Source organism: Rana temporaria, chromosome 6, assembly GCF_905171775.1.
Source record: "Rana temporaria chromosome 6, aRanTem1.1, whole genome shotgun sequence".
Taxonomy (NCBI): Eukaryota; Metazoa; Chordata; class Amphibia; order Anura; family Ranidae; genus Rana; species Rana temporaria.
Window position 1 is genome coordinate 38,568,880 of NC_053494.1, and position 66,619 is coordinate 38,635,498.

Here is a 66,619-nt window from a genome sequence, read left to right on the forward strand (position 1 = left end):
TGCTGAATTCCTGGCAATGGTGGGTGCTGAATTCCTGGCAATGGTGGGTGCTGCATTCCTGGCAATGGTGGGTGCTGCATTCCTGACAATGGTGGGTGCTGCATTCCTGGCAATGGTGGGGCATTCCTGGCAATGGTGGGTGCATTCCTGGCAATGGTGGGGCATTCCTGGCAATGGTAGGTGATGCATTCCTGGCAATGGTGGGTGCTGCATTTCTGGCAATGGTGGGTGATGCATTCCTGGCAATTGGGGGTGCTGCATTCATGGCAATGGTGGGTCTGCAGATGGGCACTTGTGAGGCTGCAAATGGGGACTTGTGAGGCTGCAGATGGGCACTGACTCTTATTTTGCTTCACAGTCCTTTATTTAATTTATTTAATAGTATATCCAAATAATATGCTTGAGCTCATCTCTTTACTCACACATATTGTTGGGCAGTGTTTTAGCACTCGAACAAACACACTTAGACCGAATTTTAATGGTTCAAAGAATGCCAGGCAAAATGGTTGGCCCTCGTGCATGTTCACTTCATCAAATCTGGCCCTCTTTGAAAAAAAGTTTGGACACCCCTGCACTAAATAATGATTGGTTTTGGATTTTGCTTCTGTTCATTTACTTTCCATTTTGTTCATTGATAAAAATGAACTATTAACACTTCTATCTGAAAGCATTCTGTGTACTGTACTGTGTGCACATACTGGGGTATATGGTACATAATATGAATCAGTGTTTACATTATTTACTGTTTCTGAATGAGTATCTCCATTTGAATAAGATCACTGCTCATTATTGGAAATTTATATTTGACATAAGTTTTAACCTCGTCCTCCTATATCCATAGCTAAAAAAAATGCAGCATGAGTCAGACTTAAAATTGACTCTGTCAGTTGTTTTAAAAAAAAGCCGCATAGAGGTTCTCTGCTATCAAAGGGCCATTATACTCACCTCTTTGGCAGCTCATGTCCACTACCTTCCCTTCTTCCAGTGCTGCAGACTCCACTAGAGATACTGGGGCAGATCCTCAAAGAAATTACGCCGGCGTATCTGTTGATACGCCGCGTAATTTCAAATTTTGCGCGTCGTATCTTTGTTTTGGTATCCACCAAACAAGATACGACAGCATCTGGGTTAGATCCGACAGGCGTACGCCTTAGTACGCCGTCGGATCTAAGATGCAATTTTCCGGCGGCCGCTGGGTGGCGTTCACGTCGTAATCCGCGTTGAGTATGCAAATTTGCTATTTCCGACGATCCACGAACGTACGAGCGGTCGTCGCATTCTTTTACGTCGTTTCCGTTCGGCTTTTTCCAGCGTATAGTTAAAGCTGCTATCTGGTGGCATACTCAATGTTAAGTATGGCCGTCGTTTCCGCGTATAATTTAGAACATTTTACGTCGTTTGCGTAAGTCGTCCGTGAATGGGGCTGGACGCCATTTACGTTCACGTCGAAAACAATAACGTCCTTGCGACGTCATTTGGAGCAATGCACCCTGGGAGTTTTGACGGCCGGGGCATGCGCAGTTCGTTCGGCACGGGGACGCACTTCATTTGAATGAAACACGCCCCCTACTCGCCGCATTTCAATTCCGTGCCCTTACGCCGGCGCAAATTCTTTCAGGATTCAAACCAAAGCCAAGTAAGTTACGGCGGCGTAGCGTATCTCAGATAAGCTGCGCCGGTGCAGATCTTTGTAAATCTGCCCCTCAGTATTCAGCACTTCTGAGAGAGTCAAATTGTCTCTGTCTCCATCCTCTGATCCCTACATGACAACGGGGCATAGCAGTAATGTAGGGGGTCGTAGGTTTAGGCCTGGATCTACTCCCTTTGCCGCCCCAAGGCCGGGTCCTTTAATGCTGCCCCCCCCCCACACACACACACACACACCGTCACATAGGGGCTTCTGAGCTCCCCCCCCATGTGATAGAGATGATTAAAAAAAAAAAACGTAATACATTAAAAATCCCCCCCGCCAAATACATCTTTCCCTGTTTTCAGAGGCTCCGTTGAGGTTCATACTGCGCAAGCGCCGCGCCTGCGCAGTACAGGGGGGGCCTTATCTGCCGGGGGAACTTTTTTGGTAGGACACCGGGACAACAAGATTTTTGCAGGCCAATTGCAGCACAGCCCCATTCACTTGAAAAGCGAGATGGAATATAATTGCAAAGCATTGCAGCCACTGCCTCTGCAGAGAAAAAGGGGGGGGCAGTAATTAAGCTGCTCAACCAGGGGATTTTACTCCCCATCACAAGTGTAAGTGAGCCCCAAAAGAGGTGTGAAGAAGCCCTGGTACAATGTAGACACACACACAGCAATTACAGCAGTCCCCTATACACTGCTCCCCAGGATGGCATCTCTGATGTCTCATATAGGCTGTGCCCATCCTGATCACAGGGAACATGGAGCCCAGCAGAATACACACACTATTTCTACACTCAGCCGCCATCAAATACTAATGAGGGGCCACTGACTCCAACATCACAGCACTAACAGCCCCTATAGGTGAGACAGATAGAATGAAAGGCTCACCTCGATCGCTCCGACCATCTCACATTGCTCCCAAACTCTTTGCATCCGTAGCTTCTCTGTTCTCCTAGCAACGGAGCTCTGACATCACCAGGATGCGACATACAGGGAGTCACCCTCCGCGCCAGGGGGGGGGGGGAGAGGGCGTTTACTATGCTGTTGCCGTGGCGCCACCCCTGCACCCACTGCCGCCCCGAGGCCCGGCCTAGGTGGCCTTGTAGGAAATCCAGCCCTACATACAGGCCTGATTAGTGGAGTGCTGCAGAGATGGTCGTTCTTCTGGAAAGTTCTCCTCACAGAGAAATGCTGGAGTGCTGTCAGAATGACCATTGGGTTCTTGGTCACCTCACTGACTAAGGTCCTTCTGCCCCGAATGCTCAGTTTGGCCAGGCAGTCTGCTCTAAGAAGGGTCCTAATGGTTACAAACTTCTTTCATTTACGGATGATGAAGGCCACTGTGCTCATTGGGACCTTCAATGCCGCAGAAATTTGTCCGTACCCTTGCCCAGATCTGAGCCTCGATACAATCCTGTCTCGGAGGTCTACAGGCAATTCCTTGGACTTCATGGCTTGGTTTGTGCTCTGACATGCACTGTTAACTGTGGGGCTTTATATAGACAGGGGTGTGCCTTTCCAAATCTAGTCCAGTCAACTGACTTTACAACAGGTGGACTCCAATCAAGTTGTAGAAACATCTCAAGGATGATCAGTGGAAACAGGATTCACCTGAACTCAATTTTGAGTGTCATGGCAAAGGCTGTAAATACTTATGTACATGGGATTTTTTTTCTTTTTTTTTCTTATAAATTTGCAAAGATTTCAAGCAAACTTATTTTGTGTTGTCATTATGGGTTATTGTATGTAGAATTTTGAGGAAAATAGTGAATATAATGAATTTAAATTTAATTTTTTTTTAAAATAACAAACATGTTATATTTACCTTCACTGTGCAGCTCGTTTTGCACAGAGTGTCCCCGAACCGTGTCTTCTGGGGTCCCTCGGCGGCTGTCTCAGCTCCTCCTCGCAAAAGCTTTCTACCTTCATGCGAGCAAGCTTGCATGGTGGAAAGCTTTTGCGAGTGCGTTCCCGTGATACAGCGGCGGCCATTGCCGCAGACTGTATCACTCGGCCCTGCCCCCCAGCGCGCCGCATCATCCGCTGTGATTGACAGCAGCGCCAGCCAATGGCTGCGCTGCTATCAATCCGCCCAGCCTAGCCAATCAACGGCCAGGCTGGGAACCCAAGAACATCACATGGACGCGCCCGGGAATTTCGAACGGTCAGGTAAGTAAAACGGGGGCTCGGGGGGGGGGGGGGCGGTACCATTGGATGTTTTTTCACCTTAATGCATAGGATGCATTAAGGTGAAAAAACATTTACCTTTACAACCCCTTTAATCTATTTTGGAATAAGGCTGTAACATAACAAAATGTGGAAAAGGTTAAGTGCTGTGAATACTTTCCGGATACACTGTATACATAAATACTGTATATACCGTATATTGCTCTGATGCTGGGAACTTTAATTTGGTGTTTTAAGCCACTTACAGGGCCACATTAACAAAAGTTAATATTTACTGCCTTTTTTTGCTGTATTAAAAATTATGAATAGGTTAACTTTTTAGCTAAAACTAGCTTTTCGGTGCTTGTTCCACTCATCTAATGGTCTATTTTCATTGCAACCTTTCAATGTACAAGCTTCATGATGCTTTGCAGCTGTAAAAAATTTGGAGTTTTGGCTCGCGATAATGTTGATGCTGGCTTTTATTAAACATTTTTCTGACTTTCTGCTGGAAGGAAAGCAATTCTCTCACACACGTACAAACCTTTGTTTTTTTTCCACAACACAATCCAAAGGCATTGCCAAATTCCAGAATTTCTTCATCGGCAAATGGGAGTAAAGTCTTTAGAAATAAGTATTAGGAGTTGTGCAGGACAAAAAAAAACACTTTATTCTGTATACAAAGATTTATTTTTAATTGTATGCTTGTTCTGTAGGGAAAAGTTAGCCATTCACTAATAGAAATTTAACTGAGATCAGTGTGTGAACTCCCTTGCTCAACAGAAGTCAATTTTTAAAGGGACATGTTGGAAATTTTTGGACTCTTTAATAGTTGCATCCAATCAGCTGCAGTCACTGATCAATGTATCCTGACCGCGGTGAGTGCCACATACAATGTCCCAGCAGGAACACACAAATGATGTGGCTGAATGTAAAAAAAATGAATAGAGCACAACCAGCTTATTGAACAGTTGTTACAATTGTTACAAGAGCACAAAAGAGAGGACCCTACACTATGCTTGAAACACTTACCCCTGGAAACCACCGAATTTTAATAGCACTTATATAGATGGTTTAATAACTGCCTGCTCCACAAGACCAGCCATCCACCAGCCTTCCTGCTCCTAAAGACCAGCTAGCCATAATATCATGCCAACAAGATGAGACATCAAACACACAAGGCAAACAAAGGTTGGGGAAGGAAAGAGGCCAACCTAATGCCTCGTACACATGAGCAGAATTTCCATCGGAAAAAAGTTGGATGTTTTTTCCGACGGAATTCCGCTCAAGCTTGGCTTGCATACACACGGTCTCTGAACTTTCGAGCCTGACGTACAACACTACGACGAGGCCAGAAAAATAAGTTCAATGCTTCCGAGCGTCGAATTGTTTCCGAGCATGTGTGTTTTTTTTTCCCATCGGAATTCCATACAGACGAACGGATTTTCCGATAAGATTTTTTTCTGTCGGAAAAATAGAGAACCTGCTATCTAAGTCCGTCGGAAATTCCGACAGAAAAAATCAGATGGGGCATACACACGGTCGGAATATCCAACGAAAAGCTCCCATCTGACTTTTTCCATCGGAAATTCTGACCGTGTGTATGCGGCATTAGATGAATTGATTTTCTTTCCTGCAGCCATCCGACGGAAAATAATGATCACTACTAGCCGCTTCTGCCACCGGCAGTAATCTCATGTCAAAAATCCATCAAGCTGGTTGTACTGAAGTTGATCGATTTCCGGACAAACAGCCTGTCCATAGATGGATCGAATCCATCCATCTAAGACCGGCTCAAAACTGTTTTTCCACACTGCATCTGTACACTTTGAAGAGATGACTAAACGATTAGGACAAACTCACTACTGTGTCAGCAGTTTGGTTCTAGGTATATCAACACGGGAACCTTGAAGTATAAGTCTTTCATGTTTTAGATAAAATATATATTTTAAGTAGTCCGTGCCCCAATGATTATACAATTATTTGTACATTTGATGAATGTCATTTGAAAGTACATCAACAAATTGTGTTTTATTTTAACATGTGATTTTCGAGTGAATGTAATTTTATTGCATAAAAACCACATACACTGTTAGAAATTTGTTCAGTCAAGAAAAAAAATTCCATCCTGCTCTAATTTTCTCATCACTGTGGTCAAAAATTATTAAATTTGACCCCACCAATGATTTAAAAAAATTGAACAAATGTTTAAAAAAGAAAATTCTTGAACTAAATTCTACTAGTGTATAGTTTTAGCTTAAAACAGTTGTCACCAAAACAGTTGTCCCAATTTGAAAATTTTGGATATTGGATTTCCCATCATTTTCAATCTAGAGACAATGGCCACCAAGACCAATTGAGACAGAAAATCCTGCCAATGGGGACAGAGTCAGCAATAAAATCCTGCCAGAGTTTGGTGAAGAACAGATTACACAGGCAGGCAGGGCAGCAGTCCGTAACCTTTTTGTTACTCTTTTTGGTGTTACTGAGAGTCAACAATATATTGTTTTGGTGACTATTTTCCAGGAAAGTGGAAAGAGTGCCAGAGCCATGTTTCTACTATTGTTAAAATAAAGGTATTGATGTTGGTTTAAATGATATGGTTTCTGGACGGGTGGCTTCTACACCCCAGAGGATTTTTATTGTCTCTTTGGCTTGTAGTGTAATGTAATAAGAATTTTAATTGAAGCACCACACCACTGTTAAGAGATCCAGATACAACTTTATTCCCTTAAAAGTCAGAGGTACAATCCAAAAAAGTATGCAATGTGTTTCGGGGGGGTCTAGACACCCCCTTCATTGAGGCTACAAAGAACATAAGAATATTTCAATATCAATCTGATATTCCCCTCCACAAAACCAATCGATTGACGCACTTTTTTGGGATTGTACCCCTGACTTAAAGAGGAGGTCCGCCGAAAAAAATATATTAAAAGCCAGCAGCTATAAATACTGCAGCTGCTGACTTTTAATATATGGACACTTACCTGTCCAGCGCGCCCGCGATGTCGGCAGCCAAAGCCAATCTGTGTGTAGGCTCTCGGCTGCTGCCGCTGCCATGCTCGGTAAGAGAATCAGGAAGTGAAGCCGTGCGGCTTCACTTCATGGTTCCCTACTGCACATGCTCGAGTCGCGCTGCGCGTCCTTACTGGTCCCTGCTATCTTCTGGAACCTGTGTGTCTCCCAGAAGACAGCGGGGGAAACAGAGTAGGCGCCGAAAGTGGCGTGGGTCACAGCGATCACCGCGGTGATCTATGCCAGGAAGTGGGAGCAAATACCTGTATTAGACAGGTATCTTCTCCCCCCCCCCCCCCCCCCCGAAAGGTGCCAAATCTTACACCGGAGGGGGGGAGGATTACAAAAAGTGGAAGTTACATTTTTGGGTGGAATAAAGTTCTATCTGGACCTCTTAGCAGTGGTGTGGCGCTTCAATTTCAATTCTTGTGTTTTACACCTGGCAGCTCTGTCGCATGGGCAATAGAATGTGCCACGTACATAGAAAAAGTGAAATGACCCAAAAAAGTTTTTGTGCCTATATCTGGCCTTTTGATATTATGAGGGCAGTGTAAAAAGAATTTTCTAATTAGAGAGGGTTATAGTTTTTGTAAAATGTATTAAGGATGACCATTGCTCCTTTGTTAAAGAACGCCTTGCGAAGAGGTTAGGAAGCTGGGACAGCTTATATCGATGGATTTTTGCTTAGCCACGGTCATGTGTGGATGGTGTGCTGTGCAAAGAAAATACATCACATAATGGTCTGTACACAACATATGGCGTGTCAAACTTCAGAAGGAATGCATCCATAATTGATGAGCTTATAACATTCTGTGCCTCATCTGCTTCACACACAAAGGATGCTAATGTGCTGACTGTGTATGTTGCTTATCATCAGTGAAGAAGATGCATTAGTTAAAGAACTGCAAATAAACCTCATAAATAAATATGCAAAATGAAAAGCAGCGACGTTGTGAATGATTTTTTTTTTGGATGTACTATTTGGAAGAAAAAAAATACATTCTATAGTTTTTGGCCTGTAGGAGCAAATAAAGACTGTCTTGATCTACATTCGGTGAGTTCCAGACACCAACAAGCCAACACACACACAATTCCATCCAACAGTGAACCTCCTCCTACAGCTGTGTTAAAGTACGAATATACACCAAGTTCCTTCACCTGAGTTATCTGTTAACCAATACAGCCGAAGCATAAGCCTCGTACACACAATCGGACTTCCAGCGGACTTTTCCGTGAATTTTGGTCCGAAGGGCGTTGGCCATGAACTTGTTCTGCATACACACGGCACAACATTTTCAGCCAACATACACCAAACGTCATGGTTTTTCAGCTTTTTACCACCGCCCTTTGGGCAACTTCTGCTATTGTTGTCTGATGTTTAGCATTGGTTCAGAGCATGTGTGTTTGTACTTTGGATTTTAGTTGGACGGACTTGCTTACACATGATCGGATAAACCGACGTAACAGATTTATTGCCCAACAGTTGGGGAGCATGAACAGCCAACTTTTGTTGTCGTTAATTCAGCCAATAATTGTCTGATAGAGCATACACACAGTTGGATTATCCGACACAACACGTCCATCAGACAACTATGGCCATAAAATTGGATCGTGTGTACGGGCCTATAGGTATTCTATGTTTTGCTGCATGACCAATCAGATTCAAACATTTAAGACATTTATTTTAGTGCAGGTGGTCAAGAATAAAGTTGAAAGAAAATAAGGTGCTATGCACATGATAGGAGACTAAGAAGACAAAGGCAGCCTTTTTTGTATTACCAGTCAAAGTGCCCCTGGAAGTGGCACAGGTTAGGATGTAGTACAGGAGGAACACAAGTCTAAAGGCGGCCAAGTATCGACATTCCACCGGTTCAGCAGGAACTGGCTGAATTTCTATGGGTAGGCTAGTTGAACAGAAGTTGATCTTCTGATCGACTTTTGCACAACCAGCTTGTTGGGGGGTTTTTTCCCACACAATCAGCACCGACGCCTATAGCCGGCAACACTGATGATTGTATTTTAGCAGAAGGGAACTCTCCCTACTGTCAGAATACAATAGTTCCACTGCAGGGATCGCCTCATGAACACCAAGTATGTTGATGGGGAATCAAATCATTTTGATCACCAATGTCACCAGAAATGAAAATAAGGGCAAATCTAGAATTCTGAGTTACCACTAGAACAGGAATAGAGGGGTAATTTTCTATTGGGAATACTGCTCTAATTACAATTGTTTAAGAGGGAATTTTCTCAAACTGGAAAGAGGACACAAAGTGAAGGGAATCTCTCTAATGAGACAGAGATGGCAAAACTACTTTATACAAAAAGTATGTTCTTGAGGTTCAATTATGCCTCGTACACACGGCCGGATTTTCCGAGAGAAAAGGTCAGACAGGCTTTTTTCCTAGGAAAGTCCGGCCGTGTGTAGCCTCGATCTGACTTTTTTTTTCAGAAGACCAACGGACCTTAGATAGAGATCCTGTTCTCTTTCTTTCCGACGGACTCACGGCGGACTCTTGCGCGGTCAAAAGTCCGACCATGTGTACAAGGCATTAGTGTCCAGGCAGGGGCGGACTAACCATCCGGTCAGTCGGGCACTGCCCGAGGGCCCCGTGGTGGGAGGGCCCAGGCCGGCTCAGTCCGCCCCTGGAGGTGCCCGCAGCAGCGTCAGCTTCTACACAGTAAAAAAAACTGAGTCTGTACTCTGTACCCCAGAGATGCCTTGAACCATTAAATCCCGGGCCGCTAGCTAGGTGATGTGGCTATTGTATAAGAGGCTCGCTCGGGAGGTATGAGCTGGCCTGGATGGATGGCTCATTAGAGCCGTGAGGGGATGTACAGTGACTGTGACAGGCGCTCCGGCCACCTCTCCCTCTGTGGATTTCAGCTGAGGGGGCGGGGCCATAAGTCACTGCCGCGGAGGACTGTCTGTGAAGGAGCTGCTGGACTCGGAGGCATACTGAATTGCACAGACACAGGAACGGCATCCACACTGACCTGCCGTGTGTGCAGAAGCAGGTCAGTGTCATAAATAATGAAAGCACTGTGATTGCAGTAACTGTGACAGTGTCTCATCTGTGTTATAAGAGCCATGCTGATTGTTTCTTTACTTTCTTGCCCTGTGCTGTGTCTGTGCTTATTTACCAGGTAGCAGGTCAGGTCAGATGCTATTTCCTATTGCACATGATGAGCCATCTGTATGAACATTAAGAGTCGGGCACACTCTCCTGTCGTGAAAATTGGATATGGGAAAACGGCATCCAATTCGCTTGATTTTGTTATGATATATAAGTGTTGTGTCTATTGAGCCCATACCCCAGGTGGTTTTGAGTGGCTGACCAAGATACCTGCAATGGCAAAGTACAGCAGATTCAGCTAAACGGCGGCCCCAACAGCAGCTATTACTTACCTGAGTTCCCCTATTACTTAATTTGGCCATCTTTCAATGGACAATTAACAAAGCCTTCTCTCCCCAGATATCAAGTACCCCTCACATCTTGATTTTGAGTGGTAACACGTATATATCAAAACAAAATCTAGTCACCTCTTATAACAAGTGCCCCCAACGTTTTGGTTTTGAGTGGCTGACCAAGATACCTGTAATGGCAAAGTACAGCAGATTCACCTAAACGGCAACCTTAACAGAAGCTATTATTTTTTTCCCCCGAGTTCCCCCATTACTTAATCTGACCATCTTTCAATGGACAATTAGCGAAGCCTTCTCCCCCCCAGATATCAAGAGCCCCTCACGTTTTGAAGAAACTGACTCCAACCATCATGGTCTTCCCGCCTGGAAAGGCCTGAAGTACCTACCAATGAGGCTTCAGATTGAGCTGTAGATGTCAACATAGAAGGTCCCGTACACACGTCCGAGAAACTCGACGGGCAAAACACATCGTTTTGCTCGTCGAGTTCCTTGTGAAGCCGCAGAGGATCTCGGCGAGCCAACTTTTCCCATTGACTAACGAGGAAATAGAGAACATGTTCTCTTTTTGGCCTGACGAGATCCTCGTCGGTTTTCTCTGCGAAAAGTGTACACACGACCGGTTTTCTCGGCAGAATACGTCTCCCATCGAGTTTCTGGCTAAATTCTGCCGAGAAAACCGGTCGTGTGTACGGGGCCGAACTGTGAACTTCATTCTCTTCATAGCACATTTTGTTTTACTGCTTATGTTTTTTTTTTTTTTTTACATATAATATATGTATATCCTTTTTAGTTACATGGGCTTTGAACCATAGTTTTCCACTGCTTGTATTCATACAGGGCAGTGCAGTGCACAATAGATAAGGAACAGGAAAAGCTGTGCAAATGCCTGTATATGGTTGATACATATTCTTTAAAAATAAAATAATAATAATAATAATGGTAATGTGTCAAGGTCTTGCAAGTTTTTGGGCATTTGCTTTCATAAACATTTTTTTTTCAAAACAGTCTACTGCTCCAAATGCTCCTAAACGCTGAGTCTATGCGCATCAAGCGTTTTTTTTCTGCCCAAAAGCTCCTTTCAAAAACACACTTGTGATGGGGTTTTTTTAGTTTGAAAACTTCTCTGCAAATGTCTGTAAACACCCAAATGTGCATGGCTAATATAGAGTTGCTTATACAGGGTGAAGCAAAAAAAAAAAAAAAACACCAAAAGCCTGTATAAGCAGCATTTTTTTATTTTTTAAGCCTAGTGTGCATGACAAAATGAAGAAAGTGGCTGCACACCATCATAACGAAAGTCCATTTTAAGTGATATGAAAAGTGCATGACACACAAATCACGGGTACATCAGCTGGTAACAGAGATTGACGTTTTACACAGCTGTGCTTACTCATGAGTGAGCATTATGAGTAAGCACAGTTAGTTGTGTGAAACGTGTCAACCTCTGTTACCAGCTGATGAACCCGTGATGTGCGTTATGTACTTTTAAAAATAACTCAATAATCAGGCTTTGTTATGTTGGTGTGCAGCCATTTTCTTCATTTTGGCGGATTACGGCAGGCAAGCCAAGGCGTGCACCCGCATAAGGAATCCCACCCCACCTAACCATACCTGGAATGGTGCCTTTCCCTTGTCTTCAAAAATGTAACATATTGCAGTTTTTCAGTTCTTCAATGGAGTGGCTACATTAGTTTGCTTTTTTTTTTTTTCATTTTCATCTGATGATGCTCCCAGTGACAGCTTCTGTAATATGCCTTCCACGGAGCAGCGTTGTCATCTTAGGACAGGAAGGCCTGTTTAAACGGGCTTCAGCTTGTATAAGAGCAGTGTTTTGACAAAACATTTGCAGACCTATCTTTATAAAGTTATGAGTAACAATCTTACGATGTGAAACATTTTAGCCATTTTTTGTCCTGTTGTCTACTTTTTTATCTTGACTGCACCATTTTGGATTATGTTTTTATCAGATTTTATCCAATAAAGACGTTGTTTAACCACTTAAGGACCGCCTCCTGCACATTTACGTTGGCAGAATGGCACCGCTGGGCACGTACAGGTACGTCCTGTGCTAGTACCCAGCCGTGGGTCGCGGGCGCACGCCCCGGTTCGTAGCCCTGGGACCGCGGACCCGATCGCCACTGGAGTCCTGCGATCGCTCCCCGGAGCTGAAGAACAGGGAGAGCTGTATGTAAACACAGCTTCCCCGTTCTTCACTGTGGCGGCGGCATCGACCGTGTGATCCCTTTTATAGAGATACACAATCGATGACGTCACACCTACAGCCACACCCCCTACAGTTAGAAACAGACATGAGGTCATACATAACCCCTTCAGCGCCCCCTTGTGGTTAACTCCCAAACTGCAATTGTCATTTTCACAATAAACAATGCATTTTAAATGCACTTTGGTGTGAAAATTACAATGGTCCCAAAAATGTGTCAAAATTGTCCGAAGTGTCCGCCATAATGTCGCAGTCACGAAAAAAAATCGCTGATCGCCGCCATTAGTAGTAAAAAAAATGTTTTTTATAAAAATGCAATAAAACTATCTCCTATTTTGTAAACGCTATAAATTTTGCGCAAACCAACCGATAAACGCTTATTGTGATTTTTTTTTACCAAAAATAGGTAGAAGAATACGTATCGGCCTAAACTGAGGAAAAAATAAGTTTTTTTTATATATTTTTGGGGGATATTTATTATAGCAAAAAGTAAAAAATATTGCATTTTTTTCAAAATTGTCGCTCTATTTTTGTTTATAGTGCAAAAAATAAAACCCGCAGAGGTGATCAAATACCACCAAAAGAAAGCTCTATTTGTGGGGAAAAAAGGACGTCAATTTTGTTTGGGAGGCACGTCGCACGACCACGCAATTGTCTGTTAAAGCGACGCAGTGCCGAATCGCAAAACCTGGCCGGGTCCTTTAGCTGCCTAAAGGTCCGGGTCTTAAGTGGTTAACAGAGTGCGACAGTCCAGGATTGTTTCCAATTCTATCTTTATAAAGCCTCGGATATGCGATCAGACTTCCATTGGACAAATCCGTGGATTTTTGTCCGAAGGGCGTTGGCCGTGAACTTGTTCTGCATTCAGCCAACATATATATGAAACTGTTGTTTTTCAGTTCTTTAGCGCCACCCTTTGGACACCTTCTGCTAATGTTGTCTGATGGTTAGCATTGGTTTGGAACAGACATGTTTGTACTTTGGATTTTAGTCCAACGGACTTGTGTACACATGATCGGATAAGCGGACGGAACTCAATTGTTGGATAATTTAAGAAAATGTCCGATGAAGCATACAGGCGGTCGGATTATGCGACAAAACACGTCCATCGGACAATAATTGTCAGAATATCCGATTGTGTGTACGGGCCTATAGAGTCTGAATCCGTGTCTAAAAGACCCGTCCTTCAGCAGGGATTTGGATGTGCATTGCTTTAAATAATAAAGATTGTTGTAGAAAGTGATGTCACCAAAGTGCGACCTTGTCTTCAACTTTTAATGGTATATTTAACATATGTAAAGTAACAAAATAGGGGTTAAGTGGGTTTACCTATCCTTTAAAAAAAAAAAGAAGTGTACAGCAATACTTTCCAAGTTCACAATAATATTCAATCGTTCGGGGAGCTGAGTAAAAAGAATGACTGACCTAGAATAAATGGGTGGAGGTACCAAAAGGGTTAAAGTTAGATGCGAGTTTAATTTGCTTTATGGCATGCATGCGATAGAGCCACAAGAGGATAGCAAGCTCTTGGCAGTATATGAGCCTCAGACATCTGGAAAACAAGCCTTAAAAAAGGAAGCTTAGGCCCACACTCTAAGCTCTGACATGGTATCCTGCAATCCTCCCTCCAGGCAGTCTAGTTTTGTTTTCTGTGTTAGATTATGCTGAAGAATAGCGAGTAGTTGTGGTCAGGGAAATCTCTTTATAGGAAGCCTGCAGGAAATAAACCTGTGGAAACCACCAAGCTTATTAAAAGTGTAATTTGGCCCATTCTTTGTACATTTTGCGTACCACACTGAATCGCTCAAAACTTTTATTTTTACAGTTGTATCTCGATTATGGAAAATTTTACAGTCAGCACACAGAAGTAAAAATTTAAATCTCTCTAAAATGGATGACTGTTCAAGAGACAACCTTCAAATGGTGGGACTTGAGGAGATTTTACCTCAGTTTCTGTTATGGCCTCAAGGCAAAATCCTCACAACGAAGACACAAATCCATGGAGAAGAGCTTGTTTGTGGCCAGCGGCAGTGAAAACCCCTTATATGTATTTCAGGTAGAGACAAAGATCCGAAAAACATCAACATCAGTTCTGTGGGGGGCACAGCTTGGGGGTGCTATGCAGTAACAGGCTCGTGACACATTTTGACATCGGTCTTGCTAATGGTCAGGATCATTGGCACATGTTTTGACTGGATAATGAATGCTCCTTTATAGCCTCTTATAAACTTAGCATTTGTGTAATTAAAATTTAGATTTACTATAACCACTTAAGCCCCGGACCAATATGCAGCCTAAAGACCCAAGGTGTTTTTACAGTTCGGGACTGCATCGCTTTAACAGACAATTGCGCGGTCGTGCGACGTGGCTCCCAAACAAAATTGGCGTCCTTTTTTCCCCACAAATAGAGCTTTCTTTTGGTGGTATTTGATCACATCTGCGGTTTTTAGTTTTTGCGCTATAAACAAAAATAGAGCGACAATTTTGAAAAAAAAGCAATATTTTTTACTTTTTGCTGTAATAAATATCCCCCAAAAACATATATAAAAACATTTTTTTTCCTCAGTTTAGGCCGATACGTATTCTTCTACCTATTTTTAGTAAAAAAAAATCGCAATAAGCGTTTATCGATTGGTTTGCGCAAAATTTATAGTGTTTACAAAATAGGGGATAGTTTTATTGCATTTTTATTTTTTATTTTTTTTTTACTACTAATGGCGGCGATCAGCAATTTTTTTCGTGACTGCGACATTATGGCGGACACTTCGGACAATTTTGACACATTTTTGGGACCATTGTCATTTTCACAGCAAAAAATGCATTTAAATTGCATTCTTTATTGTGAAAATGACAGTTGCAGTTTGGGAGTTAACCACAGGTGGCGCTGTAGGAGTTAGGGTGCACCTAGTATGTGTTTACAACTGTTTGGGGGTGTGGCTGTAGGAATGACGTCATCGATCGTGTCTTCCCTATAAAGGGAATGACGCGATCGATGCGCCGCCATAGTGAAGGACGGGGAAGCCGTGTTTACACACGGCTCTCCTCGTTCTTCAGCTCCGGGGAGCGATCGCGACGGAGCGGCTATAAACAAATAGCCGCGCCGTGGTCCCGGATCGCTCCCCGAGCGGACCCGACCGCCGCATGTAGCGGGGGGGGTCCCGATCGGACCCCCCACCCGCTAATAGGCGAGGACGTACCTATACGCCCATGTGCCTGTACGTGCCATATTGTGGACGTATATGTACATGCGGTGGTCGGGAACTGGTTAAGTACCATATTTGCCATCAGCATCTAGTCCAAAACGAAGAAGTTAGAAGACACGAAGACTTGTAGTGTGGGCGAGGCGGATGTAGGCAAAGCAGTGTACCCGTAGGCTGCTGCCTACTTCTAGGTTTAGGGCGCACACGTGCACACCCCCTGTGATTGTATACAGTGGATGCCTGTCAGCAAGTCTTACCCAGTGATTCATGGCCGGGACATGCTCATCGGGGGTCCCTAGGTCCAGAAGCACATTTGTGAGGTCAGTCAGTGATGTTGGATGAGAAAGCCTGGCTCACAGTCTCCACTCTAATGCATCACAAAGATGTTCTATTGGGTTGAGATCAGGACTTTGCACAGGCCACTCAAGTTCCTCAACCCCAAGCTTGCTCATCCATGTCTTTATGGACCTTATTTTGCACTGGTGCTCAGTCATGTTGGAACAGGAAGGGGCCATGATTTAATCACTTCCATACCAGGCACTTATACACCTTCCCGCCCAGACCAATTTTTAGCTTTCAGTGCTGTTGCACTTTGAATGATAATTGCGCGGTCATGCTACACTGTACCCAAACTAAATTTTTATAAATTTTGTACCCACAAATAGAGCTTTCTTTTGGTGGTATTTGATCACCTCTGCGATTTTTATTTTCTGAAAAAAGAAAAATTAAAAAATGACCGAAAATTTAGAGAAAAAAAATGTGTTTTTTTGTTTCTGTTATAAAACATTGTACATAAGTACGTTTTCTCCTTCACTGATGGTGCTGCACTGACGGGCACTGATAAGGCAGCACCGATGAGGTGGCATTGATGGGCACTGATGATGGGCACTAATATGCGGCACTGATGGGTGACACGGATGGGCACGGATAGGCAGCATGGATGGGCACGGATATGCGGTACAGATGGGCATACTAATGAATGCCAATCAGTTCCAAACAATGCCTTCCAATCAGTGATGCCCATTGTGGGCACTGATTTGGCATCCATTATTTGTGTCTTTGTCATCCCTGGTAGTCTAGGGTGGCATACCTGTGTTTTGGTTTTGCATCCCTGGTGGTCTAGTGGCATCGCTGGTGGTCCAGTGGGCATCCTCGGGGGGGGGGGGGGGGGGCTGTGCTGATAATCGATCAGCACAAACCCCCCCTGTCAGAGGAGCAGCCGATCGGCTCTCCTCTACTCGCGTCTGACAGACACGAGTGAGGAAAAGCCGACTACAGGCTTTTCCTGTTTACATCGTGATCAGTTGTGATTGGACACGGCTGATCACGTGGTAAAGAGTCTCTGTGAGAGACTCTTTACCTAGATCAGTATTGCGGGGTGTCAGACTGACACCCTGCAACAACGATCGCCGCGATGCGTGCCCCCAGGGGCGAGCAGCGGCTCAATATCCTGAGGACGTCACATGATGTCCACTCAGGATATTGAAACCACTTTGCCGACGTCAATCTGTCATTGGCAGGTGGCAAGTGGTTAAAGTGTAAAAAAACATTGTTTTCACCTAAGGAAGCTTCCATCTTTGCCTCTGTTTAATCTACAAATGACTCCACCCCCTTTATACCCCCACCTTTTAATGAAGCACCCATCAAATGCAGCCCAACATCCCCCATCAATGGCAGCCTCACCGCCCTGGTTACATTTCCAGAAATGAAACGGTTTTATGAATGGGTTTACTTCCACTTTAAAACCAAATTTACCAATCTTACTTACCAGGTATACTACAAAGAAATTATTTGCGTAAAAAAAGGTTTTACCCAGAAGGGTTGACAGTTTAAAACCTCCCTGCAGTTGTTACAAAAGTTAGGATTGACTAATACATGAATTAGAGATAGTTATTGTGACACTTTATTTTGCTTTGCAGAAGAGATGAGCCGTCACACAGACTAGTTTGCATTATTGTCTTTCTAGACAACATTGTCCAGTTTAAGTCTGTGGTGACAATTTATATTAGTGGAATAAATAAATGTGTGCTTCTTAGGCTGGGTTCACACTACGGTTTTCCCGTCCGTCAGCCGCATACGATTTATATGGAAAACCGTATGCGGCTGAAACGGACGGGAACGTATGGAACCGCACACATGTGCGTTTTCCATTAACATTAATGTTAAAGGAAAACGTATGCGTTTGCCATACTGTTTTAAAAACGACCGCAAAACCGTGGTTGAACACGGTTTTGCGGACGTTTAAAAAACGTTTTGCCAGCAAATCGTACGCACCCGGATGCATCTGAGTGCATACGATTTGCAATGCATTCTCTATCTATACGTTTTCCCGTCCGGGCCCGTACGTTTTCAATACTGAAATCGTATGCGGCTGACGGACGGGAAAACCGTAGTGTGAACCCAGCCTTAGTAACCGTTTCCTAATTTTTGTTTATGTATTGTTAGAGTTTGAAATCTACTTTAGAATTTGTGCCATAGCTGCTCATAACGTGTGGGTAATTTCACTTTGACATTTTTTTTATTTTATCCTTCTTCTACAGATTCTATACCTCTGCACATTAGGTACCAGCTCCTCAACTTCCATGGCCACTGGGAGGGAAGCCTACTTGTTCATTCATAGGACTCAAAGATGTTAAATAAGAGAACACACCATGATGGCTTAATAAAGGCGATGCTGCACTAGTTGGAATAAAAAAGGTACCTAAAAACTTAAAGTGGCAATTACCAAAAAAAAAATGCTCCTGTCCCTTTAAGGCATTATATAGCATAGAGTTTCTGTAGTGTCATTTGTCCCATTCTGTGTTGTACAATACCTGGTTGATTCTGCCACTATTTAAATCAGGGGTCTCAAAGTACCGGCCCGCAGACCGGTTATAAATTGCAGGCAGGGCGGGGCAGATCGAGATGCATGCAGAGTAACGCAGGAAGTGTCTGTCATAAGTTCACTTCTCTCTCATGTCACGCTGCTGCTGCTGCTTCCCGGCAGCCCCTCCTCTCTTCTCATCCATCCCTATTTGCTTGTGACATCAGCTGGGATGAACGAGAGAAGAGGCCGCCGGGGAGCAGCAGCATGACATGAGAGAGAAGTGAACTTATGACAGACACTTCCTGTGCTACTCTGCATTTGAAGAAAACGACATGTAAACGCTGACCTGTGCCCCATGTACCCTGATGTGCTGGGCTCTGTACCCCGATGTTCACTGTGCCCTGATGGTGAGTGGTCTGTGTGCAGTGGTCAGTAAGTAATGCGTCCGCTGACACCAGTACTGTTGTTTTTAAAGTTTGCATGCAGCCCCCCCCCCCCCCCCGGGATATGAAAACTTGTCTTGTGGCCCCCAGGTCATTTGCGTTTGAGACCCCTGGTTTAAATCATGGCTGTTGATCTCTGATAGCATGGTCAGTTTACATGCCTTAGTCATCCTGCTCTCTCCTCCCATAGTCTGTGTGTGTGTGGGCTAATCGCCTCCCCTCTCATGCCTATGCATTTCTCTTCCCTGTAGCCGTTTCAGTGTTTTTAAAGCAAAGAAACATGCATTAATTACTTTGATACTCTGTTGTATGTGCCTGTTCAGGGGTGTGTGTATGCATGTTCCTAAAATTATAATGCTAAATACCTTTGCAGAGCCGTGCTGTGCAGTCATGTGACCTCCCTCTGCCAGCTTGCATTTATCAGAGGGGAATCTCAGCCCCTCCCACTATACTCACATCAGAGCATGGCTCTGCAAAGAAGACATTTAGCATTATAATTTTAGGTAAACACATACATTACTGAACGGGGACCTAAAAACAGAGAGAATCAACGTAATTAATACATGTGACTTTACAACCACTTTAAAAAGAGAAACTATGCCCACAGGTAGGGATTGTAGACCATGGCTGTTGGGTGGGTTAGGGGCACATCCAATCAACCTTACATTTAAAGGAAAACGATATCCCCTTCGCCGCTCAGCCTGGCCGCTGATTGGCTAGAGCGAATGGATTGAGAGCAGCTGCTGTAAATCACATCCAGCGACGTGGCGCGCCGCAGGGCCGAGTGATACATATCACGGGAGCACGCCCACAATTAGTGACCACCATGCAAGCTCTCACATGACTGTGGTGACCAATTGCGGGGAGGACCAGAGACAGCCGCCCAGGGATCCCAGAAGACATGGATCGGGGGCACTCTGTGCAAAACGAACTGCACAGTGGAGGTAAGTATAACATGTTTGTTATTTAAATAACAAAGTTTTCCTTTGGTGACCCTTTAATTCTTAGTCAAATGCAAAATTAATCTACAGATGCATCTCAAAATTTAAATATCATGAAAAAGGTAATATCAGTAACAACTCAAAAAGTGAAACTCACATAGATTCATTACACACGGTGAAATATTTCAAACATTTTTATTTCAATAATTATGGCTTACTGCAGGAGAAAACACAATATTTGAATAATAGAGGTGCCTAATCCTGATGGAAAAATTAAATTAGCATCTACATAAAGCTGATCAGCAGAGGGAAGCATGAAGTGCTCTGGACTTCCCTGGTAGATGGCTGCGCTGACTTTGGACTTGATAAAACACAGTGGACCAACACCAGAACATGACATGGCTCCCCAAATCATCACAGACTGTGGAAGCTTCACACTGAACCTCATGCAACTTGGATTCTGTGCCTCCCCACTCATCCTCCAGACTCTGGGCCCTTGATTTTCAAATGAAATGCAAAATATTCCATAGTCCGTGATGATTTGGGGAACCTTCTGGTTCTGGTATGTCATCTTCTGGTGTTGGTCCACTCTCAAGTCCAAAATCAGCAAAGTCCTATACCAGGAAATTCTAGAGCACTTCATGCTTTCCTCTGCTGACCAGCTTTATGGAGATGCCGATTTCATTTTCCAGCAGGACTTGGCACCTGCCCACGCTGCCAAAAGTACCAATACCTGGTTTAATGATCATGGTATCACTGTGTTTGATTGGCCAGCAAACTCACCTGACCTAAACCCCATAGAGAATCTGTGGGGTATTGTCAAGAGGAAGATAAAACACCGAACCCAACAAGGCAGACGAGCTGGAGGCCGCTATCAAAGCAACCTGGACTTCCATAACCCCTCAGCAGTGCCACAGGCTGATCACTTCCATGCCATGCAGTAAATCATGCAAAAGGAGCCCCAAGTATGGTGGCTTGCATAGTATACTGTACATGGACATACTTTTCAGTAAGCCAACATTTCTGTATTAAAATATATATACAGGGCTCAAAATTTCAAGTCCTGAGCCACTAGCCAGGCCTCAAGAGTTACTCGCCACCAGTTGCCCCACCTAATTCATGCACTGCCATGCGCCTAATTGCACCCGTAAACACGGGTCATGCAATGACAATGTTTTATGCAGAATCAAGTTACAAAATTAAATATTACCAATAACAACTTTAACAAAATGGGACAGGGCACTGGGGGCAGACCAGAGGGACAGGGCACTGGGGGCAGACCAGAGGGACAGGGCACTGGGGGCAGACCAGAGGGACAGGGCACTAGAACTGGGTCTCTTCCCCATTCTCTTGCTGTCTCCTCTGCAACTCCCATCCATCCTCTCTCTCCCATTCATCTCATCATCAGGAGCCTGTGTGTGCGGCTCCACGCTTGCATGTCCCCACTTCCCCCTTTTATTCAGGCTGGCAGAGAGGAGAGGAGCTGCAGCACAGCGGGAGGGAGTACAATCCAGCTCTGAGATCCACACAACTGCACAGCCATTGACACCATAGCACAGCGCACACTGACAGCGCACAGCACACATTGAGACCAGTCTGTTCACAGTGCCCAGGCTAAACTTACATAGAGCACAAGGAGAAGAAAACTGCACAAACTAGAAGGCTGCCGCTCTCATGTCAGGGCAACTTTCAGTGAGCGCTGCACCGGAGTGGTAATTTTTGCAATCCTCCACCTCACTCATTACTTTCTGCTCTCCAGCTTCATTGGTCGGGGGCCCGGGGGAGGGGGGCAGGCTCAGAGAGGTCATACTGTTAGGTCCCATGGCTTAATGAGAATTGTAAGGAGAGCACCTGTGTACTGCTCTGCCTGTGCGCGGCTCAACAGACTACTTTTCCCGAGCATGCACCTTTCCTCTTCGGCCGCCAATCTCATTGGGACTCTAAGTGTAGGCACAGATTGGAGGGAGATTGGTCATGCAGCCCTGTCATCACTCGCCCCCAGCTTAAATTCACTCGCCAAATGCTAGTAGGCGAGTGGAAATTTTGAGGGCTGATATATATATATATATATTTTTTTTTATTTATTTATTTATTGATCCTTTACGTAAAATTAAAATTTTCTTAGATACTGAATTTTGGGTTTTCATCAGCTGTAAGCCATAATCATCAAAATTAAAAATAATGAAATGCTTGAAATATATCACTCTGTGTGGAACTCATCTATATACAATATACCAATTTCATTCACTTGAATTGTTGAAAATAAACCTAATGATAATTTTATGAGATGCACATGTACATAGTAAATTAAAGGTTTAAAAAGAAGCACGAAAGAAGGGGGAGGAGACGCAGGCCAAAGCTATTTTAGCCCTACTTCTCCCATGGATCACAGAAGCGCAGTTCGTTCTGCACTCCTGTGACCCATTTTCAGCAGATAGCAGGCAAAAGTCAGGATCCACCCAGATGCTTGGACCGACAGCATGCTGCCGAGAGGCTGAGCCTGCCCCTTCCACCCTTCTCCACAGCCCTGCACTCCAGCGAGCGTTGAAGGGGGAAGAAGGCCCAAGACTGGATAGTCACAGCTCTCTACTCAGAGGGGAGAACCAAGCGATCAGCACTGTTTGATCGCTCAGTTCTCAGTGCAGAGGTGGCAGGGGGCAGATGCAGTATCGGATCAATGCTGCATCCACCTAGGTTAGCATAATTGTAGGGAAAGCAATACTTCTCTTTAAGAGCCCATTCACACCTAGGCGTTTTGTCGCCTGTAGTGCGACGCCCGCTGCCGCCCCGACACGCCAGAGGGATGATGTAACATTGCCCTCTATGGAGATGGTTCACATCTCCACGCCGAACGCCTGCCTCCTGAAAAAAAGTCCCGGACCTTTTTTTTAGGCGTCTTTCGGCATAGAAGATGTGAACCATCTCCATAGAGGGGGTGAAGGCTGCATTAAATCGCGGCGCTTTTTCGCCGCGAATCGCGGTACAAAACGCCGCTATTTGTCGCCGCAATTTGCGGAACAAAACGCGGCGATTTAGTATGCAGAGGTGTGAATGCAGCCTTAAACACGAATATGATATGTAACCAGCTGTCCGAGACCATATGAATCTATTACTAAAAATTTTCCAATGGTCAGGAAACACTTGACTATCAAAACTGGAGAAAATCCAGAACTCAAAACATAAGCCAAAAACAAAGTACAAACACAAAATGACACAAACAAAAAAACAGCAGCTGCAAGCATTACATGAACAGAACAGTACTCTCTCACCCCCCCCCCCCATTAATACAAATATTTTTATCATTAGCTAGGATTTTAGGCATGGATTGCTGTACCAAACCTGTCAACTAAACGGTTTGTAAACCTCAGACATGAAATCATGAACTCTATAGCAGTGATGGCAAACCTTAGCACCGCAGATGTTTTGGAACTACATTTTCCATGATGTTCATGCAATCTGTCTAGGTTCGCATCATGGCAAATTAAGTTCCAAAACATTTGTGGTGCCAAGGTTCGCTATCCCTTCTCTATAGCATGTACGTGTCTCAATTAGGAGCACCAAGTGCAATTTCTGTCTGCTGCTTGGTTCCTCTGCTCTCAGCATAAGACAAGTTTTCCGGACACCATAAGAAAAACAGCGACAGGGAGGGAGCTCCAGCACACCGCTTGTGATCGATAGTCTCAGCTCTGCTTCTGTGTGCAGGGGGTGTGTCCCTTCCCTCCAATCAGGGATCAGATAACTTCAGTGCGTGATTTCAGCTTTCTTTCCAGTTTTCTAACAGCCAAACGACCTTTATAAAGATCTGGACTTTGAATGGATAGAGAGAGGGCTACAAATAAAACAGGTACAACGTGGAGGATTTGTTTCATCCCTGTGCAGGTTAGTCACATCACCAGGTGTATGCAAGGGTTTACAAGCACCTTTTAATATGTTTTTATATATAAATACGGGGGGGGGGGGTCGAAAATGATGCCATGCAAGTACCTTTTTTTATGTAAACAAAAAAAAAAAAAAAGGGGGGGAAGGACTACTGTGCTTCAACGCAACAGACAAAATGCTGTGCAATATATGTGTATCTTTAACCACTTCAGCCCCAGAAGAATTTACCCCCTTCCTTACCATAACACTTTTTGCGATTTGGCACTGCGCCTTTAATTGACAATTGCGTGGTCGTGCGACGCTGTACCAAAAAAAATTGACGTCCTTTTTTGCTCACAAAATAGAGCTTTCTTTTGGTGGTATTTGATCACATATGCAGTTTTTATTTTTTGCGCTATAAACAAAAAAATAAATAAATAAATACATTTCTTTCTTAGCTTAGGCCGATCTGTATTATTCTACATATTTTTGGTAAAAAAAAAAAAAAACCCACACACAATAAGTGTACAGGGAGTGCAGAATTATTAGGCAAATTAGTATTTTGACCACATTATCCTCTTTATGCATGTTGTCTTACTCCAAGCTGTATAGGCTCGAAAGCCTACTAGCAATTAAGCATATTACTGTAGGTGATGTACATCTCTGTAATGAGAAGGTGTGTGGTCTAATGACATCAACACCCTATATCAGGTGTGCATAATTATTAGTCAACTTCCTTACCTTTGGCAAAATGGGTCAAAAGAAGGACTTGACAGGCTCAGAAAAGTCAAAAATAGTGAGATATCTTGCAGAGGGATGCAGCACTCTTAAAATTGCAAAGCTTCTGAAGCGTGATCATCGAACAATCAAGCGTTTCATTCAAAATAGTCAACAGGGTCGCAAGAAGCGTGTGGAAAAACCAAGGCGCAAAATAACTGCCCATGAACAAGCGTGCAGCTGCCAAGATGCCACTTGCCACCAGTTTGGCCATATTTCAGAGCTGCAACATCACTGGAGTGCCCAAAAGCACAAGGTGTGCAATACTCAGAGACATGGCCAAGGTAAGAAAGGCTGAAAGACGACCACCACTGAACAAGACACACAAGCTGAAACGTCAAGACTGGGCCAAGAAATATCTCAAGACTGATTTTTCTAAGGTTTTATGGACTGGTGAAATGAGAGTGAGTCTTGATGGGCCAGATGGATGGCTGGATTGGTAAAGGGCAGAGAGCTCCAGTCCGACTCAGACGCCAGCAAGGTGGAGGTGGAGTACTGGTTTGGGCTGGTATCATCAAAGATGAGCTTGTGGGGCCTTTTCGGGTTGAGGATGGAGTCAAGCTCAACTCCCAGTCCTACTGCCAGTTTCTGGAAGACACCTTCTTCAAGCAGTGGTACAGGAAGAAGTCTGCATCCTTCAAGAAAAACATGATTTTCATGCAGGACAATGCTCCAGCGCACGCGTCCAAGTACTCCACAGCGTGGCTGGCAAGAAAGGGTATAAAAGAAGAAAAACTAATGACATGGCCTCCTTGTTCACCTTATCTGAACCCCATTGAGAACCTGTGGTCCATCATCAAATGTGAGATTTACAAGGAGGGAAAACAGTACACCTCTCTGAACAGTGTCTGGGAGGCTGTGGTTGCTGCTGCACGCAATGTTGATGGTGAACAGATCAAAACACTGACAGAATCCATGGGTGGCAGGCTTTTGAGTGTCCTTGCAAAGAAAGGTGGCTATATTGGTCACTGATTTGTTTTTGTTTTGTTTTTGAATGTCAGAAATGTATATTTGTGAATGTTGAGATGTTATATTGGTTTCACTGGTAAAAATAAATAATTGAAATGGGTATATATTTTTTTTTTGTTAAGTTGCCTAATAATTATGCACAGTAATAGTCACCTGCACACACAGATATCCCCCTAAAATAGCTAAAACTAAAAACAAACTAAAAACTACTTCCAAAAATATTCAGCTTTGATATTAATGAGTTTTTTGGGTTCATTGAGAACATGGTTGTTGTTCAATAATAAAATTAATCCTCAAAAATACAAACTTGCCTAATAATTCTGCACTCCCTGTATATTGCTTGTTTGCGCAAAAGTTATAGCGTCTACGAAACGGGATAGATTTAATGGCATTTGTATTAATATATATTTATTTTTTTACTAGTAATGGTGGCAATCTGCGATTTTTATCGTGACTGCAACATTATGGCGGACACTTTTGACACCATTTTGGGACCATTGTAATTTTTACAGCGATCAGTGCTATAAAAATGCATGGATTACTTCGTAAATTACACTGGCAGGGAGGGGGGTGAACCACTAGGGGGCAAGGAAGGGGTTAAGTGTGTCCTAGGTAGTGATTCTAACTGGGGGGGGGATGGGCTACCAGTGACATGACATTGATCACTGCTACTGATGACAGGGAGCAGTAGATCAGTGTCCTGTCACAAGGCAGAACAGGGAAATACCTCGTTTACACAGGGACCCCCCTGCCCTGCTGCTCTGTGACACAATCACGGGACACCGGCGGACATAGATTCCGTGGGCACAGTCACGGAGCTTGCGGCAGGATATTCAAAGCAATGCACAGGTACTTTGCTTTGCTCACAGGAGCCACTCTGCCGACGTATATGTTCATGAAGCGGTCGGCGAGTGGTTAAAAAGGAATCGTTTTGCATATGTCTTCAGATCAGTATACCTCCATTTTTTCATATCGTCTCTCAACTAAACACCCAATAGATCTTATGAAATAAAGGCAAATAAACTACAAAAAAAACAAACACCTGACGTAAAAGGACGACATCAGTTTATGTCCACAAAACATCAGAAAATGATGAACCTTTTCATTTTTTTCTGCAGACATAAACAGACTTGAATGTAGACAGATGTACCTTTAAAGCCGCCCCCTCAAACATATATTGTGGTCCCGTCTGGAAAAACTGACCTATTCAGACTGAATGCCTGTGTGAAAGGGCCCTTAGAAGCAAGAGAACACTTTTTACACTGTGTTTAAAAGGAAACCTGTCACAAGAGAACCATTTTGATCTGGATACAAAGTTCTGCATACATTTTGACCTCTACTATAATTTTTAGTGTTTAACCACTTCAGTCCCGGAAGGTTTTTACCCCCCTTCATGACCAGGCAATTTTTTGCGACGTGGCACTGCGTTACGCAGTCATGCAACACTGCACTCAAATAAAATGCAATTCCATTTTTTCACCCCACAAATAGAGCTCTCTTTTGGTGGCATTGGATCACCTCTGCGGTTTTTGTTTTTATTTCATTACAGCGTCTGCCCCATCTCCAAGATGGTCGCTGGGTGTCCCTGCAGCGTCACTTCCTCCGGAAAGACGTCATCAGCCGGACCGCAAATTACCTTAGCACACCGCCCTCAGCTTCCTCAGACAATCAGGAAGCCATAGCTGTCCGCTCAGCAGGTGAGAGCACTGCACCACATGGACAGGGTTTAGCCTCCTCCTACCATGGCTGCCCTCGGGACTACCAACAAATACACAGGAGAGAGGGTCCCCCAGCCACCCCTGGGCAATTCCCAGGGGAACCACCCAAGCTAAGCCCTTTGTCTGCTCAGGAACATTGCCACATGAGGGAACAAACTTTTAGCACAGAAGGCACCTGCCACCTAGCACGAAGGCCTGACATAACTAGAAAAAAAAAAAAAAAAAAAAAAAAAAGTGATCCTGTCTGGCCGGAGGAAACAAAAACTGAGGACCATGCATAGTGTCTGGCCTTTTAAATTAATGTGGATTTGCATTTCCTGTGCTAGGTGGAGGAGCCACTCTCAAAAAAGGCTGTCATGGAAGAGGACTTGGGGAAACAATATTTTTTACTTTCTGCTATAATACATATCCAATAAAAAAAAATGCACTGTTACTGTACTAATGACACTGGCAAGGAAGGGATTATCACCAGGGGCGATTAAAGTGTTAAAGCGGTGGTTCACCCTCAATAACATTCTAGCATTAAATTAATCATAGTAGCGCGAGCTACAGTATGCCTTTATTTTATTTTTTTGCCCCGTACTCACTGTTTAATCCTATAGTGAAGATTCAGACTCCCTGCGGGGAATGGGCGTTCCTATCCAGAGGGAAGATGATTGACGGCCGGCTATGGCACGTCACGCTCCCCGAAGATAGCCGGAGTAGGTCTCGGCTCTTCACGGCGCTATACGGCGCCTGCGCACAGACTAGGCGCAGGCGCCGTGAAGAGCCAAGTCCTATTTCAGCTATTTCCGGAGAAGCGTGACGCGCCAGAGCCGGCCGTCAATCATCTTCCCTCTGGATAGGAACGCCCATTCCCCGCGGGGAGTCTGAATCTTCACTATAGGATTAAACGGTGAGTACGGGGCAAAAAAAATAAAGGCATACTGTAGCTCGCGCTACTATGCTTAATTTAATGCTAGAAAAAAAAAAAAAAATTATAGGGTGAACCCCCTCTAAGTGTTCCCCTAGGAGGTGCTTACTGTGTGGGAAATGCTCTGATGGGGAGAACTTAGCAGGAACACAAGATCTCCATGTTCTCCCCTGTCAGAACCGCGATCTGCCTTGTTTACATAGGCAGATTGTTGTTCTGCCTCTCTGGGAAACTATCCAGGGTGGCTGGTGGGCATCACGTCCACCGAACCCGCCGATTGGCTCCCCCTTTGTCCAATCAGCGACATACAAATACGTAGTTTTGCGCAGCCGGGCCACCCTGCCACAGTAAATGTGCGGAATGCAGTACGGAAGTGGTTAAACCAAGAAGTAGATTGGTTAATATTGGATTAACAAACCCCAATTAAAAAAACAATAGTATTCGCCATATTTCTCTTATGACAGATTTCCTTTAAATTGGAACAGCTGCATAGAATGTAAGTTACAAGGTGAGTAGAGCAGGGATAGAGTCTCGGTCATGTTTTTGTTGGTGTCCATACCACCATTAATGAGACAAAGAAATGTGGGGAATCCATCCATATCTATCCTGGCTTGGGTGTCGCATTAAATTTCCTTAACTGATATATAGTTCAGGACCCACAAAAAAAAAAAAAAAAAAAAAAAAAAAAACACACACATTAGTCTGATTCAACAGCCATCTTCTACTTTACTCCATCAGGTACTCATTGCACACAGCTTTAAATATTTTAAATATATTAATTTATAAAATAACAGTAAAAAGCATCCGAGAACTCCGCCTGAGAAGGTAGGTCTGCAAAGTTTATTGCCCCATTTTTTTTTTGTTTAAAATGTAGAATAAAAAAAAAAAAATCCTCCTTTTAAAATTTCGCAATAAACCATAAATGAGAGTTGTAAAGTCCCTCGTTGAGCATGATACGTAAAGTAGTGAAACTCGTAGAAAACCATTCCAGGAAAACCTGACAAAAGGCAGGCAAACATTATTCATTTTTGGTATTGAAAATATTCTCTTTGACCGTTTTATACATTTAGAAGGTTTTCTGGTTTAGGGTATCCAAAAAGAACAAAGTCTGGTTCATATAGTTTGTAGAGCTTTTGTCTCCATTCAAGAGGGATTTTGGAGAACCAGTCCTCCTCCCAGCTACTAGCAGTTCTGTTCCGATAACTGGGAGGAAACTGGAAGAGGGAGTCCATGTTTAACTGCCTTAAAAGTTGAGATGCATCGTCATCAAGAGTCTCCAACGTGCCTATGAAATCATAATCAATCTGGCAAGGATGACAAAGGCGGTAAATTTGGCGCCAGTGTTCGTTGAAAGGCTGCTGTTCTTCAGTTCGGGGATCTAAAAGATACTGAATAAACTGAGAGAAAGATGGTTTGGCTCCCAAGGAAAAGGCCTCTCCTGCATTAGTGGGAACACTGGATCGGTTGGAGAAACGGGTCAAGATGGGTATAGCGAAACTTCGGTAGAAGTCTTCATTTTCAAGCTCAAACTTACTGCGAAAGGCAGAGATAAGACGAACGAAAGGATCTCGTACAAAGATAAATTTGGTGTATTTTTTCAATTTGATCTTCATCATGTGCCTAGAGAACTTCCCATACCGTCGCCAGAACTTGTTAAAAGTTAGATGACTACTGGTATTGTGGACATCTTCCCGGGGAATCAATAGGGGGTCTTGGTAGGGAACACCCTTTCTATCCAAGAGACTCTCACTCAAGACAATCATTACCCGCTTCCAGTTGGTACAGGCTACTTTTGGAACGTAGCAATAAATAACACCATGTCGATCATCCACGATTAGGTGATCCAATTCCTTGTTGGGAATGTCATCAAACTCCCGATTCTTCGTCGGGTAATTGAAGCTCGAATTGCCACATGAACTGTGCATAATTAATTTTCTCTCCTGCTGAATCCGTTCCTGATCTTGCACAGCCTCCTCAAGTTTTGTTTTAGAAGACCAGTCATAGCCCCTAACATTTTCCTCCAAGCTATTTGGCCCTTTCAAGGTCTCTTTTTCATCCTTTGCGCTTTGAAAATCATCCTTTGTGGTTGCAAAGTTAAGAAAGCCATCCAAAAACCTGTCAATGTCAGAGGCATGTTCATTTTCTGTGGTTGGAGAGGTTGTTGTATGCTCCCCACCTGAGTGTGCAGGGAAGGATTTGGAGAAGGAAGTGTGAAGATTAAAATTGGCTGTTCCAACATTGTCCCAGTAAACGATGATGAAAAGGATCATAAAAACAGAACCCAGTACCACCACCAAGCAAAACAGGCGTGATTTAGTCATTCTTGTGTAAACGGTTTGTTGAACGTCCTTGTCACAATGCTTTCACAACGTGGTTCCCCATTCTGAGTCCGACGGAATCAACCTGGAAATGACGACATGAATTTAGGTTATTTCTATTGCCAATGATAATGTAAAAAAAAAAAAAAAAAAAACACACACACACACACACACACACACACACACTAAAAAAGGGAAAAGTAAAACTTTAATGTATATTCAAAAATTATAAATTTTTCTTTAGCCAGTTTACTAAAAATATAACTTTCCTGAAAGTGTAAAAAGAAGATTTTTTTTTCCAAAAAACAAACAAACAAACATGTCATACTTACCTGGCCTGTGCAATGGTTTTGCACAGAGCAGTCCCATACTCCTCTTGGCGCCCCCCCCCCGGAGTACCCCAATACCAAGACACTTGCTATAGAGCAGGGATATGCAATTAGTGGACCTCCAGCTGTTGCAAAACTACAAATTTATTTTAATAAAAATGCTTTTGGAGTAAAAATCTATTTAGGATATGTAACAGACCTAGCCGGGACAGAGACATTTGGAGAGGACTAAATCCTATGGAGTAACTTCGGAGTATATATATATATATAAAAAAAGAGATTTTTAATACAGCTTACCTGTAAAATCTTTTTCTTGGAGTACATCACGGGACACAGAGCGGCATTCATTACTATATATGGAGTACCTTCAGGTGTAGACACTGGCAATCTTCAAACAGGAAATGCCCCTCCCTATATAACCCCCTCCCATAGGAGGAGTACCTCAGTTTTGTAGCAAGCAGTATGCCTCCCAAAATGGTCCTCAAAAGAGGGGTGGGAGCTCTGTGTCCCGTGATGTACTCCAAGAAAAAGATTTTACAGGTAAGCTGTATTAAAAATCTCTTTTTCTTTATCGTTACATCACGGGACACAGAGCGGCATTCATTACTATATGGGATGTCCCAAAGCAATGCTTACAATGAGGGGAGGGAGAACATCTCCAAGACAAAAGGATTTAATTTAGAGATATACTCAAATCATAATAAATCCAACTTATTTGAGAAAAATAATCTTAAATTTTAAATTTAACTCAAAAAAAGAGGAGCCCCCGGAATCCGAGGGTCTCAAACTGCAGCCTGCAGCACTGCCTGCCCGAAGGCAGTATCAGTATTCCTTCTTACGTCCAACTTGTAGAATTTTGTAAACGTGTGGACAGAAGACCAGGTTGCCGCCTTGCAAACTTGAGCCATAGAGATCTGGTGGTGTGCTGCCCAGGAGGCGCCCATGGCTCTAGTAGAATGAGCCTTTAATGATACTGGAGGAGGCAACCCTTTCAAGCCGTAGGCCTGAGTGATTAATTGCTTAATCCACCTAGAAATGGTGGACTTTGCAGCTGCCTGCCCCTTCTTGGGCCCATCCGGTAGAATGAACAGCACATCTGTCTTCCGGATCTTCTTTGTAGCTTTAAGATAGGCCTTCATGGCCCTGACAATATCCAAGGTATGCAGCAACCCTTCCTTTCTGGAAGTAGGTTTAGGGAAGAAGGATGGTAATACCAAATCCTGGTTCAAATGAAAACTGGATATGACCTTCGGAAGGAAGGAAGGATGAGGGCGGAGAACGACCCTGTCCTTATGAAAAACAAGATATGGTTCCTTACAGGATAAGGCTGCCAGCTCCGAAACTCTTCTTGCGGAAACTATGGCAACCAAAAATACTAACTTCCTTGTCAGTAGAACCAAAGGAATATCAGCCAACGGCTCAAACGGTTGTTTCTGTAAACTTGACAGAACAAGATTTAAATCCCACGGACAAAGCGGGGATTTAACTGGAGGTCTAATACGTAAGACCCCTTGAAGGAAGGTTTTAACCAGCGAGTGGGTGGCCAGCGGCCGCTGAAACCACACTGACAGAGCAGAAATCTGTCCTTTGATTGTGCTTAATGCCAATCCTTTATCCACTCCTAGCTGGAGAAAACGTAATACTCTATCGATGGTAAATTTGCGAGAAAGCCATCGCTTGGACTCACACCAGCCTACATAGGCCTTCCAGACCCTGTAATAAATCACCCTAGAGACCGGTTTCCTGGCTCTGATTAGGGTAGAGATTACTTTCTGAGACAGACCTCTACCCCTGAGAATCAGGGATTCAGCTTCCAGGCCGTCAAATTTAGATGCCGTAAGGCAGGGTGGAGGATCGGACCTTGCGATAGCAGGTCTGGCCGTAGAGGAAGAGTCCAAGGGTCTCCCACTACCATCCTTAAGATTAGTGAGTACCATGCCCTTCTGGGCCATGCTGGAGCTACCAGGATGACTGGTATGTGCTCCACCCGGATCCTGCGCAGCAGGCGGGGTAGTAACTGGAGCGGGGGAAACGCATAAAGAAGTTTGAACTGATGCCAAGGGCAAACCAACGCATCGGTTCCGCAGGCCATCGGATCCCTTGAGCGGGACATGAACCTGTCTAGTTTCTTGTTGAGTCTCGATGCCATGATATCCACGTCCGGCACTCCCCATCTTTGGCAGAGTGCTTGAAAGACTTGTGGATGCAGAGACCATTCCCCCGGCCATAGAGTCTGGCGGCTTAAGAAGTCCGCCTGAAAGTTGTCCACTCCGGGAATGAATATTGCCGATATGCAGGGCACATGAGCCTCTGCCCATAGGAGAATCAAGCTCACTTCTCTCTGAGTGGCCTGACTCCTGGTCCCCCCTTGGTGATTTATGTATGCCACTGCCGTGGCATTGTCTGATTGAATTCTCACCGGGAGCCCCTGCAATTTCGACGTCCAAGCCCTGAGGGCTAGTCGAACAGCTCTGAGCTCCAAGATGTTGATGGGTAAAAGCTTCTCTGGCTTTGTCCAAATACCTTGGCGAGTGGAACCATCCACAATCGCTCCCCAGCCCGTCAGGCTGGCGTCTGTGGTCACTATCTTCCAAGCCACTGGGCTGAAAGACCTCCCCTTCAGTAGATTCTGAGGGTCTAACCACCAACACAGACTTTGTCGGACTCTTGATGAGAGAGGCAACGGGATATCCAAGGCCTGTGGCCTTCTGCTCCATGCTGACAGGATGGCTGCCTGCAGGATGCGAGTGTGGCTCTGGGCGTATGGCACCGCCTCGAAAGTAGCCACCATCTTGCCTAGTAATCTCATACATAGGCGAATAGTCGGTTCTTTCTTGCTTAGAACCAGTAGGATTAATTCCTTGATGGCTTTGACCTTCCTCAGAGGTAGGAACACCCCTTGTTGTTCTGTGTCTAATCTCATGCCGAGATATTCCAACTGCCTTGTGGGCTGGAATGCTGACTTCTCTCGATTTAGGACCCAGCCGAACCTCTCGAGGTATTGGACCGTGAGGGCCACTGCTCGTTCCAAGCCGGGAGACGAGTGGTCTATGACTAGGAGGTCGTCCAGGTATGCTAGGATCGTGACCCCTTGGATCCTTAGCTTGGCTAGGATTGGAGCTAGAACCTTCGTGAACACCCGGGGGGCCGTAGCCAACCCAAAGGGAAGTGTCACGAATTGGAAATGACGCGAAGCCACCATAAAGCGTAGATATCTTTGATGTGGCTGATAAATTGGAACATGAAGGTAGGCATCCTTTATGTCTATGGACGCCATGAAGTCGTCCTTTTGGAGTGTGGCAGCTGCTGACCGCACGGATTCCATCCGAAATGAGCGGATTTTTAAGTATGCATTTACCATCTTTAGGTCCAAAATTGGCCTGACATCTCCATTGGGCTTTGGGATGATGAATAGGTTGGAGTAGAAACCCAGCCCCTGTTCCAGGACTGGTACCTCCACTATCACTTCCTGGGAAAGTAGATGATCTAGAGCCGACTTTAATGCGGCTCCTTTCTCCAGATCGTTTGGAATCCTCGACTCCTGGAAATGAGGAGGAGGAAACCTTAGGAATTCTAGCTTGTAGCCTGTGGCCACGGAAGACCGTACCCACTCGTCGGGAATGCTGGCTTCCCAAATCTCCGAAAAGAGTCGCAGCCTTCCCCCCACCTTCGTGGGTGGGGGCGCCCCTTCATGAGGTAGACTTGGGGGCTGGTTTTGCCGGCTTGCGAAACCACTGCCTCTTGCCCCTAACAGCCTGTCCTCTTGATCTGCTGTTGAAGCCGAAGTTTGTTCTTGCAGGAGGCCGTCGATACTGCTTGGCATTAGAGGGCCCCTGCCCAGGGGAGGACTGTCGTTTAAACGCAGGCCCCTGAACCCTCTTCTTAGTTGGCAAGAGAGTACTCTTGCCGTTTGAAATGGTCTGAATGTATTTATCCAAGTCCTCTCCGAAGAGCCGTCCTCCATGGAAGGGAAACCCTGCCAGGAGCTTCTTGCATGGGGGCTCAGCCTCCCAGCTTTTTAACCATAAGAGTCTTCTCATATGGATAAGGGATAATGATAAACGTGACGCTTGTTGGATAGAATCCTTGATTGCGTCTACCGTAAAACATATGGCTTTAGGGACATCCGAAAATTCTTCTGCCTGCTCGGCAGGAATAAGTTCAAGCATTTGTTTAAATTGATCCGATAAAGCTTGAGCGACTCCAATCGCAGCCACGGCTGGCTGTACTACTGCCCCTGCAGAAGTGAAGGAGCTCTTAAGTAGGGCTTCCAAGCGTCTATCAACTGGATCTTTGAAAACCTGTACGTTTTCTACAGGACATGTTAACGATTTGTTAACACATGAGATGGCTGCGTCTACTGCAGGAGAAGCCCATTTCTTGGAAAACTTTTCTTCCATAGGATATAAGACAGAAAATTTCTTAGGTGGAAAGAAAACCTTGTCTGGTTTGTTCCACTCTTGGAACAAGACTCCCTCTAAGAGAGGATGGATCGGAAACACAGCCCTGCTTTGAGGCGCCCTCAGTGAGCCCAAAGCTGAAACCGTCGATACCTGGAGATCTGGTACAGGCAGGTTGAATGCCTTATGGACCAAGTCCGTCAAGCCCTGAATCCACCAGCTCTCCCTCAGGGAGACTGCCCCAGACTCCTCTGTATCCGGATCTTCGATCCCTGAACCTACTTGGTCTCTGTCCAAGAGGTCGTCCAATTCCCCAGAGGAAAGGACCTCCTCTTCCGAGGGTCCGCGCACGGGTGACGGAGATCTATTCCGCTTACTACCCCGCATGGCTGCGGCTATCATTTCTCCCATGCTTCTCCGCATCTCATTTAAAGAGGCGAGTAACACCTCTTCCGTGACCACCTTAGGGTTGGGTTGACTCGCGTCAGCTCTAGCCCCAGACCCCGATGGCCCAACGGCTCCCTGTGGGGAAAGCAGCGGCATAGCTCTATCCGAGACCTCAGACTCTGCGGGGGAATCCCCACCTTTTGTACCCTCTGATCTTGATGCCATAGTACAATACCGAGGTACACCTGCTACTTATTGGTACCTGGGACTTATAATAGTTAAATGCCCAAACACCTGTTTGGGGAATAAAAAATGTTTCCTCTACCCTAGATGACACCTTTTTTTTTTTTTTTTTTTCAATCTAGGCAAGAAAAAACATTCTATCCCCCTGAGTAGTATTGCCAAAGAAAAGACTATGAGATGGAAAAGAAAACCAGCCTATTCCTAGGCTAAACCACAATCTTCTGAAGACTGTAGTATTCTTTCTGGCCACTGTGTGTCCTCAGCGCCCGTGCTTCCCTCCAGTCCTTCCTCCCTTAAGCCAGAGAAATGAATGAGCTGTGGCATCTAAGGAAGGGCCGCCCCTTCCTTTAAACCACTGACCCGCCCTTCCCCCCCAGCTAAAACGGCGCCAAATGCGTCTATAACACGTGCACGCGCACCGCGCGCGCGCCCGCGACGGGGGGTTGGGAGGAAGGGCCTCTCTGTTCCTGCAGCCGCAGGCCTGTGAACACACGAGGAGGTCAGCGTTTTGCCTGCCTTGCAGGCATGAGGGAGAGGACTGGATAGAGCATCGCCTGGAGGCTTGCAGGTAAGCATAGCTCTCTGACACACACATACACTTGTACATAAAAGGCCCCACTCACAGCTTTTACAACACTACCAGGGAGGTCACTTTTTATGGGGAACTATAACATATAGAGCCATCCTATCTTCATGATATGTGACTGGTTTGCCAGATGCAATGCATAACCTTTAGGCATGTCCCCTGTGACCTCCCAGAAAAAACTTGCTAAGAGCCAAGCCCCGCAGGTTTTTCCCCTTACTTACCTGCTCCATGCCGCAGGACTTTGCCAAGCAAGAGGTCCAATCTTCCCCCATCTCCGTGGGGATGTCTAGACCTTCAGGCCCTGGGAACCTTCTTCTTCCATGAAGGATCCACTGTCCTGGGCCCATACAGCACCCTGGCAAACAGAAAACATTAGGCGCCCCAAAGGTTTCTAAGTTCTGGGCCCAGGGTCCAGCTCTCTTAAAAAGAAAGCATTATGGGCTATACCCCAAGGGTTTGGGGTCCGGTTACTGACCACTTTAGCGCGCAGGCTTTTTTGGACAGAACCGGTAGCTCACCTAATCCCAAGGATGCGGAGGCAAGCTAAACCATGACTAACACCTAAGACACTGGCGTAAAAACTGAGGTACTCCTCCTATGGGAGGGGGTTATATAGGGAGGGGCATTTCCTGTTTGAAGATTGCCAGTGTCTACACCTGAAGGTACTCCATATATAGTAATGAATGCCGCTCTGTGTCCCGTGATGTAACGATAAAGAAATATAAAATGACTGGATTTAAACCAAATCCACCCCGACGACAACCCAATGCAGAAATACAGTAGACCCAACCACACACGTGCTATATTATCAGCAAACTGAATAGAATGGATGTGCGGAGATGCAAATAGTACATTTATATTTATTGGGTTTAGAGCTCATTCACAATTAACAAGCCGTCTTAGCATTTCATGTTTGGTGGAGAACTACTTCATACCTGTATACCAGGCAAGTCCAAAGTCCAGCCCGCTGGTCAATTGCGGCCCGCGTTCTGGTTTAATGTGGCCTTCCTGGTAATTTGGATAGATAGGATATTTTGTGGCTCCCAGGGCCATAAAACATATATACTGTATTTATCTACGCTGCCTCGGAGGGGACAGGGAGGGGGCAGGATGAGCGCTGTCATATTACATACAGGAGAATCTCCTGTTTACTCAGCAGCGTCTGTAATAGGAAGTCCCATCTCCTGGGCTGCCATTGTTTAGTCTATCATAGGAACTTTGTATTAAAGAGGCCACTGAGTAAATCTGTTGGCGCTCATCCTGCCCCCCTCCAAGGCTGTAGATGGGCATCCATCAGGCTGCACTGAGGGCAATGGTAAGGCTGCATTCATGGCAATGGTGAGGCTCCAGATGGGCACCGATTAGGCTGCATTCATGGACACTGACCCTTATTTTGCTTCAAAGTTCTTTATTTAAAATGTATTTTTTTTCCTGAAACTTCCCTCTAAAAGTGAAGGTGCGTGTTATACGCCGATAAAAATACGGTATATCCAAAAAACACACCCAAGCTTATATCTTTACCACACACAGCCACAAAGGCAAGAGAATTCTTGTTGGGCAGTAGATTAGTGCGCGGACAAACACACTTAGACCGAATTGTAATGGTTCTAAGAATGTCAGGTAAAATGGTCGGCCCTCACGCATGTTCACTTCATCAAAAATTGCAAAGGTGAATACATATGGTCACTAGTGGATTTATTTAACCTTTTCGCTTTTTATTTGTGAAAAATCCTTGTACTTGTTGAAGTGGAAAATGATTCAAACTATTACATTTAAAAACAGCATTGATAAAAAAAAAATGTTCACTACTAGTGGCCACCATCAATCATGTGTAAATGAACCTCAGGACTGCTGATTTCCCCCCCCCCCCCTCTAGAAGTAAAATTGGAAGTGGAAGAGGCGAATTCCATGCACAGTCTAAATGAGAACAGCTGAACGGGCTGACACACTCCAGCAATTTTGTGGATATGGCTGAAGCAGTTGTTTACTCAGACTAAACTGGTTATGCTGAAGAAGGCACTGAACCCAGGGAAGAAATAGAAGATCTGTCCACGTGTCAGGCCCCGTGCACACGACCGAGTTTCTCGGCAGAATTCAGCCAGAAACTCGATCGGAGCCGTATTCTGCCGAGAAACCCGGTCGTGTGTACACTTTTGGCCGAGGAAACCGATGAGGAACTCGTCGAGCCAAATAGAGAACATGTTCTCCATTTCCTCGTTAGTCAATGAGGAAACTTGGCTCACCGAGATCCTCGGCGGCTTCACAAGGAACTCGACGAGCAAAACGATGTGTTTTGCCCGTCGAGTTTCTCAGACGTGAGTACGGGGCCTCACAGATAAAAACTGTCCATAAAGATGCCCTCTCTTTTTTTATTGACCCAAGAACTGACATTTTTACATGCAAAAGTGCTACAGTACCAACATCTACTTCAAGTGTATGTATCCACCCAAATATGAAGGGGAATTCCCATCTTAGACACTTGTCACCAGAACATTTGTCCCCACTGGGAGAGGTCTCCTCATCCCGTTTTCAAAGTCTTTAATTTAGAATTTTCCCTCACAAAGGTCACAGGGACCAACAGAAGGGTCAATCTCTGCACTGAGAACACAGACTGCAATGTAGCAGAGGATGTAATCCTTCCTTCAGCGTCAACGGTTTAATTTTTTTTTTTATAAAGAGATCAAGTTAGAACTCGGGTTATGCAAGAATAAAACGCTTCTTATGGAACCCTGCCATGAGCTAAACAAAGCCCGCCTTTTCTGTCCTCTCCAGAAAATGCTAGATGACCTCACCGAAGTATCATCCTGCAAGAGGACTAAATGCGCAAATCTGAAACACACGAGTGTATAATATATATATATTATATTAGTGTTATATATATATATATATATATATATATATATATATATATATATACACACACACACACACACACACACACGTGTGTATGTGTGTTATTTTTGTTTTTTACACTCGCACGCGTGTGTGTGTTTCAGATTTGCACAGGACGACACTTCAGGTGTGTTGGGACCCTAGTCTAAACCCACCTGAGCCCTCCTACCAGAAAGCCATCACTGCAAGCCACCAATCATAAGCATACAAGGCATTGATGGTTCCACAGCCATATATATGTATATAGAATAAAAATTATGTTCCGGGCTAAGATGGTTTATTAGCTGCTGCCCACCCCAGCTAAACCCACAAGTGTGGGATCAGTGGAAAGCTATAAAAGGAATAAGGGGGTGAAGTGGCACTGCTTGATAAAGATTAAGGCTTACCTGTAGGTGCTTGAAATATCACCCAGACCTGCACGGTCTAGGAGATATTTACAAATCACCGTACGGCGATTTCTTCTGCGCCAGAGTTAGAAAGGTTTGTTTACACTTACCTCTCCCCGTTCTTCAGCTCTGTGACCTGATCGCGGGACACCTGTGGCGATCGGGTCACGGAGCACAGGACCGGGGCGCGGCGGCGCACTCGCGACCCACGGCTGGGCTTCTAAAAGGGGACGTACCTGTATGTACAGCCGTGCTATTTTGCCGACGTATTTAGTCGTGCGGCGGTTCTTAAGCGGTTGTAAACCCTTTACAACCACTTTAACCTACAGGTAAGCCTACATTAAGGCTTACCTGTAGGTGCTTGAAATATCACCCAGACCTGCACGGTCTAGGACAGGGATATGCAATTAGCGGACCTCCAGATGTTGCAAAACTACAAATCCCATCATGCCTCTGCCTCTGGGTGTCATGCTCGTGGCTGTCAGAGCCTTGCTATGCCTCATGGGATTTGTAGTTCTGCAACAGCTGGAGGTCCGCTAATTGCATATCCCCGGTCTAGGAGATATTTACAAATCACCGTACGGCGATTTCTTCTGCCGGAGTTAGAAAGGGCACACTGTGCCCTAACTAGGGTCATGCCGTGAGTGGAGGCGACATCACGCGACTCCGGACACTCACAGAGCCAGAGTTTGCGGCCCCAGAAGGAAGAGGTGTGAAGAATGGACGCTCACAACTTGTGAGGAAGACGGGGACATCGTGGGCTTCTCCTGCAGGTAAGTGTCACATAATGGGCTACTATGCGATGCATAGTAGCCCATTATACTTTACCTTTGCAGGGAAACAAGGAGGAAGCAACACCCATGAGGGTTTACTTCCTCTAACATCAATTACTGACATAAGTTAATACAAATATACATGCTCAAGTGCCAATAGTATAAATCAACAAAATGCCAGTTTCTTAAAAAATCTACAATATATAAAACTAGTATATCAGCAAGGAATCATTAGGAGTTAGACTTATAACGGTAACTCTTTCTAGGAGTCTTCAAGGACAGCCTCTGAGACATAGGGCTCCTCCCTCCAGGAGAGGAAAAATGTTTACCTAAATTTGTTGTTTAAAAAGGCAGTCCCTCCCTCCAGGCCTTCCCTTTCAGTTTCAACAAGAACCGCCGGAACGCCCTGAAAGACATATCAGTATATACATTTTGCACCAGCTACAAAAAAAAAACAAAAAACTGGGTGGGAAGTAGAGGTCGACCGATATATCGGTTGGCCGATATTTGGCCGTTTTTATGAAATCGGCATCGGCCGATTATTGTAAAAAAAAAAAAAAAAAAAAAAAAAATCGGTCGATTCGCATCTATTACAAAAAAACGGCTGGCATGGCCGCCTGCCCTGCAGTACTGACAAGTGCTCTAGCAGCGTGTGTCCCTGAATCCTCCATCCGCACGCCCACTATTGAAGTCAAGGAAAGATTTTACTGGCCTTGCATCGTAGCGCCCCCGCTCCGCCCTCTCCCTTGGCGCGCTGTATTGGATAAACAATCGCAAGCCAAGGAGAGATTTCACTGGCATTCATCGTACCGCCCGCCCCGCCCCTCCCCTCCCCCTGCCTGCTGTATTAGATACTTGTAAAGTGCCAATGATTGTTTCTCTAACACAGCACGCCGAGGGAGGGGAGGGGAGGGGCGGTACAATGAATGCCAGTGAAAGCTCTCCTTAGCTTCTCTATAGTGGCCGTGCGGGTGTATGAATTAAGAATACATTGCTTCAAGAGCACTGGTCAGTACTGCAAGTCAGGTGGCAGATACTTGTAAAGGGCCAATGATTGTTTCTCTGCCACCTGACTTGCAGTACTGACCAGTGCTCTTGAAGCAATGTATTCTTGAATCCTCTGACCGCACAGCCACTATAGAGAAGCCAAGGAGAGATTTCACTGCCATTCATCGTACTGCCCCGCCCCCTCCCTCGGCGTGCTGTAATAGAGAAAAAATGAGGGGGAGCCTGCTGGCTGCTTCTATTACACTTGTTCAATGATTTGCTGGTCATCTCATCAGCATGCACCTAGCCTATCAGGTGCATGCAAATAGATACCTGCAGACTTAATTTTATGTCTTTTTAAAGTGAAACCTGGCTGAGGCTGGCATTGAGAAAATGGATGAGGATGACTCTGGGTGCATATCAGAGTTACATTGTGGAGATCCTCTTTACAATGTAACTCTCAACCGCCGCAACTAGTCTTACTGGGGGAAAGACATAGCAAAAGGTTGAAGTGCCATGCATTTGTGAAGGCATCCTTCTCCTTGGCTCAATCCTGTGAATGCAGGGAGAAGACTCGGCAACCTTCTTGTTGCTTTCTGAAGCAAAAAGATCCACCTCTGCCCAGCCCCAGGACTTCACAACCTGCTTGTACACTTTCTGGTTGAGCGACCATTCGTCTTGTTTTACTCGCCGACAGCTGTGGAAGTCCGCCAGAGAGTTCAGAGTTCCCTTTAAGGCTGGGTTCACACTACTACACTACTTTGATCCTACTTTGCTCTGCTACATTGGTCCTACACTGATCCTACATTGGTCCTACATTGGTCCTACATCCATCCTACTTTCATGAACAGGATACTACTTTGATCCGACTTTGTGATAGTCTGACTTGTTCTTTGACCAATCAAAACAATCCCAGAGTGAGATAAATTCCTTTTACTGCTGCTGTAATCACAAGTCGGATGTCAAAAGTCGGATGGTTAGGACAAGGCTCCTACTTTGGTCCGACTTCAATGATATTCAATGGGCTGAAGTAGGATCAATGTAGGACCAAAGTAGTACAGGGAGCATTTTCAAAGTCGGACCGACTTGTGTAGGACCAGTTAAGACGGCTCTCATAGGGAAACATTGATTTTCACACGTCATGCTACATGAGCTCCCAATGTAGGACCGTTGTCGGACAAGTGTGAACCCAGCCTAAGGCTGGGTTCACACTACTTTCATCCTACTTTGCTCTGCTACATTGGTCCTACATTGATCCTACATTGGTCCTACATCCATCCTACTTTCATGAACAGGATACTACTTTGGTCCGACTTCAATGATATTCAATTGGCCTGAAGTAGGATCAATGTAGGACCAAAAGTAGTACAGGGAGCATTTTCAAAGTCGGACCGACTTGTGTAGGACGCTACAAGACGCTCTCATAGGGAAACATTGAACACAGAGCAAAGTAGGATGAAAGTAGTGTAGTAGTGTGAACCCAGCCTAAGTGGACTGCTGTCAATGAAGCCAGGTATAATTTGGCCCAACCAAAAAATGCTGCCTGCCATCAACTGTAAGGCAGGGCTCCTGGTCACATTGTTTTTAGCCGTCTATCTATAAGCAGCTTTATAAAAATACCACTTTTTTTATCATCTGGATTTTACAAGCTTATCTTGAACAAAAACCTACAGTATTCAGCATATCTGCTAGCAGTGCAATGATACGGCTTTACTTTACCTTGGGATACCTTTGTAATGAGATTTGTTGCCCTGGACACAATCTTCATGCCCCCTGGCTTGTGCCTGGAGAGCTTGTGACATTGCAGTCTAGCACTGACCTGAGGGATCTCCTCTTCCACCCAACAGCCAGGGCAGAGGAAACGTCACATTTACAGCAGCAGTGCTTGAACATGCTTGGAATGAATCTACGTTAAAGAGACCCTGTAACCAGACCATTCATTTCAACAAAATTCCTCCCATAACTCCCTTGTGTCACCAACATAAATGTGATGTCAGCAGCCCCAGAAGATGCAGAGCTCTGGCCCTCTAGAGCACAGGTGTCAAACACAAGGCCCGCGGGCCGAATCCGGCCCTCCAGGCCATTTCACGTGGCCCTCGCACCTCTCCTGTAGCTGCAGGAGAGCTCCAGCCCTCCCCTGGTCCTCCTCCAGACCCTTACTTTCTGCTTTCAAGCAATGCATCCAGCTTCTTCCCAGCAGCAGCATAAGAAAAAGAGGGTGCACTGTGATGTAAGGGAAAGTGGGGGACTCAACTTCTGATGGTGGGGTGGCTCTTGACATCTAATGTAAGGGGGAGGGGATGCGCTGGACATCTAATCTTTCAGATACAACCGGCCCTTTTGAGGGCAATCATAATGCCGATACAACCCACGATGAAATGGAGATTGACACCCTGCTCTAGAGCAACCTCTTAAATAGTGTTTCTCCAAAAGGTTACTAGGGGGTCCTTGAGCAAATTCTGCTGCTTCGATAAGTAACCACTGACAACATTGATCTTCTTGGCCATCTGTAAGAGGGAATTCTTCCCAATGACCACACATGTAAAAGGACCATGCTGTCCAGTGACCATCGCACTAATGTATCATGAGCTGTAATTATTAGCAGGGGTTCCCCCGAGACCAGAAAGTCTACGGCTATAAACCCCAATAGATCAAATTGCTACATGTATGCTATGGGCTAGTTTATATGGTAATAACCTATCATGAAGATAAAGTAATACAGACATCAGGGAGGTATACGCCAAGCCAGGTGTCTCCAAACTTTTTAAACAAAGCGCCAGTTTACTTTAGGGGAGCCAGACAGGCCAGTGGGAGAAGAAAATGCTCCCACTGTCAGTTGAGTCAACAATGTGGCGTCAGTGGGAAAAAAAGCGCCTCTAGGGCCAGATAAAAAAGGAAAGCAAAGGGCCGCAGTTTAGAGACCATTGCTGTACGCTTTGAGCACCCAGGCAATTTTTGCTACAGCAATCATTGCCTATGATCACCATTCACCATGCTAATAAATTGTTAGCGATTGCTACACATAGGTAACAATGAAGTGCAGTAGCGATCAATCATCATCAGTAGCAGAATGCTCCAAATTTGGGCGATAGATTGCCTCTACATGCTATACTGTATAGATGCAGATCTGCAGCATTTACTAACGGTCAGTAGAGGGGCAAACTGAGACAATGGCCACTGTAGCAAAAATCACCCATGTGCTCCCATCCTGATTTTTCTATAGGCTATGATGTGAGGTGAAAACACTTGAATACACTAGGAAAAAAAATTATATATATTTTAAGAAGATTTGAGATGGTGCCATATCCCCTGGCGAAGTATAAAGAGTCCCAGTTGAAAACAATGCAGTGTCCAAGAATTCTGTACTGGACCAAGCAGCTGAAAAATACTTGGGAATGCTGCTAGCATGAACAGCCCCTCCAGCTGCACCATTCGTCACACTAGGAGGACAGACACTTGCTTTTTCATGCACCTGTTCAAGGCCAACTTCTATATACGGGTCTCAGAAAAGAGATTTACAGTAAGCACTTGCTTGGTTTCCAGCAAACTTCAAACTGCTTTTTTGAAGCCATTAAAAAGGCCAAATCCACCTTTTAGAAAGAAAGAATAATGCACAATTTTTCTTCCTGCAAATAAACATGCGTTTAACTATTTTTTTTATTTTTTTAATGGGAGCCTGCAAAGCGTTGCACTCACAAACTGTGGATCAGGGATGCAATGCCAGGCTCCTGCAGACTCTACCCCCAGTTCTATGCCCATACCAAGGTATGAGAGATTAAGGCCGCGTACACACGATCAGTCTATCCAATGAAGCTGACTGATGGTCCGTCGCGCCTACACACCATCAGTTAAATAACCGATCATGTCAGAACGTGGTGACGTAAAACACAACGACGTGCTGAAAAAAAAAAAACAAAGTTCAATTTTTCCAAGCATGCGTCGACTTGATTCTGAGCATGCACAGGTTTTTAACCAATGCTTTTGCATACCAACCATTGGTTTTGACCTATCGGTTAGGCGTCCATCGGTTAAATTTTAAAGCCAGTTCTAATGTTTTTGACCAAACGTTAACTGACCGATGGGGCCCACACATGATCGGTTTGGACCGATGAAAACGGTCCTTCAGTCCGTTTATCGGTTTTGACTGATCGTGTGTATGCGGCCTAAGAGCTGTAGGAAGTGGACTATAAGTGCGGTGTATACCATTGCTTGCATTGAAGACTACAAGTCCCTCTGCCACAGTGGAAGACGGACTTGTAGTTTATTCATTCACAGATCTGAATGAATCAGCTGTGCGGTGGAAGGAGTTGGAAAGAAACAAATAAGGGGGGGGGGGTCATAAGAAAAAGTGTGTAGAGCCAAAAGTAAAATGAAAAGCGATGAGATGAAAATTTGGTGTTCTAAATGGACAGCACATTAAAATAATGTCCAAGAAAAAAAAAAAAAAATTATGTAGTCAAAAATATAGGTTTAAGCCTAGGTTCACACGGACTGTGGGAATGAATTTGTGCGTGTTCAGCTGAACTGCATGTTAGTCCCGACTTTGGGGGCAATTTCAGAGACATCCGTGCAGGTTTCTGCACAGATGTCGATGGGGAAAAAATAAAATAAAAATCGCACCCCAAAATTGCCAAAAGTAGCACAGAAACTACTTTTGGGAGTCGGTGCGGTGCCGCACTGATTCGGGATTCTGCCATTTGAGATGTCAAGTTGCACGCCAAATCACATCAATGTGAACTAGGGCTCAATGCACAGTCCCATGATAGGATCAGTAATATAAATTTAGTGGTGAAAACACAATAGTGTGCAAAAAAAAATTGGTGGCAACGTGAAGACGCAATCCAGTACAGTGCTCTGGAATCATCCATCGCACCCCTGTGAAATGGACACCGGAAAAGCTGGCTGCCGTTACAGCAGCAAACACGCACAGAGTGTAGATCCGCCATCTGTTGTGAGGGAAGGCTGTTCAGCAACTCTCACCATCCAGCTGTAGTAAATAAAGCTCACCGGGAGCCAGATGAAGTCTTCATAGTGTAGTATTTATTGGAATTGTATGTTAAAAGCCAAAAGAGATATAAAACATTGGGTGCCACTGCCAACCCGGTATCAGACAGTGGCCTGATGTCATTGTTGCACTACATAAAGATGGCCTAGGCTATAAGAAGATTGCCGAGACCCTGAAACTAAGCTGCAGCATGGTGGCCAAGACCATACAGTGGTTTAACAGGACAGGTTCCACTCAGAACAGGTCTCGTCGCGGTCAAACAAAAGAGTGGAGTGCACATGCTCAGCGTCATATCCAGAGGTTGTCTTTGGGAAATAGACTTATGAACGCTGCCAGCATTTCTGCAGAGGTTGAAGGGGGATCAGCCTCAGTGCTCAGACCATACACCGCACGCTGCATCAAATTGGTCTGCATGGCTGTCCTCCCAGAAGGAAGCCTCTTCTAAAAGATGATGCACAAGAAAGTCTGCTTGTCTTCAGCAAACTGCAGGCTAAGGATATGGATTACATAACCAGGTCCTGTGGCCTGATGAGACCAAGATAAACTTATTTGGTTCAGATGGTGTCAAGCATATGTGGCGGCAACCAGGTGAGAAAGACAAGTGTGTCTTGCCTACAGTCAGGCATGGTGGTGGGAGTGTCAGTCTGGAGCTGCATGAGTGCTGCCAGCACTGGGGAGCTACAGTTCATTGAGGAAACCATGAATGCCAACATGTACTGTGACATACTGAAGCGAAGCATGATCTCCTCCCTTCAAAGACTGGGCCGCAGTATTCCAACATAATGACCCCAAACACACCTCCAAGACCACCAAAGCAGTGGCCTTGCTAAAGAAGCTGAGGGTAAAGGTGATGGACTGGCCAAGCATGTCTCTAGACCTAAACCCTATTGAGTGTCTGTGGGGCATCCTCAAATGGAAGGTGGCGTAGAGCAAGGTCTCCAACATCCACCAGCTCTGTGATGTCTTAATGGAGGAGTGGAAGAGGACTCCAGTGGCAACCTGTGAAGCTCATGAACTCCATGCCCAAGAGGGTTAAGGCCGTGCTGGGAAATAATGGCGGCCACACAAAATAGACAAATTGAGCCCAATTTGGACATTTTCACTTAGGGGTGTACTCACTTCTGTTTCCAGTGGTTTAGACATTAATTGCTGTGTTGTTATTTTGAGGGGACAGCAAACTTAATTTCTTCAGTGTTGTCACATGAAAAGATATAATAAAATATTTACAAAAATGTGACACGTACTCACTTGTGAAAAAGTAATATATATTACACATACACTAGGTATTTTTTTTTTATATAGCATACAAAAAGGGTGCACACATTTTAAAATACATTAATATCGGAGATAACTGTTTCCCCAGGAGGAAATGGTTTTGCGTGAACCTTCAAGACTTCCTTTCAGCACAAGTTTTTTAGTCTTGTGGAGAAATCACTTCCTGTTCTTGTTCTTTACATTTAGAGTGAAGACATGTCACCAGTGTTCTTAAAGTGGTATTGAAGTTAGTTTTTGGTTTCTGGAAATCTGATAAAAACCAAAATAGAGATATATAATTTTTTTGTGCTTTTCATAAAGTATTCGGATCCCCCTTCACTTTTTTTCTACACCTTGATGGGACATATGGAAAGGCACACACCTCTCTATACAAGGCCTCACAGATGTCAATGTATACTGTAATAGAGAAAAAGCCATGAGGTCAAAAGGAACTGCCTGCAGAGCTCAGACAACGGATTATTGCAAGGCACAAAGCTGGGAAAAGCTACAAAAAAAAAAAATATATAATAATAATAATAATAATAATAATAATAATAGGGCTGTTACTGATCAAAATTTTTCTGTTCGATTAATTTTTTTTTTTTTTTTAATCGATTAATCTAATTTCGATTAATTATAACGCACATACAATCCAACTACTTTTAGCTGATCTCCTTGCAGGCGGATTCCCAGTGCAGCTACAAACCACTGAAAAAATGGATAGCAGGATACAAAAAACACACAAAGGCAGCGCTCGGTGGGAATAGCATTAAAACTTTTATAGTCTTCAAGTAGGTAACAAAATAAATATTGCACTGGAGATAAAATCAATGTAGCTACATAAACTGTACAAATGGTGCGAGTAATACCAAACGGTACCAAAAGCAGTTATAAAAACATGTAGCCAAGTATGATACTGGTATAAAAATGTGTACAACGATACCACTGCTGAATCCAGATGAGGAGAGGTTAACATCAGTCCGTCGGCATGTAGATGTCCCGTGAAGGGAACCATCACATCTCCCAGTGGATGGTTGTAGAATCCCAGGTTGAGAAAGGGAAATGGATGGTTGTAGAATCCCAGGTTGATAGAGGGAAGTGATAGAGGGAAGTGTAACAGCCCTTGCGTGTGGCAGATAGTAAGGTCCCGCCGGCATGCAGATATGAAGGCACAGCAAAGGAGCCCTTCAGGTGGACACGGCAAGCCCCGCCGGTGTCCGTGACGTTACTGGATCTCCGACGGAACTCCCTGAAGGCCCAGAAGCCGGCGGAGAGGTGACTACCAATCAAAAGAATTTTGATCGATCAAAAAGATTAATCGATTAATTAAAAGTTAATTTGCACAGCCCTAAATAATAATAATTCTGCTGCACTGAAGGTTCCCAAGAGCACAGTGGCCTCCACTATTCTCAAATGGAAGTTTGGCACAACCAGGTCTTTTCCAAGAGCTGGTTGCCCGGCCAAACTCCACAATCAGGGGAAAAGGGCCTTAGTAATAGTAAGTGGTGTAGTGGTTAGCACTTTCACATAGCAGCAAAAGGGTCGCTGGTTCAAATCCTGACCACGACACCATCTGCTTGGAGTTGTTCTCCCTGTGTCTGCGTGGGTTTCCTCCGGGTACTCTGGTTTCCTCCCACACTCCAAAAAGACATGCTGGTAGGTGAATTGGATCCCGGCCAAATTGGCCCAGTATGTATGTATGTATGTATGTATGTATGTATGTATGTATGTAATATAGATTATATATATATATATATATCTATCTATCTGTGTCCCAAGCGTATCAAGATCCTACGGGGTAAATGACCGCACCAGCCAGGAGGACACTGGCTACAAAAAAGCGCCTAGAGGCGATTCAGTTCGCATGTGTAGCGCTATACAAGTCATTCATTCATAAGAGGTGACCAAGAACCTGATGGGCACTCTGAGCTCCAGAGATCCTGTGTAGAGATGGGACAATGTTCCAGAAGGAAATCATCACTGCAGCCCTCCACCAATCTAGGCTTTATGGCAGAGTGGCTAGACACAAGCCTCTCCTCAGTGCAAAAAAACACATGAAAGCCTGCTTGGAGTTTGTAAAAAGGCATCTGAGGGACTCTCAAACTGAGGAACAAGATTCTCTGATCTGATGAAACCAAGATTGAACCGTTTGGCCTCAATTCTAAATGTTATGTCTGGAAGAAGCCAGGCTCATCACCTGCCCAATACCATCCCAACAGTGAAGCATGGTGGTGAAAAGCTGCAAAGCCGATGCCTCAATTACCGGCCGGCGCTGCGGGGGAGAAGGGGGGGCACAGAGACACAGGCTCCTGTCGTCGTGCGATAGCGTCGGGCCACGCCAGCCGGTAATTGAGGCCGCGGCTTTGCGGCCTTCTGCAGGCCTATGCTTCCTTCTGTGATCTGGCGCCATCTTGTGGTGGTTATTGGCATGACAAGTAAACCAGCAATTCTAATGGAGCTTCTCCAGTGTTTTCACTGCCAAACACACACTATATATATATTATTATATATTTTTTTTTTTTTTATTCCAACACCCTAGAGAATAAAATGGCGGTCGTTGCAATACTTTGTCACAACGTATTTGCGCAGCAGTCTTACAAGTGCACTTTTTGGGGGGGGGGGGGGGGGGGGAATACATCTTTAATTAAATAAGACAACAGTAAAGTTATCCCAATTTTTCTTTATTTTGTGAAAGATAATGTTACACCGAGTAAATTGATACCCAACATGTCACGCTCCAAAATTGCGTCCACTCGTGGAATGGCGACAAAATTTTACCCTTTAAAATCTCCATAAGTGGCGTTTAAAAAAAAAATTCTACAGGTTGCATGTTTTGAGTTACAGAGGAGGTCTAGGGCTAGAATTATTGCCCTCACTCTACCAATCCGGGCGACACCTCACATGGTGGTTTGAACACTGTTGACATATGCGGGCGCTACTCATGTATGTGTTCGCTTCTGCGCTCAAGCTCGGCAGGACGGGGTGCGTATTCTGGCTCCTAACGTTTAGCTGCTCCTAGATTCCAAGCAAATTTGTCAGACCCTGCCCTAGGGAATAAAGTGGCAATTGCTGCAATATTTTATGTCACACTGTATTTGCCTAGCGGTCTTTCAAATGCAATTTTTTTTTTTAAAATACAGTAAAGTTAGCCCAATTTTTGGGTTTTAATGTTAAAGAAGATGTTACACCGCAAGAGTCGTGATATATCTTCTAAGGGGAAAAAAAAAATCGTGATTTTAATTTTTGCCAAAATGGAACACTGTAAAAATGTGAAGGGTCTGAATACTTCATGAATGAACTGTAGGTCCTGGCATGTTGCCGCAGCTCAAACCAGACTTACCACTGGAAGTGAATATGTACTCGTGGTGCGTTTTCCATTGACATAAAAAAACACAGGTATCAACATATGTTGAGGTTGATTTACTAAAACTGTAGAGTGCAAAACCTGGTGCAGCCAAGCATAGAATCCAATTAGCTTCCAGCTTTTTTTCATCAAAGCTTAAAGCGGAGGTTCACCCATGGAGAACACATTTTCTCCATAGCTGGATGCTCGTTTTGTCTAGGGGAATCGGCTATTTGTTTTAAAATATGATCCATACTTACCCGTTTACGAGATGCATCCTCTCCGTCGCTTCCGGGTATGGGCTGCGGGACTGGGCGTTCCTTCTTGATTGACAGTCTTCCGAGAGGCTTCCGACGGTCGCATCCATCGTGTCACGATTTTCCGAAAGAAGCCGAACGTCGGTGCGCAGGCACAGTATAGAGCCGCACCGACGTTCGGCTTCTTTCGGCTACTAGTGACGCGATGGATGCGACCGTCTGAAGCCTCTCGGAAGACTGTCAATCAAGAAGGAACACCCGCTCCCGAAAACCCATACCCCGGAAGCGACGGAGAAGATGCATCTCGAAAACGGTAAGTACGGATCATATTTTAAAACAAATAGCCGATTCCCCTAGACAAAACGAGCAGGAATCTAAGGGGAAAAGAAAAAAAAAAAAATACAAATGGGTGAACTCCCGCTTTAAAGTGGTAGTAAACCGCAGTTGAATAAAAATAAAAAATAAATCCCCTGCAAGGCAAAGTCATATGCTAGTAATCGCCGCATACTAGCACATTATGAGAGACTTACCTTAAAACTAAGCCCTCCAGCATTGAGCCATCACCGCTGAAAGGGCTTCCATCTTCACTCGGTCTTTCTCCCGGGTTTGTGGCCTCCGGCTACATAAGAGGCCTGGGACGCAATGACGCCATTCCCACATACGCCCGTGGAAGCTGACGTTTACGGCGTGGGCTCTAAATGTCCAGCACTGTATGCCGGACCTTCAAAAGCACATGCGCTGGAGCCATAACCGGCTGCATCACTCTGAATATCTCCTAAACAGTGAAAGTTTAGAGATATTCACAGTAACTACAGGTAAGCCTCATTATAGGCTTACCTGTAGGTAGAAGTGGTACAGAGTTTACTACCACTTTAACTGAATAAGCTGAAGTTAGAAGCCGATTGTCAACCTTGCACAGCGGCACCAAATTTTGCATTCTCCAGTTTTAGTAAATGAACCCCAAAGTAAGTACTTTGTACTGAAAGTCAACATGCATCATGAGGTGATTTGATGAGTACCTTAGTGGTGTGTTCATCAAATTTCAAAAGAAAAATGCATCAAGCAAAGTGCAAATCCAACTGAAGGCTAGATTTACACCTCCATATTTTTCCAGATTATACTTTTTCAAATTAAATTATTGTAATAGCCAGGAACTGGCATTGGGAGGGGGGGGGGGGGGGTTGGACATAGGATACGAGTCCAAAAATCGTTGTTGAAATTGTTTAGACTGTACCTCATGTTCAAAATCTCAGCCAGGATGGAGCAGATAGTCTGCCAAGCTAAATAAGTGATGAAATTATGATGATCACACTGCGATCTTCATCCATCAAAAACATATTTTAGTTATGAGCGTACTCTGATAAGATAAACTGTTTTAGTAGAGTCCAGTAACAACAATATGCTGCTGGAGCTTCCAGCTCTGCACAACATGGACTCCAAGTCTAAAAAGTGAACCTTCAACTTAAATTATAAAACTGCCTCTATTTATTAGTAAAATATATATATATATATATATATATATATATATATATATATATATATATATATATATATATATATATATATATATATATATATATATATATATATATATATATATATATATATATATATATATATATATATATATATATAAAATTTTCTAGCAAAAAATAAAAACTGTTTTAGTCTTGTTAACGCCGAATCTGAAAAACAGGTTCGGGGGTTAAGTGGTTAAAGTACTGAGTAAAGGGTCTGAATACATAAAAGTGATGTTAGAGCTGCACAATTAAGCGTTAAAAAATAGTGATCTCGATTCAACCCCCGTGACGATCGCCAGTACAGAGTTTGACGATCTTTTCATATTAGAAGTGGAGAGACTTTATCTGCTCACTCAGCTGTCAAAAGAAAATATCCGGGCAGTCTGCCAAGTTCTTAACAGGAAACATTGTAACTAACGCTTCCTTCTTAGATCAAAGGGATAAACTTGTGTTGTAAAGAAAAAAATCCAGGCAGTCTGCCAAGTTTGTAACCAACTTCCTTCTTAGAGTAGAGTGTGTAAATGAAGGAAGTTTAACCACTTAAAATCCAAATCTTATTCCGACACGTTTAAGAAATGTATGTATGTATGTATGTATGTATGTATGTATGTATGTATGTATGTATGTATGTATGTATGTATGTATGTATGTATGTATGTATGTGCACACACACACACACACACACACCTTTCAAGAGCTTATCACGACAGTTCATGCAAAATTATCCAAGGGGACAACCATGAATTTTTTTGCACAAGATACCAGAATTAAATAAAATAATTTTCATGTAATCGGTATAGTATTAGTGCGAAAAAAAGGGCCAAAATATTGCATGTTCGGAAATGAGAGTACATTACATCACTTCCAAAGTTGTATTCTGTCGTACTAGAATTTTCATAACTTCGGTAACCTATTGATTTTCGATATGAGATTTGCATCAGGGGTCAAGTCCTGGGGGAAAAAAAAGTGTGGGAACTCCCACCCAAGATCCACTCCCCCACCAAAAAAAAATAAAAAATAGATATGCTCATATGCATAATTACTAAACCGCATGTTTTTTTTTTTTCGATCCACTGTAACTTAGTAATCCTTTATGTTACTGGCAGCAAGTTCTTTCTAAATTTCGCGATAACGCACGGCAGACCTCCGCAATGTCTCCTGGGAACAATGACAAAAGCTCCCAGGAGACATTGCGGCATCGAGGAAGTGATGGAATACCCGCACACTACCCGATGAATCCATATACAGGAAGCGGCCAGTAACATAAGGGATTACTAAGGTTCGCCTGCCCCTGACAGTGACTCGAGCTGGGCATCGCCGCTTAGTGAAGGATTGGCTCGGGCGGCTTGGCTGCTCTAGTCCTGCAAAGGGAACTGCGTTCCTGCTGTGAAAAAAGTGCAGGGACTCCGTTCCCACAGGACTTGAGCCCTGATTTGCATAAAAAGAAAGAAGAAACTGACGAGCATTTGTCTGATATTCTCATCTTGTGTACAAGTCTCAAAGGAGTTGTAAAGGAAAATAAAATGTTGCCTAAAATTAATGTCTGCAGGGTAGACAGACAAAATAGTGTAATGATTCTGTTAAAACGAGTAAATACCTATTAAATTCCTTTATCTATATCACCTCCGGTGTTCTAGTTTCTGTTCTCTCATTCACTTCCTGGTTTGCGGTGCTCGTTCATGTAAGAACTAAATTTCCCAGTATGCATTGCGGCACGCCCAGTAATTCACACCTCCTTGAAGTCTCTAACACGTAGAGAGCGTCCTGCCACACAGATGTAGTTCCCAGGAGGGGGTGAGCACGTTACTGACCACTGCAGTAAAGCCTCCCATCACGGTGGTGAGAAACAAAAATCAGACAAGCAGGAAGTGAACAGAGAAGAAATAGAGCAACTTCTGAGCAAAAACAATGAGGAAGTAAAAAGAGGAATGTCTGTGGGTAAAGGATGCTTATTATGAAAAAAATTCTCTCCTTTACAACCCCTTTAAGATACTTAAGGACCGATGTTCCAGCCCGTTGACCCACTCGACCCCATGAGTGTACACACCAGTGTAGTAGCAGAAATGGGAACACTCCCTTGTGGGAAGGTACTAAAAAATAGGGCAGAGCTAGGGGTGTTCAGGGGTTAAAGATGACAGACTGCTACTTGGACAAAGACGAAAGACACCAAAAAAGATCTTAAAAATCGACAGATGTGTGTAATAAAAATACATAAAAATAAAATATCAGAATTGTCCAGGATACAGCATAGTCTGTTACTCTACAGATGTAAAAGCTGAACAATAAAGAAGCAAAATATGAGAAGAATTGATGGCTTTGAACTTCGGTGTTGGCAAAAAATTCCAAGAATAATGTGGCAGCAAAAAAAAATAAAAAATTTAATTTGAAACTCTACCGAAGCCCAGGTGACAAGACCAAAGCCGTCACGGTTTGGACATTATATGCCAAATGTTTTAGCAGACACATGACCACCTATCTACATAACCAAAATATGTGACCATCTCTCAAATGAATCCTTCAGCCAAGGTTCACACTGCTGCAAATTCAAAATCGCGGTAAAATGCGCGATTTTACCGCGATTTCGCGGCTGCGATTTTGCCGCGATTTCGGCCGCAATTTAATGTAAATCGCGGCCCGAAATCGCAAAAAGTAGTACAGGAACTACTTTTTGAAATTTTTGCCATTGCCGACAATTGCCGCCAATTTGAGATGCGATTTGACATGTCAAATCGCATCTCAAATCGTTCCAAATCGTACCCAGTGTGAACCAGGGCTCAACAAATCAAACCCACCCTTCCTGGAAGCCCAGGTGATCATCAGATCCTTCAGCAAATCTAACCCTTTCTAGAAGCCCAGAAGACAAGACCAAAGCAGTCAGGGTTTGAACATCACTACATGCCAAATATTTTCGCAGACACTTGACAACCCATCTATAAAGGCCAAAATATGTGACCAACTCTCCAATGGATCCTTCAACAGATCAAACCCACTCTTTCTAGAAGCCCAAATGGACTTCTAATTTTTTTTAGAAGCGCCCCCGTCCCCGAGCACAATTGCAATTGCATACATAGGCCCCGCATGCATACATGAACAGCCATCGCACCACACATGTGAGGTATCACCCCATAGTCAGATCAAGAGCAGGAATTCTAGCAACAGACCTCCTGTGTAAATCTAAAGTGGTCAACTGTTAAGGTGTTTAAAGGTGGCCTAGGGATAATAAAATTGTTGCAGGTACATAATTGTACTTTCATTCGTTAGGATTTCAGTTTTTTTTAGACACAGGAGGTTCAACATTTTGCAACAAAGCTGCCTTTTTTATTTTGTGTAAAGTGTGGAATTACTCTTTATATGCCACCAATGTATGTAAAACATTGGTGGCTTCAGCAGGTTTTACACACCCCCTGGCAGCTGAAGCCACCGATGGCTGTGCAGCTGGCAAATCACTTCCACACAACCCAGTAACTGCAGAACAGCAGCTCCCCTCACCCCCCTGGCCAATGCCCCGCCATGTTTTTTTGGGCTCGGCGCACCCATTGGACAGCCATAGCGGGTGCTTCTGGGTAAAGGGGAGAGGGATCAGAACAGACGCTACCTGCTAATGACCCAGAAGTGTTGTCTAAAACTTCACTGACCCCCAGTGCATTAGTTTCAGTGAAAGATAGGTGAGACATCAGGAGTCTTTAAAGTGGTTGTAAAGGCAGAAGGTTTGTTACCTCAACATTCTATACATTAAGATACAAAAACTTTCTGTGTGCAGCAGCCCTCCACCAGCATCCCCTAGTACTTACCTGAGCCCCATCTTCCTCCAGCGATGTACACAAGTTCCTCGGCTGCCCGGGACTCTCCTCCTAATTGGAGGAGACAAAGAAGTGGCGCCATTGGCTCCCACTGCTGTCAATTAAAGTCAGTTAGCCAATCAGGGGAGAGAGGGGCGCGAGTCAGAAATAGGGCTCCGTGTCTGAATGGACACAGGGAGCTGTTACTCGGCTCGGGTGCCCCCATAGGAAACTGATTGCTGTGGGGGCACTCAACAGGAGGGGCCAGGAGCACAGAAGAGGAACCAGAGAAGAGGAGGGTCTGGGCTGCTCTGTGCAAAACCACAGAGGAGGCAAGTATAACATGTTTGTTAGTTTAAAAGAAAAAAAAAAAAAACGAACAAGACTTCCGCTTTAAGGGAAGATGACCCCCTGACATGTCACATTTGGCCCTCTTTTTAGAGCAGGGGTGTCAAACTCAATTTCATTGAGGGCCACATCAGCATTATGATTGCCCTCAAAAGGAGCGGATGTATCTGTAAAATTAGATGTCCAGCGCATCCCCTCCCCTTACATTAGATGTCAAGAGCCACCCCACCATCAGAAGTTGAGTCCCCCACTCTCCCTTACATCACAGTGTACCCCATTTCCTTATGCTGCTGGGAAGGAGCTGGATGCATTGCTTGAAAGCAGAAAGTAAGGGTCTGGAGGAGGACTGGAGCTCTCCTACAGCTGCAGGAGAGGTGCGAGGGTCACATGAAATGGCCTGGAGGGCCGGATTCGGCCCGCGGGCCTTGTGTTTGAGACCTGTGTTTTAGAGGGTTTCAGCTCCCACTTCCTCCCAGGGCACCATGGGGCCGGAAGGAAGTTGACCTTAAGTATTTGTAGCTGCTGACTTTAAAATTTTTTTTTAATGATTTTGTTTAAGTCTGAACTCCGCTTTAAGAGCCTTCTCATTAAAGAGAACCTGTCACCAAAAAAAGCGTCACATGGGACTTTTTTGTCCCTTATGTGATAGATTAAATACAACCTTTATTTAATTTTAAGCTTTGGCATGTTGGATATCCATTAACTTGGTGCAACCTCATCTTATATAGATTCCCCAAAAATTTAGCAATATAAAACTTTTATGTGCCCTAAAACTAGTGTATTTTTACTGAAACTCTGTTTCGTACATTGTGCTAATATTGTATGAAAAAAAAAATACATTGGAAACACCGCTATTTTATTCTCTGGGGTGTCTGCTTTCAGAAAATAAAATTAAAAGCTGAACTCCTGTCAAGATTACTTTTAAATTTAAAGAAGGACTCCGGGCAAAAAAAAAAAAAAAATTCCTTCCATGCAGTGGGGCTGTGCCCTGCACTCTATAGGTTGACAGCTTGTTTTTTTAAAAGTGTGTGCAATTAGGGGAAGTTCACACCATAGAAACGCATCCCAGATGCTTTTCTGCATGCACATTTTTGGTGCACTCTCTCTCCCCCCCCCCCCCCCCCATTTTCTCTTCACCTTAAGGGCCGGTTCACACCAGATGCAGTTGTGCGCTTTTTTCTGCACTAAATGCACGCACAGGGTTTTCCATGCATTCTAATGGCTCTAGTTTACACCATGCAGTTTCCGGTGCAGAAACTGACTGCATTGGTGGGAACTAAAGCCATTGGAATGCATGGAAAACCCTGTGCGTGCATTTTTAGTGCAGAAAAAAAAAAGCGCACAAAACTCCATCTGGTGTGAACTGGCCCTAAATAGGGACATGTGTGTTAGAGTGTGTTTATGCGTTTTACAGCGTTCCAGTCCAGGAAAAAAAAAAAAAAGTAGCATGTTCTACTTTTTTTTCTGGAACTGCAAGCACTGGTGTGAACTATGCAATTGAAAATCATATAAAACGGACTTTCCAATGTGTTTTTGATGCAGAAAAAAAAAAAAAGGCACTGGACTGCATCTGGTGTGAACTGGCCCTAAGGCCCCTTTCACACTGGGGCGGGGGCAGCATCGGCGGTAAAGCGCCACTATTTTTAGCATCGCTTCACTGTCAATTTCACTGCACTAGAATGGGTTAAACCCACCGCAAAGCGCCTGCCGGCGGTATAGCCACGGTGCCCACTGATTTCGGTGGAGGAGCGGTAGATACAACGCTCCAAAGATGCGGCTAGCAGGACTTTTTTTTACCGTCCTGCTAGCTCACTGCTCCAGTGTGAAAACCCTCGGGGGCTGTCACACCGGAGAGACAGCAGCGGCTGTTTCAGGTGCTATTTTTAACGTTATAGCGCCTGCAAAGCGACCCAGTGTGAAAGGGGTCTTAAGGTTAAGAAAGGGAGGGGTGGGGGGGGCACTGGAACACATCAAAAACACGCATGCAGAAAAGCATCTGGAAACGCGTCCAGACTGCATTTCTATGGTGTGAACTGACCGGCAATGCAAAACCAGCTCTGTCAACAAAGGGTAAACAAACCCCCCCCCAAAAAAAACAAAAAACACACCTGCTGACAGGTACTAGTCCCTTCTCCCTGCGTGTTTGTGTACACAGAGCCACGCATGCGCACATGTAAGGCACCGCTCTGCGCCCCGATGACTCCCATACACATGGTTGGGAGGGATATCTTTGCGGCCAAAGAGTTGGAACGCGGGGAGAAGACACAGGGCAATGCTGGAGGGGGGATCCCATGCCAGGTAAGTGTGCCATAATGTAGGAAAGCGTGCCATGATGTAGGAACATGCAGTGCACATTACACCTGAAGCCCAATGTACATTCTTTTGCAGCGATTTATTGCCAACCACTTTTGGGTGGACTGTTCCTTTAAGGATGTTGTATCTGCAGGGAGCAGATCTGTAGGCGATCCCCTGTGTGCAGCAAGCTCCCAGTGTGGAGGAAGGTATACAGTATACAGTGTACAGTGTATACACTCCCCCCCTCCTCCCCCCCTGGATGGGGTGTTTGATGTGCAGGCAGCTGTATGGAGCGAGTCAGTACACATCTCCCCCGGGCCCTCCAGGGAAGAAGAGGAGGGGGTCGCCATAGAGCGGCGCTGTCAGCTGATGGGATGAGAGTACAACACACACACATACCTGCGGGCCTCCCTAGGGTCACACACACGCCATGCCTGCAGCCGATCGTCCTCATGTAGCCGGAGGATGACAACACCCGGACCGCTCCGATCCGATCTCCAGGCTGCTCTAACCACCCCGCTATCCAGCTAAGCCGGGAACCGCAGCCCCGCCCCCAGACAGGGACCAGAGAGGCGGGGCCTTATACATCAGCTGATTGCGAGAGGCACCGCCGCCATCTTTGTTGTGGTTGCTGAGGGTAGCGGCTCATCATCAGATACTTCTCCTGTCCTGATAAAAGGAGATGCTGGAGGCATCATCACAACTCCCTCATTTGGAATAAAGTTCCTCGTTCCTCCTTATTTGTCCCTCATGTTGGTCTGATCTATATAGTTGTATATAAAATGCTCTATTTATCTTCCAAAACGTGTTTCCCAGTGCTACATTTCTAAATTGCTGCATTTGTGAACGTCAAAAGCCAATAGAAAGCAATAATACCAGTAAAAAAAATCACTTGTGGGTTTAACTAATCTTTATTTTTTGTATAATTCTCCTCTAATTACTTAAAGAGGGGGTTCACCCTATAAATTTTTTTTTTTCTTCTAGCATAAAACTAGGCATAGTAGCGCGAGCTACAGTATGCCTTTATTTATTTATTTTGCCCCGTACTCACTGTGTAATCCTATAGTGAAGATTCCGACTCCCCGCGGGGAATGGGCGTTCCTATCCAGAGGGAAGATGATTGACGGCCGGCTCTGGCGCGTCGCGCTTCTCCGGAAATAGCCGAAATAGGACTTGGCTCTTCACGGCGCCTGCGCATAGTCTGTGCGCAGGCGCCGTGAAGAGCCGAGACCTACTCCGGCTATCTTCGGGGAGTGTGACGTGCCAGAGCCGGCCGTCAATCATCTTCCCTCTGGATAGGAACGCCCATTCCCCGCGGGGAGTCGGAATCTTCACTATAGGATTGCACAGTGAGTACGGGGCAAAATAAATAAATAAAGGCATACTGTAGCTCGCGCTACTATGCTTAATTTAATGCTAGAATGTTGTTATTGTGGGTGAACCACCGCTTTAAAAACGGCCTACCGCAGATATACTGCTGCGGCAGGGGCGACTCTGTTGCGCGAAATGACGATTGGCCAGAAGGGGAGCCAATCAGCGGGTCAGACGGACGCAATGTCTGCCGGTGTTCTAAAAAAATCCTGGACTTATAAAAAGTCTTGAACACGCCACGAAACAGCTGTTTGTGGTGCTTTACCAAGCATTCGCGACTATACCGCTGTTTTTTTTTGCGCATGCAATTTTCGGGTCCAGAAAAATTATAGACCCGAGCGGGTGGGCGGAGCATAGATTTTTTTAAACTCGTCATCACCGCGTCCAGCCCCACCCCTAGGCTGTTCTTTCTACTAACCCGCACCGAAGGAAATTGGGAGGGGGAAATAGAGCGGTGCTTGGAGAGGGGGGTGGGCCCCAGACATAGCACTGTGTGCGGCCTGCCCCCCTCTCCAAGCACTGCTCTATCTTTCCCTCGGTACAGGTTAGTAGAAAGAACAGCCTGGGGGCGGAGCTGGACGCGGTGCTGCTGCTGCTGATAAGTTTAAACAAATCGCCGCTCCGCCCACCCGCTCGGGTCTATAATTTTTCTGGACCTGAAAATTGCATCTGCACATGCGTGATAAAACAGAAGTGAAGTCGCACACGTGTGGTAAAGCCCCACAAGCAGCCATTTTGTGACGTAGCCGCACTGGAAGTGACGCAGTTGAGGAATTTAATGAGTTAAGATTTTTTTTATTACATCGGGACCCGGCGATCATTCCCCAGAGAGGCAAAACGGCGTTCTGACAGGGGAAAACAGTGATCTTGTGTTCCCGCTAAGAAGAAATACTGATCTCTGTGTTCCCCCAGTCAGTCCATCCCCCACACAGTTAGCAAGCACCTCCTAAGGACACACTTAACCCTTTGATTACCCCTGGTGTTAACTCCTTCCCTGCCAGTGACATTAGTACAGTAACAGTGAATTATTTTAGCACTGATCACTGTAATAACGTCACTGGTCCCCAAAAAAGTGTCAGTTAGGTGTGCGATCTGTCCGCCGCAATGTCGCAGTCCTGCTAAAAATACGTACACTGTACGCCTACAAGGGGATTAGAAGCAAAATCCAGCAGGAGCTACAGAGTATAAAACAGAAGCGAGGCGCCTCTAATGCCCTGTACACACGATCGGTTCATCCAATGAAAACGGTCTGATGGATTTTTTCATCAGATATCCGATGAAGCTGGACTTTCATCAGTCTTCCATCAGTTAAAAAAAAAACGATCATGTCAGAACGCGGTGAGGTAAAACACAACGAACGTCTGAGAAAAATGAAGTTCAATGCTTCCGAGCATGCGTCGACTTGATTCTGAGCATGCATGGATTTTTAACCGATGGACGTGCCCACAGACGATCGTTTTTTTAGCCATCAGATAATCTTAAAACAAGTTCCTAGTTTTTTCACCGATGGATAAAAATCAGATGGGACCCACACACGATCGGTTCATCTGATGAAAACGGTCCATCAGACCGTTTTCATCAGACGAACCGAATGTGTGTACGCGGCATTAGTGCAGCAATATGGTTACATTTAATGAAGGTACAACAATTAGCAACTCACATGGTTGATGAATAAAGGAGTCACATCCAAGTATGCAGGCATCCGGGGTAAAGCAATCCACATAGACCATCCCCCGCACCACCGACTCTTACCGCTGTCTGTAGTCTGTAATCGTGACCGAGAAGACTACCCTGCAGTAGAGCGATCTGAAAGTGAGGCTTGAAAAGCTTCTGGAGCGCAGCATGGAAGGGATGACGTCGATGGCAGTGAGGAGATCTGTCTATGTGGACAGCTTTACCCCGGATGCCTGCATACTTAGATATGCCTCTTTTAATCATCAACCATGTGAGTTGCTAATTGTTGTACCTTCATTAAATGTAACCATATTGCTACACTTAGAGACGCCTCTTTTCTCTTTTATACTCAGTTGTGACATGACGCTACTTGTATATCAAGACATCACTTGTATACTTGCAAAACGCTCTCAAACCAAGGTTTTACTGTAAATCCTTTATTGTTAGCAGACTTCTGAAATCTGGATACAAATTATTGACCAGATGGTAGAAGAGTCCCTGCGAGAGGCCCCTTCTTTCTTTCCTGGCAACCCTAAATTAAAAAAAAGAAGCCCCAGTACACAACCTTTAGGCCGCGTACACACGGTCGAACATGTCCGCTGGAAACTGGTCCGATGGTTAGTACACCTAATCGGACATGTCCGCTGGTTATGACGTGTAACCAGCGTCCCGAAATCCCGTGCATGCGTCGAATTGATTTAACGCATGCGTGGAAGCATTGCACTTCCCTGTTTGAGAACGTTGGTGTCTTCTACGTCACCGTGTTCTCTGTCCGCTGGGATTTTGGTCTGATGATGTGTACACACATCAGACCAAAAGCTCCCAGGAGACATGTCCGATGAAAACGGTCTGCGGACCGTTTTCATCAGACATGTCTCCTCGTGTGTACGGGGCCTAAGATTCCGCCATGCCTGAAATGGTTCCCACATATCTCCCTAGTATGTGTGATTGAATAATTCCTATAATATACACAATCAGTCTGCGCTAACTACTGCCCAGCCAAAACCTAAATTGATGAAGTAGCCCCTGTTTAGGACAAAGGGGGCTACATTGATATTAAATAGGTATTGTTTTAAGGTTAAAGCTAAAGCAGGCCAGCATACCTCCCAACTGTCCCTGATTTGGAACAGTCCCTCTATCCTCCCCATTTGTCCCCGATTTTGGTCTGATCTATATAGTTGTACATAAAATGCACTTTTTATCTTTCAAAAAGTGTTTCCCAGTGCTAAACCTTTCATCCAAATTCTAATTTGCTGCATTTGTAAATTTACAATATAAAAGGAATAGTATAAACTTTTTTAGACTTTGCCTACACACTTGCACTTTAATTTTAAACGGATCACAGGATACAATTTCACTGAAATAGAAGCACACAATTAACACGTAAATACTTGTTGGAAAAGACCATATAGATTATACTCCTTACCCTGTTGTTCAGGGATAAGCGACCCAAATAGTGGATCACCTTTTAGGTGATAGTTGTAAAAATATACCCTCCATGCTTGCCTAATCACCCCAGCTAGAGAGATCCACTGTGGAGGATCACTCTTCAGGGATGGGCAGCACCATTGACCCTACACTCTTATATTTTAAAAATAAAGGAATAGTAGTAGAAAAAAAAAAAAAAAAACTTGCTTTTTTTGTACGATTCACCTTTGTTTAGGGGGGCGTGACAGGTGGGTGTGTCCTATGCCTACATACTTCTGCTAGTAGGTGTTCCTCGTTCCCATCTCAAAAAGTTGGGAGGTATGGGTCGGGCCAAAATGTATACATGTTTTTGAAGATTGCAGCAAAGGCTTGGAAATGTCCGGTATTTTTGGATGTCTGTGTCCCCATTGTAGATATTCCCACTTCCTGACCCAGTGTCACACTGACACAGAGATTGGACATATGGAAAAAAAAATAAAAAATCCCCAGCATTGGTACATACAGCATTGAAAATCTTGGCAATACAAGAGGAAGTAGGCACTGGAGCTTCTGCCAAAGGGTCTTCCAGAAAAGCGCATGTGAAAATGGCAATCAATGCTAAACGAGATTTTATGAGCACTTTGTGTCTCGGATGCTTTTGGCTTTTTTTTATAGCAGATTGAATACAGCTTGAAAAACCAGTGTTCTCTTCTCCTTTTATTGCTCGATGACAGTTGTCATTTGATGAAGGGTGTGATCAGGGATTAGGATGCAGCACTAAAAATGGCTGACTCAGAGCTTCGTGTGGCAGCAGGAACATTTTTCGTTATCCTTTGCGTGATACGATATTCTGAGCTGGCAGCATATCTTCTCTAAATTGAACAATGAATATCAGGATTTTCTACGCTGTCTCCACTCAACCAAAAAAAAAAGTTTTTAACCTGCTTGTGTATCTGCTGAAGAAAGTTCTCCTTGTGTGTCATGCTGGGGACAGGAAGTAAGGTCAAATATCCCAGTGGGGACACAAACAGCAATAATAACCCAAGAGTACAGCATCACGAGCAAGGCTTAGGTCCCTCAAGCATGCTGGCTACTTTTAAATCTTTAGAAAATTGTTCTGGTTTTACAAAGCCCTTGGGGTTGATTTAGACCTCATGTACACTGCAGCTGGTAAACAAACATTTAGGAGCAGTTGGGCGCTTTTTTCAGCATGGGTATACGTACACTCAGGCGTTTATAGTGGTTTAGAAGCAGTTGAGGTTAAAATAATTTTTTTGAAAGCAAAAATGTGCGTTTAGGATGGTAGTTCAGGGACATTTGAAATGGCAAATGCTTGTAACAGCATGTAAATACGTCTAAACGCTGTAACTCGCGTTTATCAGTGTTTTTGTTTATAGGCGTTTTCAATGGGGAATCATTTCTGACCATTTACAATGTTTAAAAACAGACTTTCTAGAGCCCTTGTATATTTTGGGCTGCAAGGGAGAGAGAGAGGAAGAGTGAGGCCCCGTACACACGACCAGTTTCCTCGGCAGAATTCAGCTTCCGACCGAGTTTCTGGCTGAATTCTGCCGAGAAACCCGGCCGTGTGTACAATTTCGCCGAGGAAGCCGACGAGGAGCTCGACGAGGAAATAGAGAACATGTTCTCTATTTCCTCGTTGTTCTATGGGAGCTCTCGGCCCGCCGAGCTCCTCGGCGGCTTCAGGGCTGAACTGGCCGAGGAACTCGATGTGTTTGGCACGTCGAGTTCCTCGGCCGTGTGTACGGGGCCTGAGAGATGGGAGGGGGGAGAGAGAGAGATGGGGACAAAGAGAGAATGGGAGAGGGGGAGGGAGAGAGAGGCGGAGAGAGAGAGAGATGGCGAGAGAGAGATGGGGACAAAGGGGAAGAGAGAGAGAGAGAGGAAAAGAAAGAAAGAGGGGGAGAGAGAGAGAGAGAGAGAGGGGGAGAGAGAGAGGGGGAGAGAGAGAGGGAAAGAGAGAGAGAGAGAGAGAGAAAGAGAGAGGGGAGAGAGAGGGAGGGGGAGAGAGGGGGGAGAGAGAGAAAGAGAGAGGGGAGAGAGGGAGGGGGAGAGAAAGAGAGGGAGGGAGAGAGGGAGGGGGAGAGAGAGAAAGCCATGAAAGTCATTCATGACAGGTTGTTTACATTGTGATCATATTGACCAATCATATTGATCACATGATACTCAGTTACTGGGTATCGGTAACAGTGATCCACTGTCACAGGAGGGTCGCGCTCCTATATATACGTGACTAAGCCTGAATTTGCTGACCCACCGCAGTATATCTGCAGAAGTGGGGCAGCAAGTGGTTAAAGGATTCCCTCCCTCTTCTAGTCTGAAAACTGCTCTTTAGTGGAGTACAGGAGGCTAAAAATAAAGTGATAATAAACACTTACATAAGCCCACTGAGGTGACTATCCTCAGGTGATACGCAGTGATGAATTAAATCCTCCTACATAAGCTGTACTTGTTTATCATTCTACAGCCTTCTTTTCTCCAGAACCATTCAAAATATACAGATCAAGGGCTATTTCTTAGCTTCCAGGAGGCAGGGGACGAGGATCTGATGGCACAGAGCTGAGTGTAATATGAGACCCAAGTGAAGGGAATGGACACACCCCCATCTACACAGTCTCATAGGGAAACATGTGCAGCTGAGGCTGTCAATCACCTTCTCTGCGCTGGAGGAGGGGTGGTCTGTCTCCCAGGATTTCTTGGTGTTGGTGTGAACTGTTTAGAAGTGACAGCTGAGGAAGGAGAGTGCAGGCAGGAGTCACACTAAGACCCCTTTCACACTGAGGATTTTTTCAGGCGGTTTAGCTCTAAAAATAGCGCCTAAATACCACCTGAAATGATCCTGCCCTGTAGTCTCAATGTGAAAGCTCGAGGGTATGCCCTGACGGGACCGCTCCAAAAGTCCTGCCAGCAGCATCTTTGGAGCGGTGTGAGCAGTGTGTTTACCGCTCCTTC

General features: G+C 44.7%; 1 protein-coding gene across 1 annotated transcript; it reads right to left on the bottom strand.

Annotated features, from left to right (window-relative positions):
- Positions 1 to 28,793: 28,793 nt before the first annotated feature.
- On the bottom strand, positions 28,794 to 59,766 carry CHST12 (carbohydrate sulfotransferase 12). Its single transcript, XM_040356680.1, has 2 exons — positions 59,594 to 59,766; positions 28,794 to 30,495 (listed from the first exon to the last, which is right to left on the bottom strand). The coding sequence occupies exon 2, from the start codon at positions 30,411 to 30,413 to the stop codon at positions 29,151 to 29,153; it is 1,263 nt and encodes a 420-aa protein (XP_040212614.1). The 5' UTR covers positions 30,414 to 30,495; positions 59,594 to 59,766; the 3' UTR covers positions 28,794 to 29,150.
- Positions 59,767 to 66,619: the final 6,853 nt, after the last annotated feature.

Coding starts and splice junctions, on each gene's coding strand:
- CHST12 (XM_040356680.1), bottom strand. CDS start 30,413: ATGACTAAATCACGCCTGTTTTGCTTGGTGGTGGTACTGGGTTCTGTT.